The sequence below is a fragment of the Haliotis asinina genome, chromosome 5 (genome assembly GCF_037392515.1).
Source record: "Haliotis asinina isolate JCU_RB_2024 chromosome 5, JCU_Hal_asi_v2, whole genome shotgun sequence".
Classification (NCBI taxonomy): Eukaryota; Metazoa; Mollusca; class Gastropoda; order Lepetellida; family Haliotidae; genus Haliotis; species Haliotis asinina.
The window spans coordinates 71,692,553-71,764,641 of record NC_090284.1 but is presented as its reverse complement, the minus strand read 5'-3'; the positions used below and the strand labels follow the sequence as shown (position 1 = coordinate 71,764,641).

Below are 72,089 nucleotides of genomic sequence, written 5' to 3'. Positions count from 1 at the left end.
ATAAGGGATTTGCGTCTTATAAAATCACATCAGCTTACGGTTTGCTTTGATCTCCCAATCGTTGGTAAATGTGTCTTCATTTGTAGTATGGTATGATAAATATTGGGAGGGGGAGGGAGGATGGGGCGGGGAAGTGTGGGTGTAGGCATAAGGTGTCACAAACTCGTTGAGGGCAGATGTGGCGAGCCAGAAGCCTGTGGTCGATACTGCACCCATCATCACCACCACACACGTCATATCACCTATATCAACCATCACCAACACGGCACCCATCATCACCACCACACACGTCATGTCACCTACATCCATCATCACCACCACACACGTCATATCACCTACATCCACAATCACCACAACACACGTCATATCACCTACATCCACCATCACCACCACACACGTCATATCACCTACATCCACCATCACCACTACACACGTCATATCACGTACATCCACCATCACCACTACACACGTCATATCACCTACATCCACAATCACCACCACACACGTCATATCACCTACATCCACCATCACCACTACACACGTCATATCACGTACATCCACCATCATCACTACACACGTCATATCACCTACATCCACCATCACCACCACACACGTCATATCACCTACATCCACCATCACCACTACACACGTCATATCACGTACATCCACCATCACCACTACACACGTCATATCACCTACATCCACAATCACCACCACACACGTCATATCACCTACATCCACCATCACCACCACACATGTCATATCACCTACACCCTTCATCACCACAACACACGTCATATCACCTACATCCACCATCACCACCACACACGTCATATCACGTACATCCACCATTACCACCACACACGTCATATCACCTACACCCATCATCACCACCACACACGTCATATACCCTACATCCACATCACCACCACACACGTCATATAGCTACATCCACCATCACCACTACACACTTCATATCACGTACATCCACCATCACCACCACACACATCCATCATCACCACCACACACGTCATATCACCTACATCCACCATCACCACCAACACGTCATATCACCTACACCCATCATCACCACCACACACGTCATATACCTACATCCATCATCACCACCACACACGTCATATCACCTACATCCACCATCACCACCACACACGTCATATCACCTACATCCACCATCACCACCACACACGTCATATCACGTACATCCACCATCACCACTACACACGTCATATTACCTACATCCACCATCACCACCACACACGTCATGTCACCTACATCCACCATCACCACCACACACGTCATATCACCTACATCCACCATCACCACTACACACGTCATATCACCTACATCCACCATCACCACTACACACGTCATATCACATACATCCACCATCACCACCACACACGTCATATACCTACACCCACCATCACCACTACACATGTCATATCACCTACATCCACCATCACCACTACACACGTCATATCACCTACATCCACCATCACCACTACACACGTCATATCACCTACATCCACCATCACCACCACACACGTCATATACCTACATCCATCATCACCACCACACACGTCATATCACCTACATCCACCATCACCACCACACACGTCATATCACCTACATCCACCATCACCACCACACACGTCATATCACGTACATCCACCATCACCACTACACACGTCATATTACCTACATCCACCATCACCACCACACACGTCATGTCACCTACATCCACCATCACCACCACACACGTCATATCACCTACATCCACCATCACCAATACACACGTCATATCACCTACATCCACCATCACCACCACTCACGTCATATACCTACATCCACCATCACCACCACACACGTCATATCACCTACATCCACCATCACCACTACACACGTCATATCACCTACACCCATCATCACCACTACACACGTCATATCACCTACATCCACCATCACCACCACGCACGTCATATCACCTACATCCACCATCACCACTACACACGTCATATCACGTACATCCACCATCACCACCACACACATCCATCATCACCACCACACACGTCATATCACATACATCCACCATCACCACCACACACATCCACCATCACCACCACACACAACCATCATCACCACCACACACATCCACCATCACCACCACACATGTCATATCACCTACACCCATCATCACCACTACACACGTCATATCACCTACATCCACCATCACCACCACACACGTCATATACCCTACATCCACCATCACCACCACACACGTCATATACCTACATCCACCATCACCACCACACACGTCATATCACCTACATCCAACTTCACCACAACTGCACCCATCACAACACCGGTACCTGTATCGATATCACCACACACGCACCCATTTCGACACCTAAATCCACTATCCACCACTGCCGTACCCATCACAAGACCTACATCAACCATTGTCATCTACCCATCATTAGGTGTCATGAGTGTGGTGGTGATGGTGGTAAATGCAGGTGTCATGACGGGTGTGATGGTGGTGATGGTGGATGCAGGTGTGGATGCAGGTGTGGTGGAGTGATGCGGGTGTGATAATGGAGTGATGCGGGTGTGATGACAGGTACGCTGATGGAGTGGTGCACGTGTGGTGATTGAGTGATGCAGGTGTGATGACAGGTGTGGTGATGGAGTGGTGCAGGTGTGATGGCAGGTGTGATAGCAGGTTTGGTGATGGAGTGATGCAGGTATGGTGATGGAATGATGCATGTGTCGTGATGGAGTGATGCAGGTGTGATGACAGGTATGGTGATGGAGTGATGCAGGTGTGGTGACAGGAATGGTGATGGAGTGATGCAGGTGTGGTGACAGGTGTGGTGATGGAGTGATGCAGGTGTGGTGACAGGTGTGGTGATGGAGTGATGCAGGTGTGGTGACAGGTGTGGTGATGGAGTGATGCAGGTGTGGTGACAGGTGTGGTGTTGGATGGGTGTAGGCGTGTCCAATGGATGTAGATGTGGTGGAACACAGGTTGTGTTGATAAAGCATGGGTGTAAACATGTTGGCTGAGTATAACTGTGGTGGATACATGTAGATGTGCAAAATGGTTTCAGTTTGTTAGATGAAAGTGATGGTGATATACTCACGCTTTTGATCATTCGCTGTTAGTCTGTATACTGATCAGCAATGATCAGCAAAGGACAATCGGTCAGATTGTTAACTAATGCCATTATATCGCACGAAAAGAACATATCTCCTTATCCAGCCTCACACATAAATGCAACTAGCATTTATTTATACATTCAGTCATAGTTTCAAGAACTTTCGAGCCCTTACGACCATTTCCACTAACGTGGAGAGCTCTAGTAGAATCGTAGTGGTCTCGTGTTGTTGTTGTTCAAAGGAAGGTAACTCTAAGGTACTGTCTTAGAGGCGTCTTAGATAATTCTCTGTAGGAACTGTGACCCATAATAACGAACACTAAAAGTTTAAATATTGTGACCCAATTACCCAATCTCACAACTACCGCAAAAAATAATTAAAAGCAACTCAAATCATGGAAGATCCGCTCTCGTAACAACTGAATCACGCATGATGCACGGAAATTACCTCTATGATGTTTTGCGAATGCAAATCGATGGAAGGTAGATACATCTAAATCTGTTTTCTTTCGTCGTCAGCAATATCAATATCTAGTGATGACCACAAAACGATTTGAATCGCATTCCAATATGTAAATTTTGACAAAACGTTCCAATACAGTCCTAGTGAATATTAAGAAGGGGACTTACACCACGCCGAAGGTCCGATCTCGATTCCCCACAATGTGTGGAGCATAGTTTCGGTGTTCCCCGCCGTGATAATGGTAGAATATTGCTAAAGGCGGCCTAAAACCCAACTCACTCACTCACTGACTCGAACATTTTTCATAGTCAGATCATATTGCTGTGCCGACAAAAAAGCATCATGAACTTTGTCGGATGCTATTAGAGATGAGGTGACGTCTTGACAATATTTTGCTCACATGATGACGAGCATGTGTGTGTATGGCTGTTTGTACGATCCCAGACTTACACTGGTTTCATAATGCTAGTTCATTGAGATACCATGATGAAATTAAGTATGAATTCTCCACTCAGACACAACATACCGACTCCGAGCTGACAAACCCATGTTTTACCCATTAATGCCGAGCGCCAAAAAGAGATAAGCAAGTACCACATTTTCCCGTCGTTTTGGTATGACGCGGCTGGGGATCGAACCTGGGACCTTTCACTTTCCGGGCTGACTCTCTAACTATTATAGACCATGGAGGCTTTCTTTTAGGGCTGAGGCAGAGAGAGTAGGCGGTCTGGAACCTGGGTCAGAGATGCGTGTTTGGAATCCACACGTGTGGGTGGCATCTACACTAAGAGCCTGACATTGTGTTTCTGTTGACATGTCCTCCGAACGTGTCACATGTTGTTCCGTAGGCGTCGGATTGACATAAAACGTCATGCTTCAGGTCGAACATTGTCATGGCTAGCCAGCTGTAATTTTCACCCAAGCGTTGCATGGTGACTCATTAACAAATATGTTAATGTCCAAAAAGTAAGCAATAATGTCGAATTAGCGGGCTCATTGTACAAAACAACTAAAGCAATTACTCATAATATTATTATTCTAGTCTTTCACCTTATATTCGTAACATACACTCCAACAATAAATCAGCACCAGTTGGTTCTTCTAGCTTGTTGACTAACATATTCTGACAATTTTCAGACTGATATTATAAACGATTACAAACTAAATGATTCATGCTAGTGCATCTCTGGCCTGAGTGAGTGAGTTTAGTTAACATTGATTATTCCAGCAATATCACGGCGGGGGACACCAGACATGGGCTTCGCACATTGTGCCCATGTAGGGAATCGAACCCGGGTCTACTGCGTGAAGGGCGAACGCTTTATCCACTGGGCCACCCCACCGCCCCTCTTTGGGCTTTGTGTGTTTTAAGATAGGTGTAAATGTATGCTTGCCAAACAGCAAACATCCAGAACACGCTGACATAGGAGAGACACACATATTTTTTGTCTGAATTTAATTGAAATAGATTTAACATTGTGAATATAATAGAACTGTTTTATATTGCTGCATGTGTTTGAATAAACATACCAGATGTTATGAACATGTTCCTAAAAAACGAATGTGGTGTCACGAAAATCAATATTCTATATAGATTTAATTGCTTGTTTGTATATAGGTATTTCCGGTGTTGAACAACATATCCCGGGCATTCACTAGACTGTTCTGTTTTCAATATAAGGCCTCTTAACAATCGGGATGGAAGAGAGAAAATTGTTTTTCCCCTTTTAAAACATGAATATGTTCCAACAAATGATCCACGTATCAAACTGTCAAAACGTTAACACGTTGGCGTCGTTGTTTACGAATTAGTACTACGATGCGTGTGTATCCATACGTAAGAGGGCGCACAACTGTCTCTACTGCGAAGCCTTTTCTTCCCGACATCCAAACACGTCGTGTCTTTCTTATTACTGCAGTTGAGAGACTGGGGTGGATTTCCCTCAAGACGCACCCAATGTTTTCTCTATCGATGCAGGAAAGTCGTAGACAGCACATCCCCTTGCAAACACCCGCGGGCCAGTGTCTTCTTTGTGACTAAGTGCCTCTTAACGTGTTGTTATCGTGTGAACACCTGGTGCCCTCATTGCCGCGACATGCATGACGGCATCTTATCGCGCGAACGCCCGGTGTTTTCTTTGTAGCAAAGTGCACGAATGCATCTTTTCATCGTGTGAGCACCCTGTCATGCTAGTGAAGCAGACATTTTCCCTCTCACAATCACAGGGTCTCGCCTGCCACTGCAGTGACGCGTGAAATAGCAATATCATTATTTTCCGAATAGGAGAACATGCGTGTAATGACGGTGAAGCACATCATTCTCTCCATATTGTCTACACGAGGTGTGATCTGTGGGACGTGCACGAGGGGTGGTAGAAATATTCTCCTATAACCGTCTTTCGTGGGCATTTTAGAACTTGATTTTATGAATAATGGCCTTTTTATGGATATACATAATAAAGATGCTTATCCATAAAAAATGCCATCGCTCTTCTCATAATCATGCCTGGTGCAATGTGTAACCCTGTTGAGAAAGAGGAGAAAGTTCTCACTTTTATAGTCACAGTTTTTTAAGAGTCAAATCATTCTTGATCACGATAAAATCCTAACTGACTGTGTGCAATTCAGACAAGCAGCATCTGTCAACGATTTATACTTACTTTGTGATGGGCGAGATTATACATAATCGTGGCTGTTGCTGAAGGCTGTCATCTCACTTAAAAGGTGTCGCCTCTCGCAGGAGCATTAGTGAGCATCTGGCTTAGGTCTGTTGTCTTTGATAGAGATTAAACCCCGGGGAATTATATACCATGGACTTTCCTACAAGACAATACTCAACAAGTGGATCAGCACGAATGCGTCGGAATATATCTAGATTACTGAAAGACTTCGGGTGGAATATGCTTCAGATGTGTCGTGATATTTCGACTGAAGTTGGAATACAACTCGAATACACCTGAATACAGCCAGAACGCCCCGAACGTTCTTCAAATGACACCTGACGTCACCAGAACGCCTCCGAATGGCACAAAAATCTGTAAACCTGTCACTGAAACGACTGATAGCATTTTGGTGTCGCATTCTTATAAATTTTGAAAAAAAATGTTTATTTGGATATTCCCTTCCGCATGCGGTTCGAATTTTGGAAATATTTTTTTCTGGCTGATTCTCCTTGATTCCTGACAATTCGAAATAAGTATGAAGGGACCATTACGTTACCAAGGACATTGAGTCAAGATTTCAGCATGCAACATCCCACCAATAGTAGTGACCATTTGATACAAGCATACCAAATAGCAGATCGTTTTGGCAGCGGCGTATTCATGTGGTGACAAACGGACTCCATGGAGGGGGTGCTGGATACCCTGTACCCGGTACCCCAACAGGTGAACCCTCCGCGAGGTAACACGGTGTGTTCTTCGAAGATTTACATAACTGACATCCAAATATGTCGTATGGGCAGTATGTTGACCCGACTGGACATCGTGTGCTTTGGTCATTTGTTCATTATGGTAATCCGTATTTCTGATAATTGCCCGCAGTAACAGTAATGGATCGCCATATGAAGATTAATTACTGTCTTTGAGCACACAGAAGCTAATCACCAAAGGCTGATGAGATTGTTCACAGATCACATTGTATTTTCAGGAAAGATCTGATCTACTTAACTCATAGTTCCATGGTGGACTTACATTTACCGCAGAAACTAAATGCTTATGTATAACTGTACGACTGTCGATTTTGAGCATGATCGTATGTCAAGCAAAGAGGGTGAGAGGAGATGTGATGATGGCGGTCATTGAGGCTGAGGGGTGAGACGACAGGGGTGGGGGTGTCACACGTGTATTGATGAGGCGAAATGTCAGTCATTATTGTGAGATCATTGTCCTGATAAAGCCAACGGATTTTTTCGGATATCGATGCAAATTAGACAGGTCATATGCAAATTTTAAGGATTACTTTCACAGTGTAAACAAACATCGATGGCGCCAATAGTCGGCGATTAACACTCCAGTGTAGCGGTGACTTAGCATAACATCACTTTTCTCTTGTTTGTAAACAAACCGCATATTCATAAACAGGCCAAGACTGGCATAACGCCAGCGATTCGACACGGTTTTCATTCTGTTTTACACTTTTATTACTAGTAAATGTTCTTCAACAAGTGCGACAGTAAGGTTTAATGACAATACGTATTTATATTTCGAACCGACTGCACCGTTTGCTCTCCATAAGGCTTCGATGACAGCACGTGGAGCCGTACAACCCATTGTTACGAGTGTGTATTTTTGTTATTAATTCAGCAATAATTATTATTGGGTCACAATATTTTGAATGATAATTATGATTATGTCACAATGTTTTGAATAATAATTATGATAGGTCATATTTCGTTTTAATAGCTGGCCAACACTTTCAGGATTCTGGTTTTCCGGAATTTATCTGCTCCTAGTTTTCAATGTGTTTACTTCCGGGAGACTTATTCGAGGGCATTCTACAGTGTTGACGATCGCTGTAAGTGCCCGAACTTTCGGGAAATGACTTAGTATGTATAAAAGGCTGGTTGCCGTGTTGAGGGCGACACACAATCATTTTAACTGTAGTTACATCATCTGCATCCGTCAACGCCTTATCTACATCAGCTGCTTCAGACCGATCGCTGTGTTTACATTCTGCATAGTTGATTCCCTCGCACACACCAAGACTTTGGTGAGTTTTCTATATTGTATTTTTGTGACCCATTGACTTAGATTTTGTCTCACTTATATTGTATTTGAAATCTGTATTGGGACTATTGACTTGTGACTTTTTATACCTTGCTCTCGTTGCATAATAATACAGAATTTGAACGTTTTTGACTTGTCTTTGTTCTGTTTTGCTGGTTCACAAGGGGATTTCGTACATAGTTTATCATGGTAAATTCTTAACCGTAACACCATGTAAACAACGATCGCTGCGCAAATCGAAATTGTGTTACACGTTTTAGGACATTTTCTCAGTGAAACTAAAGTTTCGCCATTATAACAACGATGTTTAATTAGATGTGTAAACTCATAAAAAATGAAAGAGCTAAGGAATTGTGTACAGAATATTGACTGGACTGTTTAAGATGTAAGGAATCATCACATCTTTCCAGCTGGTCGCATGGAACTCTGGGTAGGAGAGTGTCGGCGATTGTGTCCGGACTGACCCTCGTAGTTTCGCTACTCTCAGTGCTTTGATCCCATAAAACTGATGCCTGGTTATGATATATAGATGGAGTAGATTACAAAGCAAAGATACAAATCCATAGGCTTATGAAGGCACCAACATCAGTTCCCCGACCGTTTGTCGGTACATGTATACTTTGCGAGAGAACGGCACAGGAATCCAGGTGCACAATAAAGTTTACTTGTTCAAAAGATTAATTAAAGATTTCTAAAGGTTTCTGCTCGCGTTTGTTAATATTTCTAAGACGTAAACTAAGATTTGTTGACAACAATAAGCTCCTTTACATAAAAGCTTACTGGGAACTAGGGAACGTAACGTATTGTTACTGTGGCAAATGAAATCACATTCTTAAAAATTCTAAAGTAAGAATGACGTTTATGATAAATAGGTTATCACACTCGCCAAGGCTCGCTAAATACAATGTTTACTCCTAATGCAGAATAGTAACCTTCCCCAAACACCTGTGTGTGAAAAGCTTTATGTATTTACACTGCTATACTGAGTCTAACAAACCTTAGATGAAGGTTGGGTACGCTAACACGTGAGCTACTCATCACCGTCCACTGAAACGTTAGACGGCCGATCGAATTTAGCCATTCAGACAACGGCTACTGTTTAGGGCTCGGCGGGACTTACGGTTGGCTTTCAAATTCACCAATGACTAATTAAATGTTTTGAATTCTTTCAGAATTTAGTTTGAGTTTCTGTGTGAAGCGTTTTTGAATTCTCTTCTCCCCGGTCGCGGACAGTAGTCTCTCAGCAGACGAAAATCGGCATGAAACACCGATATTTGACCTGCATATATACGCTTAGTGGTTTCTGATTACGTGGTTACTATATGTATTAGCTATTATTTCCGCAACATGACATCCGGGTATATTGACAAATAAAAAATTGACTTTCAGCGACTGTTAACTCAATGTTATGAATAATGGGGTCCTCCATGTGTATCACTCATAAGCCATCGTGCGGAAAATAACGTTCGAAATCGTTAGAGTACAAACGTTTTGGAGGCAAGAGTTCAAACGGTGTTGTAAGTAAATAAATCATAGGTGGCAAATCGTTTTACAGTAAAATGCTTTAATTTGAATATGATATTGTTACTATTTACTGGTGGGAACTTTACAATCCTTACACAGTTTGCTTATAAATCCTATAAGATAAATTTTCCTGAGTTTCATGAAACTGTAAAATCCATTTGTAATTACCTCAAAGCAACTGGTATAGAAAAATGCTCAATTGTGATACTAGATAACTCTACAAACATAAGTATAAATAATCTCACTTCAAGGAATGTTTAATGTTTAATAGGAATTGGGCAATGTATGAAAATCTAGTAAATAAAATTCACAGTAGGGCTGTGCTCCCGGTGGTGAACCAGTGCGCTCTCCTGATCTGCGTTGAGAAATCCGCAGGTAACAAAATATGGGCACTGAGAACAATGGAAAGTCTGACGACAATGTACATGGGATGCAAGCGAGACATTTCAAAGGCGAGCTTCGCATACTTAGCATGCTTTTCCAGAATCTTGCCAATCACGCTGCTGTCAAAAGGGACAGAAAATATAATGAAATAAATAAATTCATTAGCTTAATCAAAAAGGACAAGATGAGGTTTGTTGGCTGGATGTAGGCCTATTCCACAGTAAGTTCAAAGCATCATTTCCATGACACCCTTGACATGTTCATGGTCTTACAATGGATGGACCTCGGAGTCAAAGCCATGGGCATGTCTGGAAGGTAGTGAAAGTAACGTGTCATGCCATTGTGTCGTATACGATATGCTGTTTGTGCCAAGGAAACACGTCCACTCGAAAGGTGCTGGACAGTCTCAGTAAATTCACAACGCAATTGGCATTTCATGTTAATATTTTCTTTAAAGGTCACATGCAACCAAAAAATCAAACATAATTAAAACACATTTATCACTTATTCATGACATATAATATACATTGCTGCTTTTAAGAAAACAAATAAACAAAATTATAAGCGTACAATCGCGATTCAAAAGTGCAATATTTTGTACTTGGGCTTACTTCCCCCGAAACGAAGCCCTCGGGAGACCGAACCCAGTCATAGCGGGTGGATATGCACTCAAGTGTAACGACGGCTTCCGATTGGCTGTTCCATTTGCTGACGTGCTGAGGGTTCATGGTGTGTACAGAAAGATGATCTGTTTGATGGGCATTTTAGAAGTATAGCCAGTAACAAGAAAGTAAGATTCTTTGTGGATAACAACATCTTTTTGTGTACTTGATGCGTCGTTTCAGTATGGATTCATATACTGTTGTCAAGCAAAATCATATACACCAAAAGAAGTCGGTATCCATGAAGAATGTATATAGAGATGTTGGGCTTAGAAAATACATGTTCTCTCAATTTGCGCTCGATCCAAATAAAAAATCATCTCAGTAGAGATGGTAAACTACTGTGTGGCTGGAATCTGTCATTCGTCCAAGTACAAAACAGGACTGGAATCTGGAGTTTGCACAAGTTTCCGTCAGATCCAGTCATCCGAATAAAATGAATGTAGTTTGTTTGCAACCCACAGACATAAAAACATGTCATGTGTATCACACGTGCCTAATTACATAATGTGGCACACACGGGACTCGGGTGCAGGAGTCATAAATCAACTTAATTTCTTTATGTCGTATAGTCTGATAGGTGTTAAGTTCAAATTGCACGTGGTCAATGATTGAAGCTGTGTATTGCATGTTGTCTTTAGCAGACAGGCAGACAGACATGTAGGTGTGAATAAACGAGACACTGAGTTTTCTCTGTGACAGAGACTGCTTACCACAATCAACAAGTTGTTTTACGTAACGAGTAGATTATGTACTTGTTTGTGTACACAACCAAGACTAGACTACTGCTTACGACCTCAGACGCTGGGCATGCATACTGTTTCAAGCTCCGCGAACCTATTCACTGCGCATGCGTTATGGACGCAGCGCAGCACAGCTGTTGAAACTAGTTTTCCCCCCAGCGCTGGGGGGAATTTAGTGAAACGTTTGAACTCCGATTTCGCGGGCTTTTTTTCATCGCGTTTTTTTCAACTTTACAGGTTGAATTGGCATTTTTTATGATTTGTTTCGGTAAGTGCACACCGAAAGGTACCAGAATCTGCAAAGTTGTGTTTTACGTTGCATGTGACCTTTAAGAATCACATTTTGGCGATTGCGAGTGGGAAGTGACTGGTCCTGAGCAGCTAAAAGAAAGCCCTCAGTTTCACATTTGAGAGCAGCTCACTTCATCCAGGCAGGAGTCAGATGGATTCCTGCTCAGTTCCGCACACACGACGCAATGGCTTCTCAGAAGGCATCTCCACAAATAACTGACTCTGGACAGACTTGGTGAAGGGCTTTACCTGGTTTACTCCCGTCGCTGTACCCTCCAGCAGTACCACCCTATCAAGACAATCAGCCTCAGATTCAAATACTGTCCAACAACCCTTTCACGCTTAAATATCTGTGGACTTCCTTGCTTTCATTGTGAGTCTTGATACCTCCTCAGAGGATTATCCGATAAATAAATATGTGCAAGAGTACACAATTCATTTATTTTTGTTATCGCATGTGATGTTACTATTATTGTATTTATGCGTTTTTAAATGATTTTGTATCTCTTTATTCATTCATTCATTCATTCATTTATTTTGATTTTTACTTTTCATGTTCTGTATAACATATAGTTATACATCTTGAACATGTAATATGTCTACAGGAATAATATTACGGAAAAGAGCCCAATCGGTACCTGCAAATGTTACTTTCGAGGTTTGGTAAGTGTTCTCATTGGTCAGTTCAAATGACTAACGGTCTAAACTGGGGTTTGTTAGACTCGGTGTATATAGCAGTGTACTGAATACTGAACCAAAGGTCCTGACAGCTTAGCAAGAAATGTTTGACTGCTTCATCAGGAAAATATGCAAAGCATTCCAGCATCCTCTTGTGTTCACATCTGCGAAATAGTCATAACACATTGGAAGTTGTCAATGTGACTCAGTGTGCTAAAACGAGCAAGGGGACTAAACAGAACCCGCACCGAAGAATATGGACTATTTTTTATGGATATACACCTTCTTTATTCAGTATAGGCGACTCTTCCACAGACATTCTAATTTCGTGATCACTTGCTTCACAACGACATTTGAATATACGTCGAAACGTTGCCTAAAAAGAAAAAGAAGCTGTATATCCATAAAATAGCCCTCATTCTTCATCTACCAAACTTCTGGAAAGCTTGTCAAAGAAGGTTCTCGCACCACCATTTTGAAAGCGTAGACAAGCGTTTCGAGCTGCTGTAAACGAGTGCGGATAAACGATTAATATTCTTACGCTGCCATTCATGGCTTGCAAAGAGCCCCTACCATTTCGGTCATACCAGGTAACCGACAGGTCAAGAATCATAGAAAAGGTAAAATATAAAAAAGTTCAACATTTCACAATGCGTTCGCTGTCAAGCAAGACATCCACACATGACCTTGAACCCTCTTGGCACGTCACCAATCAACTAAGTACCTACCAGTTCAATGTGCATGATGATGCCTCTAGCCCTGATTAGTACTTATTCAATTAACTATCTCATCCTTCATGAACTTGACGGTGCTCACCATCTTGCCAGCATATGATGGATTAAACTGACGAGGTTTGCCGACTGAGGCTGATGCCATCTCACGGGATTATCAGCTAGGTGTGGCTGTCTCACTGTGGGGTGCCCGTGTCAGGTGGCAGCTGTTACTATATGCCGTCGATTTTGTAACACCAGTCCTCGCGTAGTTATGTGATACTGATCTTGTTTTGAAATTTAGAGGCTATGAGATCGATTACGTATTGCCCAAATACATAACTGAAAATAAGGAATATTATCTAATGAATGTAAACCATATGTTCTATATGTTCATTTTCATGAGGTAACGTGAATTACACTGTTATGAAGTCATATTAAACATATATTCTGAATAAGATTATACCATTATAAAGGCATGTTCTGGGTATATACGAAAACGACAATACTCTTTACCGAAAATGTAATGATCTGTTGTTCACACTAGATGACTATGTACTTTAAACTACTCACTCAAACTGTTAATATACTATCAGTGGAGAAATGCACATATTAGTGTTTTTTGTTTTTACCCTGAGTCACACACATGAATGACAGATCAGTAAAAATTTCTATGCCTCGGATACCTACCAAGCTTGTCGCCTAATGCACAGAACAGGTGAAATCAGTAAAAAGTCTTGTAATGCTCAGACAAGTACAAAAGGTGCACATTTCGTGAACAGGTGACTGTACATGTGTTGAATAAATGGCTGAGTGACTGACCGACAGAGTGACTGAGAGTGATCTGTCAGGTTACTGTTGGTAGTAAGTACCTTGTTACTTTATGCCACGGATGAAGCAAAGGGAAGAGTAGGCAGGTAATCATGTCTACATATGGAATTCCTGAGAATCGCCCTGATCTGTTAAAATGAAGTAAACAAATAGAGGACAACACGGACTACTGAACATAGAGCCAATGAGATGGGTGTAATGCTTGAAACAGTATTCACTGACCACTTTGCACGCGGATATGGATAGTAATCTTGTATTGAAGAATATGTCCAATAACATAAAACACTACAAAACCACGGGATTGTGTATGGCATTGTGATTGTTTATAAAAATAACACTGCTATACCTTGTTGATTTCCGTCTGGGCGTGAACACTGTCGTTGATAAGTACAATAATCCAAATGTATGTAAACATGTCACACATATGCATATGAAAACACACACATGATATTAACCTTGTAGCCATTTGTATTTACATCACAATTATGATTATTTTGATGTTAGACATGCACATGCTACGATCTCACACGAGCATCATGTGCGAGCCACAAAGGAAATATCAACTTTCGCTAACCTGTTCATGCTGTTCAATAAGCAGGACAATCGTCTTTCTATCTAAGTATTTATGATTATGGAACATGATGGCGTCTTTTGTGCAAGTTAATATTTTGCTTTGGGCCCTAGGTAAGTCATTTTGTAAAGCCTGTCTCACCGGAGAATCTGGCGATAACCTGTGGCTCTTGCGAATAATGTCACAGGCCGAATTTTTCAAATAGCTCTTCATGTCCTGATTGCTGGAGTGTGGCATCCCTGTAGCCCTGCTGTTGCAGGCTGATTTCCACCGGTTCAAAACATGACAGCATGTCGGAACTGTTTGTGTACAAGGGTGACATCGCCCACAGACCTAACCATCTGTGAACGGCTGTGTACGGGTTCGTCCTCACCCAGGTTCGGGGATATTCTTAGACAGCTGGCAACCATGGTGCTAATATAAGTTAACTCAAATTGTTAGAATGCTGTTCTCAATATTGAGGTCCGTATGTGAATACGAGGGTCGGCTATACTTAAAAAGAATGATACAAATGCAACTGGTTTATGCTGTATTTTTCTACGTATCTTTCAACCCCAAGCATATTGTTTTTGCTATGTATCAGCCTCATGATCCCCATTTTGTTTGACGTTTTATCTTGTTACCGTCCATGAACGTAAAGCCTGCCATAAATGCGTCACAAACTTCAGGAAACAAAATATGAAAAGACATTTTGTGTGGTTGAGATGGGTAAAAGTAAATATATTAAAGTGCAATAAAAACAGGCGGTTTTTCATTTTCTGCAATTAATTTTAGAAATATTATACCCCAATATGTGTTGTGATGACTACTATCTCGTTAACCACATTACCAACATATGTGAAATATGGGTATGGCTTTGTTGATGACTACTAATGAAAGACCCGGAAACATTGCAAACATTGGTCAGTGAGAATGTGGGCCGACTACATTTGTTGTGACCATACAGCTAGCTTGGTCTTAAGTGTAGAAGGGTCATAAATATTCATCAGTGGGCGGAGTTTATGTGCTACGACTGTTCTATAATTACACTTAAGGCGATTCTAGCTTTGAAGTGACAAGATACGTTTTGACCGACCCTGACCGACTGTCCTGTTTGCAACGATGCGAATCTGCAGTTTGCTCCCGTTGGAGTGAACAACATGGCTCCAATGAGTTCACAAATGACATCAAGTGTGAAAAGTGCAAACAACAACAACACATGTCATCCTCTTCGTGTCCGAAAACGTGTGAGAGAACACACATCTATCAAAATATACGTTGCTGTAGAATCGCACTGTACCACAGTGTCCTACACGTAACGCAAGTAACAACAGCAAGATTGCAATACCCTGGGTTAAAGAAAAAAAACTGTGCATTATATTCCATTTCAGAATAGTTGTACGCATCTGACACACAGACGTCACTTGTACAAGTCACTTGTAACTGAGTCATAACCAAGACCATATAAGGAACAAAATAACAATACAGAACGTTAAACAAAACAACAGGAAATAACGTTACTGTGAAGTAAAGAATGGAGGGCCTGAAGGAAGCTAAGACACTCCTTGACAATACCCATTTGCTAATGGAAGTCACTTACAGCTTTTAATTCAAGATTTTAAACTATCAGGTTCATGTTAGCAAGAAAAACATATCTAAACCACAGAAACAAATTTGCTTTGAGACAGTAAATATTATACCAACTTCTCTCCGTTCTGGTGTGACATGGCTCTTCAACCGTTGAGGGGCAGGATGTAATCTGTAATCCAGTCCCACTTAATATTCCACTTTCCTACTTTCATTTTGGTTTATATTCTCTCTACATTCTTTCCTCTTCCTGTCTCCAACAATCAGATCTTCAGTCACTAGAAGATCAAGTCTCCAAACCCTGTGTTACCGCAGGTGACGTGATCTGCCACAAGTCTGTCACCAAAAGGAAATACTTTAGGAATCTCCAGTATCTATTTATGTATACAAACGCTAATTCATAAACTCATATGGTGCCTGGAATCGGAAGTTATTCTTCACTAGATTTGACCTTTCATGATGACGTTTGAGGAAGTAATTATTTCCCTTCTTTTCTTTTAACAGTAAATCCAAGTGATGCTCCATCATCATGGATGCTAAACCTGACAAAGGCCGACTGGTCCTTATTTCAAACAATATACACTGAAAGATTAAAACCTAACTTATTTCTGAATGTTACTGAATCTATTCAAATATCTTTTCATGAACTTAACATAACTGGTGATGACTATATCCTAAAGTCTATTTAATTTCCATATATTCGTAAATCATGGTTCAATATCGTCTGCACTGTCGTTTCAAACAAAACAAACGACATGGTAAAACTGTCTAAGAGCAAATTCATTCACGAACAGAGATCGGTAAATAGTCAAAATGTTGTGTCCTTCATCTTAAGGAGGCGGAGGCAGGTTTTTAACGATTAGTTAAACGTTAGCTTGACATCATTCCTATTCATCCAGTTATTAACAATCTTTCCGAAATTTAAGACCAGCAGGAAGAAATATTAATTTTACCTGAATCGTTTTTGAAACATTAATGAATATGTTTGACAGCATATGAAAATCTATGAATTTCTCGTCATCATGGCAAAACGCTACTCCCATTCCTGCCCTTAAACCTGGTCGAGATTATGCCGGTCATTCTAATTACAGACCGATATCATTTACAAAAGAACGCATGATCGATCTCAATCATCCTTTATTCGCACATCTGAACCCATTAGCCTCACTTGATATTCAATGTGGTTTCCCAAGAATCGAAGTACAAGCGATCATTTCGTACTTTTAGGATCTTTTATTAAAGATTACATGATTAATAAACAACAATCAACTTATTTCAGTCTCGAAAAGGCATATGTCACGACATGGAAGTGTAGCATTTCAAAAGATCAACGTGGCTTTGGTTTGAGGGACCCTTTACCTGAGTTTGAAGTTCTGGTAGCTTCAGGCACACGTCATTTGCCAGGCAAACCTCCTCCAAATGTTCAGCGCCCTCTCCTGCCAGTCACTCGATTAGGACTCCATCGTTTAGAGTTAAGCTTGTAAGAACAATTAAAAAAACTCCTAGAAACTAGATTCATTTCATTCCAAACCAGTAATCAAGGCCTGAAGCTTTGAGATGGAGCCTTCCGAACATCTCCGATTCTTTGTAGACGCTTAAAAATCGTCGAATTATACTTTCTTTACATCTAATCTAGCCTACGGCTGTGTTTTAATCCTATGTATGAAAAAAATAAGAAACGCAAAAGTCTTTTTCTCCACTCCTTGGAATACGAAAAAAACCCTGACATTTCTGCTGCGAAAATACATATTGAAACTATACCACACTATTGTCTTCGGCCTGCAACAACTATTGTCTTCACCATTGTGACAATCAGCAAAGCAGTACATTGATTTGACATTAAATAAATTCAAGAAATCTGAAACAAATCAACTCATTTATCAACACGAGTATAATCAGTTACGAAATACATGCAATCCTTAGAACTACATTCACTGATCGATCCAAGGATGATAACGAAATAGCCTGCGCTATGTTCAATGGATCCAGAACTAAGTTATCAAGATTACCAGATAACAGCTCCATTTTTACAGCCGAATAAAAGACCACATTAACAACACTAAAGTACATTAGTTAACAATCTAAATATAACCAAATTATTACTTATTCAGTCTCTCTAACATGTCCTCAGGCAATTACATTAACCGGTCCTCTAAGCATCCCCTCTTGATCGAGATAATTGCATTAATAATGCTCTAGCTTCTGGTCAGTGCGACATCGTCTTGTGTTGGTTACCTAGCGATGTTGAAATTACTGGTTACACAGTGGCTCTTAATGATGGAAAGCCTGCGCTCATGAAATTGGTGATTATAAACCTGTACATATTGCATCATTTTAAACAAACTGTTGGTAACAAATTCTTGGGTCGTCAGTCCAGAACTGAAATGGTCACCTTACGACTATATGCTGCACTGACCACACACGATAAACACACGGAGATATATTAAAGGCAAGTATCCTCCATTCTGTATCCCTCGTGAGGAAAAACCTAGTCAGGCTTGTCGTGATTGAATATGCTCATTTTCCATCATAACGGGTAACTATGTCAAAGTTTGAAACATGAATGATCGTTTTAGCAGAAGTTCTCAACTGTTACCTTCTCTGGAGGGGACCGTGATTCTTGTAGCTTATTCAAGTGAAATAAGCTAATTTTCGCGCTGAATGTCCATTCATACATCCTTATACGGGATGGTGACATCGCCTCTGCTAATAGTTTCATGACACCAAATATGTAGACATGATCAACCTTATCTGGTCATCAAAGAAAGGATCAGTTTATCTGTTGCTATTGTACTTGTGGTTAACACCAGCCTACGCAAATACACGTTGTGAAATGACATTTGCGGTCCAAATCTATGTCATTATCCAACTTTACAAGATAAATGAGTAACACCTACATGTAGAACTTGTTAACCCACCAGGGACGGTTGGGTCACCTAGTAGATAAAACGTCCGCACGTCACGCTGAAGGCCCGGGTTAGATTCCTCACATAGGTACAATGTGTGAAACCCATTACAGGTGTTCCTTCTGTGATATTGCTGGAACATTGCTAAAACTCACTCACTGTTAACCTACCATTAGAGCCACTCGTAGGCTAAGAGTATCACAGCGTACCACAGCCTGATGTTGAGATACAAATTCTATTTATTGGGATCTTGCAACACGAAATGAATCTCATGAGACAACTCATTTGTTCAAACTGATAACTAGGTTTAACTCCATAAAGAGAATGAATTACTCCACCTTTCTAATATTTGAGGGACGGTTGAGTAGCTAAGTGGTTAAAGCGTTCGCTTGTCACGCCGAAGACCCGGGTTGGTTTCCTACAGGGGCACAATGTGAGAAGCCCATTTGTGGTTCCCCTGTCGTTGTGTTGCTGGAATATTGCGTAATGCAGCATAGAACTAGACCCCACTACTTACATTGTGTAAAATATTGAATTTTAGGTCGGCTTAATACAGCTGGGTCCTTGACGACTTTGTATTTGTGGCGAAAGTATGGGTGACATTTCCGCATTTGCCACAGTGGTCCTGAATCATGTGCGATTCTGTTCCGTAATTCAGAGTGTTCCTCTGTGTTTCCGGCTCATATTCATGACAGATCACTTTTATAAAACCACACGAAAACAGCTACAACACAAACCGAAATTTTATGGAAAGGTCCTCCATGCGTGGCGTTTACCATCCAGTGACCCATTAACTACATGTCCGCGTGAGGTGGTTATAATGGTTCTGAAGGGAATGTTATTTGTCACTGCGCATCTGATAAAATCTCACAAACTAAATCATTGAAAGATAAAGACAAACGACATATTCCACATAACGCATTTCCTCATTTGTGTAGAAAGGTAGGTCTTGGTGAATTAAATGTAAATACGTCATTATCGTATTGGACACTGGAATTGAACATGCATGAACAAGTGCAAGATAGTTAAACCCTAAATGTAAATGTTCTTCGGTTAGGTAAGCTGACATTGGGCATGAGGTGTGTAAGAGCTCCAGCATTTCAATCGGAAATAACCTCCTGGTTAACAGAGTCTCGTGAATACTGAGATCTATTTGGATAGTGTTATCACCATCAGTGAGACAGTTTACACTGAACTGACCACCACCCTCTTCCCACCGATCACTTTCATGGAAGGACAAATGGAATCTGCTTTCATCGATGAAGAGCACACGAGACCACTGACATTGATTCCAGCGGCCATGATGTCTACACCATCTCAAACGCGCCTACTTCGAACCTTGTGGTAATGGTGGACGAACTGCAGATGGCCTACTGACGAGTCCGACTGTCGACGAACGGTGCTCCTGGATACCCTTACATTGTTTTAAATTACATGTGTGACATCATTCCATTCTCTGCTAGCTCCATTACTTTTCAGGAATTTGGCGGTGCGTACCGGTTTCAATTAAAGACTTCGTTTTGTCATTTTGACATGGAATTCTAATTCTTTGAATGTAATTTAACTGGGGTAATATCCTCGGAACCCTCCATTCTCTACAACAATTGAAGTGTTCTGTACATCTGCATCGCTAAGGCATCTGTAACGTAGCGATGTGTTTATGATGTGGGAATCATCTCGGACTGTTGTGACGAGATCTCACGTGAAAACAAATGAACGTGGCAGTTTTTAACAATATGTGGGTACGTGAGTTTATTTTTACGCCGCTCTCAGCAATATTCCAGCAATATTACGGCGGTGGACACCAGAAATCAAACCCGGGTCTTCGGCGTGACGAGAGAATGCTTTACCAATAGGCTACCCCACGGCCCCTTTTAACAATGAAACACACGTAGAGACATGTCAGTTTACACCACAGGTCGTGTTAATACAAATCAAACTTATGCAATCAAAAGGTTGTTCAGTCTTCAAACGGAAAAAAAACTTAAGCAAATTATAAATCAAAATACAACAGTAAGGACACCATTAAAATGGAATAGTAAAAAGACTCGCTCACATTCAGAATGAAAGAATCAAACCTTGTCAAAGCCCTGCAGGCGTGCTTGGACATATTCTTGCATCTGAGTCAAATTCATTTAGGGATGTGTCAATTTCAAATGCTTGTTCCACCGTGTCAGCAACCAATAGTTGCCATCCGAGACATCAGACGAGACAGATAAAGACCTGGAGAAGGATTTATGGGGATTTCAGGCTTCATGATTATAGTGGGCGATGTCGTCACGAGGAATATAGAGGGCGTAAATGTCTTTGACTAAGTGCGGCCATAGAAACACTCATCTACTTGTGTGGAGAATTATCAATTGTAATTATGAATCAGTTGTAATCAGCGACTGTCACATGATAGCAACAGCCTTTTCCACAATTATACCATCTGTCACCGATTAATCCAGTTACAAACTGTTGTTAGTTTGCATAGGATAATATACTATGAACAAAATTAAGGGATCCCATAACTTTTCATACTGAGATATATTAATCACTTAAATCATACGAACTATAGTAATTGTTTTTCTGTATAAATGATGACAGCCAGTATCTAGTTTGTCCCCAACGTGCTCTCTCATCTGTCTGGCAAAACCTAGGGCATGCTTCCAATCAGTGTTGTGGCCCTCGGAATACGACGCCAATCCTGTCGGCGACATTTGAATGAGCCTCCAAATTTCGGGGTCGGACACGCTTTTCACGAACACTTTGACCGAGCACATCACACAAATGTTCAAAAGGGTTAATGGCAGGACCTTTAGCACGCCAAGGCACCACTGTGATGTTGGAGTTCCTTAAAAATCTGCTGCCACATACGCCGTGTGGGGACGTGCGTTGTCCTCCAGGAACTCAAAGCAGCGTCCTGTCCTCCTGGCAAACATTCTACCACGGGACGTACGACATCGTCACAGTATCGTACACCTGTCCTATGTCCGTCAAGACGGATAAGTTTGGTTCTATTGTCGTAGGTGATGCCACCCCGACCATGACGGACCCACCTGTCATGCTGTTTGATAGTGTTGTGCTGATACTTCTCATTTCCCGCTCAAACCCATTCTCTACCATCTGCATAGTCAAGAGACTGAGTCTGGATCCATCACAAAACATGGTATAACGCCAGTGACGGAGCTGTCTCACGAGATAGCGCCGGACCCACTCCAGTCTCCGTTGCTCATGTTGTCTTGCCATCCTAACGCCGGTCGTCTGCTTTTCAGACCTGCTGCTTTGAGCCTGTTACGGGCTGTACGGTCACAAATCCGAACTTGAATGGTAGCTCTGGTTTCAGCGTTTACCTTGGATGCTGGCATAAATTGATCTTGTAAGGCACATCGTAGGACCATGCGGTTTTGTCCAGGTGTGGTCTTCTTAGGCCTCCCACGACCTCTCTTTATTGTAACATCCCCAGTCTGACGGAAGACGTTGCACAGCCGAGATAAGGCGTGGATGAACTTCTGAAGTGTGTTGCAACTTATAGAACAGAGTGACCTTTTCTCACCTCACCAACTGTTTGCAATTTTTGAACAAAGTCAGATACTATCTTGCCATTCTGAGCAAAGTTTCAATACTGACTTTAACCCAACGAAGCTACCTTTTTTACCCGAAGGAGGATGACAAAACTCGAAGTTACCGATTTCCATGCACCATTCTTAATGGATATGGTGCGTTTGGGCGCAAGGTTTAGAGTCATGCAATATATGTCATATTTGGGTTTTCACTTTCTTAGTAAAGTACAAAGTCTAGTACTTTTTTGGTTGAGTCCCATTCGGGATTCGAACCCGCACCCTCAGAGTCAGGCACCTAATCGCCATTTGAATAATGTACAGCAGAAACGACAGCAAAGCTATCTGCTTTTTTAGAAATCATTCTAAGAAATAGATGCGATCCCTTATTTGTTACCCGTCAGTATATATCCAGCAACACCAAATGAGGCCGCCTACTTCCCTTTTCACTCCGGAGTCAAATTAATGCGCACTTAAATGCGCATGCTATAGTGTGAGTGAGTGAGATTTGATTTTATGCCACTTTGTAGGGACACCAGAAATGGGCTTCCTACATTGTATCTATGTGGGGAATCGAACCTGGGCCTTCTGCGTGACGTGCCACCGCTGTAACTGCTATGCTACCCCACTGCCCCTCAGGTTATGGGATATGGTACTATTGAGCTTATGAAAAATACAATACATAGAATCAAACGACTACATTAAACAATATTGGGAATGAAAACTGATGGCAGAGGGTATTCATAACCTGCATTAAACCTGAAACAACGGGACAATTTAGATATGTTTCAGGCAACATTGGATGACGACAGAACTGTGAGACAGACCGGTTGTGAAAATGTATCTTAGTCAATATTTTTCGTTCTTCCTTGTCTGCACTGCAATGCTAAAGTGAATTCGAAAGAAGCTAGTCTGGGTTTATTCCGAGTTCGCTGGGAACCCATTTCGATTAAAAGCATGATTTTTTACTCTGTCTTAATTGCAAGCATCATGAGACTAATTGTTAGTCTAGTTATTATCCTATCTATTCCGGGGGGCTGTTCCATCAAAACTAGATGCGTGCATATGGCAGATACGTTATATTGTATTTTTGGATCATGTACATGGTACTTTTGAGACATTTAACACTTCTATAGATATTTGTATATTTTATATATTTTTGTCATTTTAGAGTTACAGCGATATCATTTTCTTGTGTGTATTTGTGAATGCATTTTCTATCAACTCTTCTGGTCATTTTGAAACAAAGATCAATTATCAGTCTAGTTTAATCAAGGGTGGTTATGTTTGGTCAACATATCGTGCGCTGGTTTAACACATTCTGATTGGATCATTTGTATTCTTGATCTACTGTTCCTAATCCAAATATGCACTTCAGTTTGACTCTTTGCAAGATCAAGACGTATGCCGTGTTGGACATCAACTCATCTCCTCATATATCCGAGAGATTATAGGAACGCTTGATTGAGTTGACGGTGCCGTATTTGTTTACCCTGGTGCCATACATTGGGGTGTGTTGTTCCTGGGCGTGTGGTTATTACTCATGGCATGAAAGTCACCCTGTCCTGGATTCTGTTAACCCGCTCACTATCCCGGTTACATGTGTGTCCTATTTGCAATCATAATCTATGTTTGCCCCACGAAAAGACTTTACAAAAAAGCACTTTTATTTTGACGGCTAGTTTAGATATCATAATGTTGACACTAATATATCAGAGTGATGATTATTACCACCGAGTATGATAATGTTGTTGGAAACAAACTCTAATGTATCATTTTCGCTGGAATACGATATGAGAAGTGTCTTTGTTATGTTTTCATATATTTTTATTTATGAACATGAACATGTCCACGTAATGCCTTCAAGTCAATGTAAACATTATTGACGGGCAAAGCAGAAAACACATATCTGTCGATCCTGGCTGCGAAGTATTGCAAAATATTTGAATTCATAGACATTCTTACTCCTTTTTTATTTTAATGGTTCCCAATGGTTCGCTGTGATGCATACTGCTTAAAGTAATACAGTTACACCATGTACAGATGAGATACTATTGTAATGATATTTCTATAAACATGCATGATGCATTAAATAGATGATGTATAGGCAATGTCAAGTACAAATCAATACAACATGAGTCACTGAAGCACTGGGGCAAGCAAGCTGTTTATGATGGAAGTTGTTTACTTTATTATTTTTTGTTGATATATGATTTCCCACAAAGTGTATTAAAGTATATACATGAAGAGTTTTTATGTATAAAGTTAAATTTGGAAGCAGATATATAATGTTCCATATGTGAATATGTCTCTTTGCAGCAATGATGATGTGATTTAGAAGTCTATTTTCACCTTGACTACCAAACCAAATCGTGTTTTTTGATAAGGTCAGTGGATGTGGATAACAATTTAGCCAAATTTTAAAATTCATAAAAAGGTTTGAGTCACCGGACATTCCAAGTAAACATGACACTAACTCGCATTTACATCTTTGCAAACAAAAAACAACACAGGCCCTTGTCAACTTTTTTCCTTCTGACCAATTCCTTTTTTGTGTGTAAATAATCCCTTGTAGAAATCTATACTGAAAGTCTAAAAGCTTTGTATCTTGCAATCCCTTTGTATATACTGTAAATATACTTTTCCAATCAGTCAGTTTCGGGAAATAAAAGTTGCCATTTATTACAAAATATTTGGATATTCATTATAAATAAGCTTATCATAAAAAAATCTGCAGCCTTTTGACCCTTTTACTAATTATTTCTGGCATTGGGTAATATTTGTATTACTGACTGGAATAGAGGGAAAGCGCTTTGAAGTAGTTTTCCAAGATTCAGGTAATATGTACAGTAAGTATGTGAAATCTAAACAAGTACCTTTGATATGATAATTCTCCTTTAAAAATTCTATTGATAGTAATCCATTCTCATCACATATATCCCTAATATTCATACACCCTTTCTCTGCCCAATCGTTTATGAAATATGTAGTTTTTGAAGCTGTGATTCGACCATATTGGTTGGGATAGAATTTCATTAATGTTGTTTGGGTGTTTTTGTTCATATATGTTTATTTATGAACATGAACATGTCTATGTAATGTCTTCAAGTCAATGTAAACGTTATTGAAGGGCAAAGCAGAAAACACATAGCACAAAATCTGTCGATCCTGGCAGCGAATTATTGCAAAATATTTGAATTCATAGACATTCTCACTCTTACAAAGCATAATTAATATGCATAATCTGTATAATTATGATGCATGTCTTATGGGCAGATATGGTACTGAAATGTATGGGGCTAGAAATGTATAATACTTTAAATTCATCTACAGCTATGTGAGACTGAACGTGTACAGACAACTATACACTCGCATTATTTGTAAGATAGTTGTAAAAGAAATTTAAAGCGGTTGTTATACCTAAAACATGTCATGAATTTATGTGTGATTGGTAGAAACAGTTTTGAATATTCTCTCACATTTTGAAGTATACAGGGCATGATGCTAAGATGATTTCAGTAGAGAATTATTCCAAGAAGTTTAACCCATATTATTGTCCTAGCCATAACTCAAGTTACACAATTTGATATACATGCATGTTTGCTATCTAAATAAAGAGCATGGAGTTAGTAGCTTTTTCTTATATGGAATAAAGACAGTCCTCGCATAACTGACATTAGGGAGAAATGAACATGACATTTTGTACTCAAAAACACATCAAGTACAGAACAATGAGTTTTGCTTCTAGTGGACCATGTAGTATTCTTTGTATTCTTTGACTTAAAATAAAAGTCAATAATATTGGTTTTAAAGCTTACCGACACTAACTGTTGTCACTCATCTGTTCTGGGTTACATTTCCCAGGAGTGAAAAGTTGAATGATGAAGTACCAGTGAGTAATGAATGTATCATTTAATCCACCATATTATGATTTATATGTACAAAACATATATACATATATAGTCTGGTTCATAATTATTGAGAATTTTTCTTCTTACTTTGAGCTATCCTAACACCTCAACTGATTCACTGATACTTAAAACTAAGTAATGGTATAAGGGAGGTAACTCATCTTGGCCTACTGAGTATAGTACAATTAGAGTTACCTCCCCTGAATTTGTAGCAGACGTCATTTTCCTCAGCACTGTCAACAATGTCTGCTGAAGATAAAAGAAGGTTGATTTTTGAGTTGTGTAATCAAGGAATTGATGATGTAAATACATTGGCAGAGAGAACAGGAACTCCTCTTTCTACTGTGTATAGGATTAGGAAGAATTTTAAAGAGGGAAAGGATTTGGGGCACCAGAAAGGAGCAGGGAGACCCAGAAAATTGGACTTCTCAGATCGCGTCCGGCTGGGAATTTTAGCGTCTAAAAAGCAAAGGGCAAGCATCTCCAACATCAGGTATGAAATGATAGAAAGGGGATCAACAGTTGTATCAAAATCTACAGTTAGAAGAAATTTGATTGATCTTGGATGGGAGAAAAAGACTGGAATTCCTTCTCCTCTCGTGAAACAAGAACATAAAGACAGGCGTGTTGAGTGGTGTTTGGCACATGAAAACTTTGACTGGGAAAATGTGATTTTTACTGATGAAAGCTCAATATGGGTATATCCCGTTGTATCGACGACCTAAATACAGTCCGAAGTTTCGTGTATGGGGAGGGATATCCTTATTAGGAACGACCCCGCTGTGTGTGTTTGAGGGAAATCTGACAAGTCAACGCTACACTAACATATTAGATAATTTTCTCCTTCCAAGTGCACATGTGTTTTATGGAAATGACTGGATTTTGCAGCAAGATAATGATCCTAAACACACAGCAAAACATGACTAGCAGTGGCTTCAGGAGAAAAATGTGACTGCATTACCATTTCCTGCATATAGTCCTGACTTAAATCCCATTGAGAACATTTGGGGGGTGATGAAGGAATGTGTGAATCAAAAGGGGTTGACAAAAATTGAAGACATGACGAGAGAAGTGGTCCGATACTGGGACAGCATAACTCACGAGACACTAACCTCTCTGATAGGAAGTATGCCTACCTGTCTTAGACTGTGCCGTGAAGCTCAAGGAGACTTGATAAAATGTTAAATTGTTACCTACACAACATGAAAAGGTCAGTTCACTTTAACAATACATTCAGTTTTATCTGATTTGTTCTCGTTTAAAAATATGAAATGCTTTAGCTATTCTCAATAATTTTGAACCATACTGTATATATACACTTGCACTCAGGTGTAGACAATCATGAACAATACCTTAGTACATATTTTTCAGGACTTGTTAATGCTTCAATAAGCCAGATTGTTGATTTTGTTTTGTTTTTGATGACACATATCTGTGTTGCCACACACGTACTTGATGGGGCACCCACATTAGTTGTGGATTTGGATCTTTCACTGTCTAGAGTCATGTCCACTAGACAATTGACATCCAAGAGATTTGTACATGAGAGAGAGTCTGGCCATGGATCAATATCTCCAACACGACACATGTTTTGATGAACGTCCTTCGCTCCAACTCTTCCTTAACAGATTTACCAAAACCAAGAACTGTAGGTGGTTTGTTAGGATGATGCAAGCAGACTTATTACAGAGACAACATCCTTGCTGAGGATGACACAGTTCAGCTGTGAACAGTATTGTTAATTCCCTCCTATCCTCTCATGTCTGGGCATTCTCCAAATTCAGCAGCTGCAGTGTCTCGCTGATGTAGGATGATGTCTCAATAGATGTTGTAATGCCAATGGTGAACACCCTCTGAAGAATCACCTGGGCATGACCTACAAAATACAGAAAAGACCTTTCAGTACACAAGTGGGCATGACCAACAATGTGGGGGTCATTATCCACAAAATTCAGTATTGTCCCATCATGGGCATGACCTACACTCGCACATATAACCCATCCCCCATTTCTGTCTCCTTTTGGTTCTCATTTTGAGGAACACAAGACTATCCTTGACAGTGATGTAACAGTTCACACAACAATCAGGCAATCCTGGTGGCAATCCTGGCAATCCTTGGAGGTAATGTCGCATCTTGATGTACTCACCCTGACAGAGGACAGTGAACTCAGTCATGTTGGTGAGTGCTGTCTTGATGATGTCTGGGTTGCTGTCACTGAGACACTGCAGGTACATGGCCACAAACTCATTGGAGCGTCTGGAGGAGAAAGCAGAGCAAGACACTGAGTGAAACCATAGAGATGAAAACGTACAATCTGTGTGTTCCTGTAGTCTAGAAAACAGAACATAGAGTCTCAGTGTTTGTGTAGTCTGAAGAACAGAACATAGAGTGTCAGTGGTCCTGTATCCTAAACAACAGAAAATAGTCTTAGTGTTCCTGTATTCTGTACAACAGAATGCTGAGTCTCGGTCTGAAGAGCAGAACATAGAATCTCAGTGTTCCTGTAGTCTGGAGAACAGAACAGAACATAGAGTGTCAGTGTTCCTGCAACCTTCACAACAGATTGTAGAGTCTATGTCAGCTCTGTAACCTGAACTAGAGAACTTATAAGTGAATGGTACTCACGATGGGGCACTTCGGAGGTGTCGCATGATGAGAGAGAAGGCAAGGTTGCGACATTTGTCATTGGCCTCCAGCATCAGCTGCCGGAGCTCACTCTGAAACACATTCCAGTTTCTTGCATGAACATATTTTCAGACACATCTTGAAATGAAAATCAATGATGGTTTATACTGTATCTTCATTATCACAGGAAGGTTTGTTAAAACAATGCACAGATAATACACCTAACTTTATTCAACTGGATACCCATTCTGACAACTGATTACATAATTTACCTCAAAGTTTTGTAGGATTTCCACTTTTCTCTTTGAGGTCTCATCAAGGTCATGCAATACATCCAAAACTTCTGTAACAAAGACAAGTAAGAGAGAGTATAAAACCAATGTTTGATAAATGTCTTTCAGGTCTAAATAGCTATTTGTACACATACAAAAGAATAATTTTTAGCATTAATCATAAGGTGTAAATTTAATGCAAAAGTCATGACTTCATTCATTCCAACAGTAACGTGTTTTGAAATCTGGGTCATTCCAACTTTCATAGACAAGTACTAATGAAGATGAGGAAGACCACAAGACATTCTTAGACCTTCTGACCTTCAACTGATCTACGTCTCTGGAGTTTTTTTGAGATTGGGGCCAGGTGGGCTGACGACCAGAAACAGGCGGCCCGGATTGGTGACCCTATGGGTGTGTCCTCATCCTGGCTGGTGGCATCTGCCTCGGTCTTGTTCTGTCGGGGCAGGGCCAGGCCGGCAAGGAGGGACTTCAACTCTGACAGGTCAGGATAGACAGATGACACATCTCTAGAAGAGGTACATGGGGAGAAAATGAGCGTACCAGCAGAATTTTTCTGTTAAACATGGCACAAAGCAATTGTTCCAGCAATATGATGACCTGTAAATACTGTATTCTGGATCAGACAATTGAGAGCTCTAATCATCAGCTGAAACATTCCTGCCATTGACATATCATCTATCAAATTAATGAGCAGGACCAGATACTCCAAGTATAGGTTCCCAAGGTCGATTTCAAACCCTGATTTCTTGCATTAGTGGAAAATTTTAAATTCTTATACAAACAAAATAAAAAAAGAAAAAATACAAAGGTATTGAAAACTGCTTTCATTGTCTTGATGTACTTAACAACCTAAAATGAAATTTTGAAAAGTTACATGGTATTCCCAACATAGATATATACAGATCAACATACATACGTCTTATATTGATATTTCTTGAATTGAAATTAAAAAGATCTGTACCTACCCAAGAAGCATGACATATTTCTGTAGGAGGCTCATAGCACGCTGAGGATCATAGCTGACAAAACCATTCAGGAATGTGATAAACTTGACAATGATGGAGCCTAACAGCCGTTGCTCTTTGCCATGAGACTGAAATACAAATATGAAGCTGATGACTCACACATCCAACAAATAGAATCAAAAGACATATCTGTGCATTCCCAGGTGACCTGGTATATCAAATAGTGACCTCAGCTGTATGAGAGTGAAGTAGGTCTCCAGTAAATATGAGGTTGTGAGCTTGCGTGTATAAGGGTGAAGCAGGTCTCCAGTAATTATCAGGTAGTGAGCTCACCTGTATGAGAGTGAAGTAGGTCTCCAGTATATCTGGCAGTGATGTGTACTCTGCACGGAACACCAATGGCTGTAGCAGTTCCAGGAGGCCAAGAGCATTGGAGAAGAGTGTGAGGAAGTTGCGGTGCTTGATCTCCCCGATCTTGTACTGTGTCTTCCCCCTAAGCAGCGCAGCCAACATAGGCAGTTGACTGGAACATGAACAATAATCAATGTACTGCCCTGATGAGGAACTGGTGACTAAAGACAGCAGTTACTTACAAGTCACACAATATATTGTGAGAATACAACGAAGTGGAAAGACTAACACAATGTATGTAACTGAGTATGTGACCCATGGATCAGCATGGAGACATCACATGGAGAGACTGACATAATGTATGTGACTGAGTAAGTGACTAAGTGAACACAGATCAGCAAGGAGACATCACATGGAGAGACTGACACATTGCATGTGTGTCTGGGAAAGTGAGTGAGTGATGTTATGTTAACTTTGACCAGTATGAAGGCTATTTTGGCCACTGGTTTATGTTAGTGTTTAACTATCTTGGCCATTGGTTTTAGTTACTGTATAACTATTTTGGCCATTGGTTTTAGCTGTTGTATAAAAGATGAAAATATGGACCTTGTCTTACACGCAGCCTTTATGCTCCACACATGGGACATTCACAGCTTTGCCAAAGGAGATAAATTGAAACATCTTTTTAACACCTGCTTAACCTACATGTATGATGTATCAATGCTTAATCTGGAGACAACGTTGACCTCTCACCGTAGTATGAGTTGAGGGTGTTCAGCAGCCAGCTTCCGACATCCAAGGTTGGCATCATACATTCTGTTCTCGGCGGTATGCCCATGCACCGCATGACCGAATGCCATCAACAGCCGATGGGAAATGACATCCAGCTGTACACAAATCACATCATCAAATCTTGAAAACATCCAGTCATTGGATTATACACAGACAGGTTATTTAGTATTTTCTGCCAACTGACCCTTGGTACAGTTATATATTTTCAACATTTACATCCATATTAGGTATTACATCTATATATAAACCATACTTGTCAGAAAATGAGCAGTAAAGGTAATAACATCTTGGAATTTAAGAAATTGAGCAACAGAGGTGATAACATTCTTGGTATTTAAGAATTTCTTTCACAGGTCTTGATAGCGCTTACACACAAAATCATGATATTCTTCTTCTGGTTGCTATTACATTTTACACATAACATTTCTCTTGGATCATCAGATTATGGACTCCTGAGACAAGGCGTTTTTTATGCACAGATGACATTTACCCCATAAGATAGTAGGTCTGACACAACATCAACAGATCCTACACAAATTCAGGCCATATGACCTTTACATGGTTACCATGCCTTACACACATCAGAACAGCAGATCTCTCACACAACAGGTATACACTCAAATCAGAATCACATCATACACATCAATTCTTACACTCAATCTGGATGTTACACACAAGTCAAGTCCAATAAACATTTCGGATCTTACAGAAGATAAGGTTATACATATATCATATTTTACGCACACACTAGATTCAACACATTAGACATTCACCACTCTACATGTCCAAACGTTAAATCTTACACAGTCGGACTCAGTCAGTTCATTATGCTTTGATGTGAACACTGATGACTGTGACTGCTGGTAGAATTTGTTGAGAAAGTTGAACCCACCTGACTGGGACTGTCATGAGAGTCATGTTCAGCAGTGATGCATGACTTGTCAGTGAGCCAAGACAGGATGTAGGGATACTGCAGGTACAGCTCATACAGTAGCTTCGTCTGTAGGCAGCTACTGTCAACAACAATTATACATGACATGTACCATTACTACATGATGCATGTGACAAGGAGGGGGAGGTGCAGCTCATACAGTAGCTTCGTCTGTAGGCAGCTACTGTCAACAACAATTATACATGACATGTACCATTACTACATGATGCATGTGACAAGGAGGGGGAGGTGCAGCTCATACAGTAGCTTCGTCTGTAGGCAGCTACTGTCAACAACAATTATACATGACATGTACCATTACTACATGATGCATGTGACAAGGAGGGCGAGGTACAGCTCATACAGTAGCTTCGTCTGTAGGCAGCTACTGTCAACAACAATTATACATGACATGTACCATTACTACATGATGCATGTGACAAGGAGGGCGAGGTACAGCTCATACAGTAGCTTCGTCTGTAGGCAGCTACTGTCAACAACAATTATACATGACATGTACCATTACTACATGATGCATGTGACAAGGAGGGGGAGGTACAGCTCATACAGTAGCTTCGTCTGTAGGCAGCTACTGTCAACAACAATTATACATGACATGTACCATTACTACATGATGCATGTGACAAGGAGGGGGAGGTGCAGCTCATACAGTAGCTTCGTCTGTAGGCAGCTACTGTCAACAACAATTATACATGACATGTACCATTACTACATGATGCATGTGACAAGGAGGGGGAGGTGCAGCTCATACAGTAGCTTCGTCTGTAGGCAGCTACTGTCAACAACAATTATACATGACATGTACCATTACTACATGATGCATGTGACAAGGAGGGGGAGGTACAGCTTGTACAGCAGCTTCGTCTGTAGGCAGCTACTGTCAACAACAATTATACATGACATGTACCATTACTACATGATGCATGTGACAAGGAGGGGGAGGTACAGCTTGTACAGCAGCTTCGTCTGTAGGCAGCTACTGTCAACAACAATTATACATGACATGTACCATTACTACATGATGCATGTGACAAGGAGGGCGAGGTACAGCTCATACAGTAGCTTCGTCTGTAGGCAGCTACTGTCAACAACAATTATACATGACATGTACCATTACTACATGATGCATGTGACAAGGAGGGGGAGGTGCAGCTCATACAGTAGCTTCGTCTGTAGGCAGCTACTGTCAACAACAATTATACATGACATGTACCATTACTACATGATGCATGTGACAAGGAGGGCGAGGTACAGCTCATACAGTAGCTTCGTCTGTAGGCAGCTACTGTCAACAACAATTATACATGACATGTACCATTACTACATGATGCATGTGACAAGGAGGGGGAGGTACAGCTTGTACAGCAGCTTCGTCTGTAGGCAGCTACTGTCAACAACAATTATACATGACATGTACCATTACTACATGATGCATGTGACAAGGAGGGGGAGGTACAGCTCATACAGTAGCTTCGTCTGTAGGCAGCTACTGTCAACAACAATTATACATGACATGTACCATTACTACATGATGCATGTGACAAGGAGGGCGAGGTACAGCTCATACAGTAGCTTCGTCTGTAGGCAGCTACTGTCAACAACAATTATACATGACATGTACCATTACTACATGATGCATGTGACAAGGAGGGGGAGGTGCAGCTCATACAGTAGCTTCGTCTGTAGGCAGCTACTGTCAACAACAATTATACATGACATGTACCATTACTACATGATGCATGTGACAAGGAGGGGGAGGTGCAGCTCATACAGTAGCTTCGTCTGTAGGCAGCTACTGTCAACAACAATTATACATGACATGTACCATTACTACATGATGCATGTGACAAGGAGGGGGAGGTACAGCTTGTACAGTAGCTTCGTCTGTAGGCAGCTACTGTCAACAACAATTATACATGACATGTACCATTACTACATGATGCATGTGACAAGGAGGGCGAGGTACAGCTCATACAGTAGCTTCGTCTGTAGGCAGCTACTGTCAACAACAATTATACATGACATGTACCATTACTACATGATGCATGTGACAAGGAGGGGGAGGTACAGCTTGTACAGTAGCTTCGTCTGTAGGCAGCTACTGTCAACAACAATTATACATGACATGTACCATTACTACATGATGCATGTGACAAGGAGGGGGAGGTGCAGCTCATACAGTAGCTTCGTCTGTAGGCAGCTACTGTCAACAACAATTATACATGACATGTACCATTACTACATGATGCATGTGACAAGGAGGGGGAGGTGCAGCTCATACAGTAGCTTCGTCTGTAGGCAGCTACTGTCAACAACAATTATACATGACATGTACCATTACTACATGATGCATGTGACAAGGAGGGGGAGGTACAGCTTGTACAGCAGCTTCGTCTGTAGGCAGCTACAGTCAACAGAGTGTGTTAAGCAAAGGGAAGAGAGATGGCAACATGACACATACCTGTGACCATGTGTCCCCTGAAGATGATTCACCACTGCTCTCAGTCGGACATCCTTGTCAGCCAAGCAGGCCTTCAGTAGGCTCATCCTCTGACAAAGTGTCTCCGGAGTTGAGGAGGATGGGGTCAGGACACCAGCTGTATTGGAGGACATGGCTGCAGTTGTCTTCCTAGTTTCACCAGCTTCTTCCAGGATGTAGTCCACCACACATATCACCTGGCTGATGGTCGGGGACAGAATGTCCTCACAACTCTCCATCTGGGACAAATGAAACACAGTTTTAGGAGAAGGGATGTAACTAGCTTTCTGATATTGCTGTAATCAGAGAAAGATTTCAGTCCTTCACAAAGTGAACAAAGACCTCCTGCCTGCCACATGCATGTAAAGTATGTCCTTACCTTCTTGCACTCTCGTCCCTGCCAGATCTTTGGGATGTGGATACATGCCCACAGAAAGTCCAACACCGCTGTGGCATTGAAGCTGAAACACAAGTTTCTCAAGTTACAGGTTACTGAACATACAAATACTTACTGTCTGAATGAACTCAAAGTGACTAATAATATCAAATGTCAGTTCTTTTGACAGAAGAATCCTGATCTCTTAGCTAATGCTTAATTTAGTATTCCTGTGTATGATATAACATGAACCACAGCCACTATTGAAAAGTAAGCCCACTTCCTGCAGGAAATGCCCAAGTCCTGAAGGTCTTGGGTCATGTTATATCTAACCCATAAACCGACTGAAGATATACTTTGGATGTATCATCAATATTTGGTATTCACTGATGAAAATCATCTAGGATGAGGCTGGCAGTTGATGCCTTGCCTTGCATGCGCAATGCATGTGCAGAGCACGCACTGCAAAACCATTGGGGTCAGGAAATCAGTCAGGGCTCCAGCCTTCAGGATTTCCCTCAATCTCCAGTTTTACATTGTCTACCAAAACTTGGAGGCGTGTTTTCTCCTATACATAATGTCTAGGTCAGAGGGACATTATTAAGATAATGCCCAGGTCTGGGGGACATATTTATAATATTGCCTGAGGAAGCGTGGTTGTATCAAGTGTGAGAAATATTATGGAAAAATGCACCTGAGACAACTGGGTAAGCCTGGTGTCAGACATGGGGTACCTGAGACAACTGGGTAAACCTGGTGTCAGACATGGGGCACCTGAGACGACTGGGTAAGCCTGGTGTCAGGTACCTGAGACAACTACAAAAACCTTGCCCCCAGAAGTAAATGCAGCTTACATATGAAATGTTGATGAGCAGATAACCATATGTCTTATGACCATCAGTAACTGAGTCGTGTCAGACTTGACAGAAACTGCCTTACCTTTTGTCTGTGTTGTTGAGGATCCTGGTGATACACCTGTTGACTGTGCCCCAGTTACACTGGTGAGTCAGTAGCGCCAGTAAGTAGGGCTCCTTCCTGCTCCCAGGAACCTTCTCTCTCGGCTGGCTGACAGTCTTCTTGGCAAATATCAGCTGCTGCTGCAGATTGGGGTTGGACTGTATGATTTCGGGGTCCATCAACTCCAACCAGTCAATCAGCAGAGAGGCAGTGGATACAAGCATAGGCGACCTGGTGGTGATAATGGTAATACTGATATTAAGAAGACCAAATCAGGTATATAGTGCACTGATGATTAAAATTCCGCATATGATCAATTACACAGTACTTCTTCACACTCACCATCTAAAGAATTTATCACAACACAGGAAAAAGGACAACAGAATGTCAAGGTTGTACAGTTGTACATACAGACTTACACTTTCTCTAAATGTATGAGAGCCTGACTGGCTGCCCTGGCGCCATCTGCTGATGTCGTCTTTGCCATCATCTCCATCATGCACTGCTGTACCAAGTTCTCAAGGTCAGGCTCACCACTCAGAGCTGGGAGACCTTCAAAACACCAGTCAGCATTATCTCAATTACCATAAGCCACAATTGTTGGCAACATTCCGACTTACTTAAATCGAAATAAATGAAGCAACACCAAGAGCAAGATAAGTTTCAATTTTATGAAGGTTCTCAGTATTTCTGTGTAATATCTTGCAAGTATTACAAGTATCTGAGTATAAGAATTAGTAGAAATGTTTTAAAAGGATTTAGTGAAAGTTGTATAACTTGTAGAAGATAAGCTGCATGTGTGCATATCTGCCTAATAGTAGGTGTCCAGACTAAGACCAGTTCTGCTTTACTAGTGCTGGCCCAACAAGATACCATGCTGTTATTACACCACTCGGTTTTATCCCATTACTGTTAAGCTCAATGCATGATAACAATAAGGGCCAAATATTTATCACCTTTTGGTATGACCGAGTGAGTAGGGTTTTAATCAGTTTTTAAACTGATATGCCAGCAATATTACAGCCGGGGACACCAGAAACAGGCATCACACACTGTACCCATGTGGGGAGTTGAGATGTCAACTTTACCCTGCAGTCGATGAGTGCTCATGCCATCAACCACTGATCTGTCTGTTTCTCAATTCCCTAGTTGCCTCCATGATAACGATGTAATATTGATGGGAGGATGAAATGACCATCACACTAAGACTGGGGGCGATGGGGTAGGCTATTGGTTAAAGCATTCACTCATCAAGAGCCAAGTTCGATTCCCCATGTGTGAAGCCCATTTCTGGTGTTAGCCCACAGTGATATTGCTGGAACATTGGTAAAATCGGCATTAAACCATACTCATTCACTCACGGACACTAAAGCAGTACTGTACCTTGTGTCAGCTTGTTGGGATCCACTTTGCCACCAGTTTTAAATGTCTCCAGTTTCATCTGTGTCCTTTCTTTGGTCTTACTCTCTGATCCTGATGCTTTAGCAGCTTCCAAGAACTGCTTGATAACTGACAGGAGTGGACTTCTCCGTCCTGGTGTGAAGATAGCCAGGCGTTCCACCATCCTCCTCACAGCAGCAGAGAGTGATGTCTGACAGCACAACAGTGGTAAAATGAAAACATTATCTCATGTACACATGTAGAGGATGTCTGTTTGTGTCTCTCATCTCAATATGCTGATCAAAAATAGAACTTTTTTTTGTACATTTTTCAGTCTTGAAATCATATTCTGCACATACTGATTCATTCCATACAATTTGATTCATTCCATACATTTTCCTTGCATTCTCAAGTAAGTTATTCCACCCACCTGTTTAGATATTAGCAGTTTGAGAAGTGGTCCTGATCTGGAAGATGTCTCATAAAGACGCGCTGCAAACTCAGCACCTTTCGTCGATTCCAGGATCTGGGTAACAAGCATCTCACAATAATATCATCACAGTACATGCGTCGACATGCTGTACATATGCATATCCTGTCTTTAAAGAAGAAAATGTAACACAGTTCATCATCACTTGGACTATACAACTACGTCTGTTTGTTCAGATGCCATCTTGTAAAACCCTGTGATATAATTCTGTATGACATATATTTGTTATATGTTGAGTTTGGTTCAGCAATCTCCAAGAAGCATGGCTGAGGCTAGTGTGGAGCAGACAAACATGTGATTGATATCGTGAACAACAATCCACAACATCACGGCACAGTCACATACCAAAACACAAGTATGGGCACCCAGTCCATTCCAGACATATTTTAACCAAGAAGACCAACAGGCCTAATACCTATAAATAGATATAGATGAGATTGTGGGAGTATCGCTCAAGTCAAGGATAAGAAAAAAGAGATGCATAAAATGTCCAAGTCAGGCAGGACAAAAGAACAATGTGATGCATCCGATGCCCAAGTCAAAGTGATGCATCAGATGCCCAAGTCAGGGCAGGACAAGAACAATGTGATGCATCAAATGCTCAAGTCAAGGCAGGACAAGGACAATGTGATGCATCAGATGCTCAAGTCAAGGCAGGACAAGGACAATGTGATGGATGAGATGCCCAAGGCAGGACAAGAACAATGTGATGCATCAAATGCTCAAGTCAAGGCAGGACAAGGACAATGTGATGCATCAGATGCTCAAGTCAAGGCAGGACAAGGACAATGTGATGGATGAGATGCCCAAGGCAGGACAAGGACAATGTGATGCATCAGATGCTCAAGTCACGGCAGGACAAGAACAATGTGATGCACCAGATGCTCAAGTCAAGGCAGGACAAGGACAATGTGATGGATGAGATGCCCAAGGCAGGACAAGGACAATGTGATGCATCAGATGCTCAAGTCAAGGCAGGACAAGAACAATGTGATGCATCAGATGCCCAAGTCAGGGCAGGACAAGAACAATGTGATGCATCAAATGCTCAAGTCAAGGCAGGACAAGGACAATGTGATGCATCAGATGCTCAAGTCAAGGCAGGACAAGGACAATGTGATGGATGAGATGCCCAAGGCAGGACAAGGACAATGTGATGCATCAGATGCCCAAGTCAAGGCAGGACAAGAACAATGTGATGCACCAGATGCTCAAGTCAAGGCAGGACAAGGACAATGTGATGGATGAGATGCCCAAGGCAGGACAAGGACAATGTGATGCATCAGATGCCCAAGTCAAGGCAGGACAAGAACAATGTGATGCATCAGATGCCCAAGTCAAGGCAGGACAAGAACAATGTGATGCATCAGGTGTATCATTTGGATCAAGGAGATTCAGATTCTTGTACACTTTACATCCCACTTGTGAAGGTCTGTGTTTTAGCATGTGTGTACTGTCATGTATGATGTAGCAAGGGTGTAATATGATGTGTGATGTAGCAAGGGTGTAATATAATGTGTGATGTAGCAAGGGTGTAATATGATGTGTGATGTAGCATGTATACACATGAAAGTGAACACTTCACTGATTTACCGAATGTAAACAAATTAAACTAATACAACCAATATTCAAAGTTAAGCTCAGAAAATTTACAGCAGCAATTTAAGCAACAATCTACACCCACACTAATGAACACCAGCATCAACACTGACTCACCTTGTGCATCGTGGTAATCACCTCTGCAGCTTTGGTCTGTTCACTAGATACTGACTGAAAGAAAACAGGGTGAAATGAGTAAAACCTTTGAAACCTTACAATATCAAGAATAAAGTCAAGAATAAATAAAGCTTTGTGTTAACACCACTTAAGCAGTGAATACACAAAGTCACATAGAAAGTGGTCAAATGTCACATGTTACACTTTAAGTAGTATTTCAGTAATGCCACTGTGTGCAGGCCAAGCCTGAAGATGTATGCTGCTGACACACCAAGACACAAGCCAGTATTCAGGGTAATCTGCTAGTCAAAGACATGATCAAAGGTGGAGTCTATGGGAGGAACCTCTGGGCAGTTTTAGTCTAAAAAGCAGTTATAGGCTGAAAGCTTGAACAGGACAGAAAGAAACTGACCTTGATGAGAGCTTGATACAACTTGTTGGATCTTGGGTTGGATGTTCCGCTTGGGTCAAAGATCTGGTAACAGAACAGAACAAAGAAGATGGCAGGGGCTTTTGATAACTAACAGCAATCGTACCCAGTAGAAATCCTGGAACCTTTAGAACATATGCACCTCGTCAACTTCACACAAAGTTCCTGGTTAAATAAAATCAGGTCTAACTCTTACACTCACTTGTCCCAGCTGAAAATAATTTAATTCCTTTTCTGGAATTACTTACCTGATGTGTGATCTCATATATTTTCAAATTAATGCACAAAATATTATACAGCTACCACTTAGTGAGATCAGTTTGTTCTATTTCTTGAATTTCCAGAGAAAAATCAGTGATACATTCAACCACAAATATACGTAAAGTCAAAGACAAGGTAAGCAAGGCGAACCAGAATATGTTCAAGAAGTCAAGTACTCACCTCCAGCAGACAGGGAACCAGGTTGGGTTTCCCCCACGGCAGACTGACCTCCTCTACCTTCTGAATCTGCCATCGGGGGTAGCCAATGGCTCCCGTGTCCATTTCCTCTGTACTTGGTCCTGAAATACCAGACACACACCAGGTAAAGACAAGAAAATCCACTCCATTCTTACAGGAAATATTTGGAAGTAGTTAACTACATTTGTCAGTGCTCAAAGCAGTAATCCAGGCAGACCTATTTCTATACATATGGTCAACAAATACCATTACTCAGGTCTACAGGACCGATGAATAGAGAACATGTTTTCCACATAATTCAGCTAACTATTTTGTCTAATCAGAAAACTATAATAAAAGGTTCTTGAAAGGCATCTAGAAGATGGACGAACTTGAATTACATTCAAGTGTTTCAATGGATAACAACAAGAAGTCATTAGCCATGTAAACTTGTCATGTATTCATAGTAATAGAGATACACAGGACCAGGTATTACCCTGTGACATGCTAAACATTGTTCTCTTCCTGGGAACTGGAAAGTAAACAAGTTGATTAATTCATGAATGCACAACATATCTCCATGGATTTCAAACCTCCCTGACCGTGTTTGGGTTGTGGCAGATGTTGAGTCAACATGAGGTTGAACTTTTCTCCTCCCTTTGCTCCTCTCTTGTGCTGGATCTCAATCAACTGGGCCATGTACACCTTGTCCAGAACAGCCTGCTCCAGCCCTGTGGGGTCCAAACCCACAGCATTGTCCAGGCAGGTCAACAGCTTGCTCATGCTGGCCACTGGGATCCCAAATGACTGGACAAACAGCAACAGCTGGGATGGTTCCAGTTCCTGTAGAGCTGTCAGGATGGAAGGCAGTAACAACTGAAGCCACTCTACACATGGACAAAAGTATTCCAACACTTGTAGTTTACATAGTATAAATATCTTACCATTAATCATACAAGAAACTTATCAAAGTCTCAAATTACCATCTTGATTAACTGACCCGCAAGAAAGATTAAATGGTAGTACTTGATGGAACTATTGACACATTGCTGTTACTGGCAGACTTGCACTATATTTAGCAGATAAATCTTGTGTGTATGAAAATCAGAGACATGCTGTACTAAATTGATGGTGACTAAATTTTAGTTGGAACCAAATGTGTAGCACTCAAAGATATATAATGATCTTTTAAACCCTTGTTAGGGAACCCTTTGTTCTCACCTGAGTTCACAAGTTGGTCCACACTGGAGCGGATCATCCTGAGCTTCAGCCAATCAGGGAGCAGCAATGCCTCCTCGGATGTGTCCAGTAGGAAGGCTGATGGGAGATGTCCTTCCTTGGGGAACCAGGTTTCCAGAAGCTCATAGTACTGACTCTCACCTGGCCACACAGGAAACAATACAACCAATCAGCCAGCGAGTGACAAGGGTAAAGTTGGGACCTTCACAAAATATATTCAGCAATTACGTCAACTACATAAGTTTTGAGTGAGTGATTGAGTGAGTTTAGTTTTACGAGGCACTCAGCAATATTCCTGCTATAGGGCAGCGGTCTGCAAATAATCGAGTCTGGACCAGACAATCCAGTGATCAACGGCATGAGCACTGATCTGCACAAATGGGAACTGATGATATGTGCTAACCAAAACAGTGAGCACAACTACCATGACAATCAGAGTCACCTTTTAAGGCAAGCATAGGTTGCTGAAGGCCTATTCTACCCTGGACCTTCTTGGGTCACATAAGATATGAGCTCAACGGGATAAGTTCCCTGAAATCTGAGAGTGAAGAGCTCTCCACTCATGAGACTGTTACAGTGTTCAGATGGCTGACCTGAGGGTGGACCGTAGGTGAGCAGTGTGGTCATGGCATGTACGACCAGGATGAACATTGTGGCGGACTCTCCCGACTCCCACTGCAACAGGATCTGGTCCTGGGTGTTAGACTGAAACAGTCAGGATACACAATGTATTAAATTCCCACACAGATCTTACAATGTCATAAAGTGTTAGAATCCCTAAAGTACACCATGTATACACCCAGGAGTATACTATGTATATCATATGGGGGCACTGTTGCCATGTATACACCCCAGCAGCATGCTATGTATACACCCCAGCACCATGCCATGTATACACCCCAACATCATGCCATGTATACACCCCAACACCATGCTATGTATACACCCCAACACCATGCCATGTATACACCCCAGCACCATGCTATATATACACCCCAACACCATGCCATGTATACACCCCAACACCATGCCATGTATACACCCCAACACCATGCTATGTATACACCCCAACACCATGCCATGTATACACCCCAACACCATGCTATGTATACACCCCAGCACCATGCTATGTATACACCCCAACACCATGCCATGTATACACCCCAACACCATGCTATGTATACACCCCAACACCATGCTATGTATACACCCCAACACCATGCCATGTATACACCCCAACACCATGCTATGTATACACCCCAACACCATGCTATGTATACACCCCAACACCATGCCATGTATACACCCCAACACCATGCTATGTATACAACCCAACACCATGCTATGTATACACCCCAGCACCATGCTATGTATACAACCCAACACCATGCTATGTATACACCCCAGCACCATGCCATGTATACACCCCAGCACCATGCTATGTATACACCCCAGCACCATGCTATGTATACACCCCAGCACCATGCCATGTATACACCCCAGCACCATGCTATGTATACAACCCAACACCATGCTATGTATACACCCCAGCACCATGCTATGTATACACCCCAGCACCATGCTATGTATACACCCCAGCACCATGCTATGTATACACCCCAGCACCATGCTATGTATACACCCCAGCACCATGCCATGTATACACCCCAGCACCATGCTATGTATACACCCCAGCACCATGCTATGTATACACCCCAACACCATGCCATGTATACACCCCAGCACCATGCTATGTATACAACCCAGCACCATGCTATGTATACACCCCAACACCATGCCATGTATACACCCCAACACCATGCTATGTATACACCCCAACACCATGCCATGTATACACCCCAGCACCATGTTATGTATACACCCCAACACCATGCTATGTATACAACCCAACACCATGCTATGTATACACGCCAACACCATGCCATGTATACACCCCAACACCATGCTATGTATACACCCCAACACCATGCCATGTATACACCCCAACACCATGCCATGTATACACCCCAGCACCATGCTATGTATACAACCCAACACCATGCTATGTATACACCCCAACACCATGCCATGTATACACCCCAACACCATGCCATGTATACACCCCAGCACCATGCTATGTATACAACCCAACACCATGCTATGTATACACCCCAACACCATGCCATGTATACACCCCAACACCATGCTATGTATACACCCCAACACCATGCCATGTATACACCCCAGCACCATGCTATGTATACACCCCAACACCATGCTATGTATACACCCCAGCACCATGCTATGTATACACCCCAACCCTATGCTATGTATACACCCCAGCACCATGCTATGTATACACCCCAACACTATACTCTGTATGCACCCAACATTACACTATGTATACACCCCAGCACCATGCTATGAATACACCCAAACATCATACCATGTACACACCCAACACTACACCTTGTTTACACCCAACACTATATTATGTATACACCCCAACACTACACTATGTATACACTCAACACTATACTCTGTATGCACCCAACAATATACTATGTATACACAACAACACTATACTACGTATACACCCCAACATCTTGCTATGTATACACTCAACACCATACTATGCTTACACCCCAACACCATGTTATGTATATACCCAAACACCACACAATGTATACACCCAAACACTATACTGCGTACACGCCCCAACACTATACTGTGTATACACCCAACACTATACTATGCATACACCCCAACACTATACTTTGTATGCACCCAACACTATACTATATATACACCTAAACACCATGCTATGTATACACCCAAACACCATACAATGTATACACCTAACACTACACTATGTATACACCCCACCACTATACTATGCATACACCACAACACTATACTCTGAATGCACCCAACACTATGCTATATATACACCCAACACTAAACTATGTATACACTCAACACTATACTATGTATACACCCCCACGATATACTATGTACATATCCCACCATTCATGGCATAATAAAGTGTATACATCTTGTGATTGTTCAAATTGCCACATACCCAAGTGTAGGCCTCCTTGTGTGGCTCCCTGGCCTTCTTTAGGTAGTTCACATACAGGCTGATGAGGGCAATGAGGGTGACATCCTGCGAAGGTGTCCAGGGGTTGCTCTCACATGGAAGGATGTGGTTGATCACAGACGTCCTCTCTACAATCAGCTGAGCCACATCCTTGTACAAAGTAAAGCAACTATCACCAACAGATATCTGTATCAGTGAAGACTAGACAGTGGTAAGACTACCCTATGAAATGTTTCAAATATTCCTACTGAGTATCATTTCAGGACATAATCAGGAAATTAAACTGAATGCCAAGAATGACTATTGGGTGCAGCAGTCTGGCAGAGTTTACATAATTAATGACATACAACTTACTGAGGCCAAGTTGTCAAGGTCATAGAGATTCTGGTCCAGGGAATGCTGGGACAGGAAGATGATGTAGGAACTGACCAGACTCGGGTCTGTCTCTATCTGGCAGGCCTGGAACAACATATCTGTTTTATAGGGAACTCAGTACATTGGGAACAGAACACTTATACACAGGGTGCATTGACACAAGATACACATAAGTAGGAAACAGTTGTAGTGGTATCGATAACATATGGGAGGTTATACAGGGAATGGTTACTTATGAAACAGTCAAAGCAGGAACAGTTGTACAGGGAACACTCATACGGCAACAGTTGTAGAGGGAGTGCTTGTATTGGGAACAGTTATATAGGGAACACATATATGGGCCGCTCTTGTACAGGGAATGCTCATATGGGGAACAGTTGTACAGGGAACACTCATGTGGGGCACTGTTGTAAAGGGAAAACTCATATGGGGAACAGTTGTATAGGGAACACATATATGGGCCAATCTTGTACAGGGAACACTCATATGGGGGACAGTTGTACAGGGAACGCTCATATGGGGAACAGTTGTACAGGGAACACACATATGGGGCACTGTTGTAAAGGGAACACTCATATGGGGCACTGTTGTACAGGGAACGCTGATAAGGGGAACAATAGTATAGGGAACACTCACACGGGGAACAATTGTACAGGAAACACTCATAAGGGGAACAGTTGTACAGGGAACACTCATATGGGGCACTCTTGCACAGGTAACGCTGATATGGGGGTACAGTTGTAAGGGAACACTCATATGGGGGCACTGTTGCACAGGGAACACTCATATCGGGGCACTGTTGCACAGGGAACACTCATATCGGGGCACTGTTGTAAAGGGAACACTCATATGGGGCACTGTTGTACAGGGAATGCTCATATGGGGCACTGTTGCACAGGGAACACACTCATATGGGGAGCAAGTGTACAGGGAACGCTCATATTACAGGGAACACTCATAAAGGGGAACAGTTGTACAGGGAACACTCAAAGGGGAACAGGTGTACAGGGAACACTCATAAAGGGGAACAGTTGTACAGGGAACACTCATTGTACAGAGAATGCTTGTACGGGGAACATTTGTACAGGGAACACTCATATGGGGCACTGTTGTACAGGGAATGCTCATTGTACAGGGAACGCTCATATGGGGGAACAATTGTACAGGGAATGCTCATATGGGGAACAGTTGTATAGGGAACACTCATATGGGCACTGTTGTACTGGGAACACTCATATGGGGAACAGTTGTACAGGGAACACTCATATGGGGAACAGTTGTACAGGGAACACTCATATGGGGCAATGTTGTAGACGGAGTGCTTGTATGGGGAAGAGTTATATAGGGAACACATATATGGGGCACTCTTGTACAGGGAACAATAACCTCGGGAAGAGTTGCAAATATATTGGGAACAATTATATGGGGAACTATGTACTTGGAACAATTACGTGGAGAACCCTTACATGGGGAACAGTTCTATAGTGATCAGATATACAAGGGTCACTTACACAGAGAACAGTTGTACAGTTAATGCTTACATGGGAAACACTTGTATTTGGATCGCTTAGTTGTGGAAGTGTTGTACACCGAACAATCACATGGGGAACCATTGTACAGGGAACAATTACATGAGGAACAGTTGTACAGGGATCAGTTGTGCACTTACATGGTGAACACGTAAAGCTTACATGGGGAACAGTTGTACAGGGATTGGCTACATGACTGACAAAATATTAACATAATATCAAAATCAGCACTAGTCTATTTGGAGAACAGTATATATATCTATATATCAGATTCTACACTGCACACAAAATCCCATCCACATGCAGAAAACATAGTGCTAAGCAGACATACCTGTCTAAGTGCCATACTAGTTTGACCCTTCACCTCCTGGAACAGTGGAAGGGATGGCAGATCCTTCAACAGCCAATCATTGGTTCTGTTCTCATCATCAACATCCATCTTGGTTTCATCCTTGTCATCAGGACTAGAGGCTGACTTAGACACGACCATTGACAATCCCTGGAAAACAAGTGATGGAGAAATAGAAACAGATGGCAGTACAACAGTCAGCGCAGCAGCCATCTCAGTATACATTAACACAAAAACACAATATTAGTGCTGACTCAACTGAATTGTTCCCCACTTGGAGGACATGGCCAAATCATCCACAATGGGACAAACAGATTCTTGTACCAGTGTCAACAAGCGACAAATTCTGGCCAGTCCTATCTCCTGCTTGACAACGATACAAGAAGTGGTGTCAAATCAAAATGAATAAAGAAGTTCCACATCCATAAAGTTTGTCCTAATCTGACACTTCAACATCTAAAAATACCACTCAAAGAGGCCAAATCATTGACATCACGTGACTGATTTTTCACATGGTCTGCATTTGTCTTGTCATGTCTAGTTACCCTAAGGAAGTGATTTACCTTGATGGCTTGTGATCGCGATACTGACTGGGTGGAAGACAGCCGCTTGAGGAAGTAGTCAAGGACTTGGAACATTGTGGATGAGTCGGACGATGTCCCATGCACCATCTCCTGCAGGCGACTTAGAAGTTGTCGCTGCTTCTTCAGTTTCTTCAACATATGCATAAACATTTAAACAAGGTGCTTGTTTAGCATATTGGGAAATATCAGACACTACTGAGTACTGACATGAAAACTGTTATGTCTTGGTTTTCAACAGCAAATTTATGGGAAAAAGGTTTCCCTTTATCACTCAAACAGAAGGAAACAAACTGTTCACACTCTACGTGTATGAGAAGTAAATTTGATTATGCACTATACTGTATGTATAGGATACAACATGACCAGCTGGCATTATTGGAAAGTAAGCCTGCTTCCTGTGGGAAATGCCCAAGGGCAGAGGGCTTATTTTTCCACAGGTCACGTTATATCCAGCCTATAAACCAACTGAGGACATACTTGACATATAATTTCAATCTTTGGTATTTACTGATGAAATCAACTGGGATGAGACTGGCAGCCGACCTCTCACCTTGCATGCACAACAGAAATGCTTTGCACAGCGTAACTATGCCCTTGCACATGTGCTGCATGCACTAACCGTCTTGTGAGAAACACACAATTCATAACAAGAAACAATCTCATTCTTCACAGTGATCCCTCACAGCCTAGTGGATAAAATCACCAAGCCAGTTAGCAGCAGGTTACGGAATCAAAACCGGGTGTCGGTACTACACATTGAAAATTGTTAAAACTGTCATATTTTATGATCATATTCAGAGATGGCAAGACAAGGTATCAACCATTATGATACTGCCTGGGTCAGAGGGACATTATTAAGATAATGCCTGGGTCAGAGGGACATTATTAAGATAATGCCCGGGTCAGAGGGACATTGTTATGATACTGCCTGGGTCAGAGGGACATTATTAAGATAATGCCTGGGTCAGAGGGACATTGTTAAGATAATGCCCGGGTCAGAGGGACATTGTTATGATACTGTCTGGGTCAGAGGAACATTATTAAGATAATGCCCGGGTCAGAGGGACATTATTAAGATAGTGCCCGGGTCAGAGGGACATTGTTATGATACCACCTGGGTCAGAGGGACATTATTAAGATAATGCCTGGGTCAGAGGGACATTATTAAGATAATGCCCGGGTCAGAGGGACATTGTTATGATACTGTCTGGGTCAGAGGGACATTATTAAGATAATGCCCGAGTCAGAGGGACATTGTTATGATAATGCCTGGGTAAGAGTGACATTATTAAGATAGTGCCCGGGTCAGAGGGACATTGTTATGATACTGCCTGGGTCAGAGGGACATTATTAAGATAACTGCCCAAGAAAGGGAGATTGTTATGATAATGCCTGGGTAAGAGTGACATTATTAAGATAGTGCCCGGGTCAGAGGGACATTATTATGATACTGTCTGGGTCAGAGGGACATTGTTAAGATAATGCCTGGGTAAGAGTGACATTATTAAGATAATGCCCGGGTCAGAGGGACATTGTTATGATACTGTCTGGGTCAGAGGGACATTATTAAGTTAATGCCCGAGTCAGAGGGACATTGTTATGATAATGCCTGGGTAAGAGTGACATTATTGAGATAGTGCCCGGGTCAGAGGGACATTGTTATGATACTGCCATGGTCAGAGGGACATTACTTAGATAACTGCCCAAGAAAGGGAGATTGCATCAGATTTGACTGATATTACTAAAAAAAGTGTCCCCCCAAGAACAATAGAGTGAGGTCAATGTTGGTTTATGGTTTATATGCATGGATATCATGCTTTTTATATGACTAGCCATCCTGTAAACCTCCCATTCTGGAGTAGAGACATATCATGACACAACTTTTCAGTCTTTTCTAAGAATTTACTGTTCACAAGAGAGAAACAATTATTTTACCTAATTACACACGATGATGGCTTTGTTACATGACACAATTACAGAAAAGTGACAGTCCCAACCAGTTTAACGTACTCAGCAGATACATGCAAATCTACAGACTGGCAGCTTCTGCCTACCTCTTTCCTCCTGTACTTCTCTGCTTTGATGACGTCGGAGTCCCCTGTGTCGGCGGACTCGGGTGGCTCATGAAGAAGGAACTCACACAGACATTGGATGGGCAGCACGTCCAAGGACCCCTCACTGGACTCCACCAGCTCCGCCAGCCACGGCATGGACTGTGATGTCCCCTGAACACCAACCACATTAATAAAATGCAAACATGAACTATTTCCACATTCTCCATGAAAGAAATGTACAGTGTTGAGAAATCAACTTATAACACTTGAACCAGAAATAACTGTTATTGTGTAGAGTAACCTAACCAAGTGCACTGTACAGAAATAATAATGGACAGAAAACTTCATTGTAATAGATGCGAGGTTTCAGCACAGATGCTAACACATCTTGCTTGGTAACAATGTTAGCATCTATACCAAAATGTCACATCACTTTTAGGTGTAGATGCTAACAGCATTATTGAGCATTACTTGAAGTTGTCTATCCATATAAAAATCATTCCTGTTCACCAAACCAGCTTCTACATGTCACTTAAAAAAGAAACCACTATATACTTATGAAATTCATTAAGCACATATACATCGGTACTGAATTTCTTACATCCCTCTGTTATATCTGCTGACGTGTATGATGACGAAATGTGTTTCGAATTTTACAAAGTATGAGTAAAAGAAGATTCAATTCCTCTCAACCAGAGTAGTCTCCCCTGCACGCACCTGTCTCTGTATGATGTCCAGTAGGAAGTCAGGATTCCGGCTCCGACAAAGCATCTGACCGACCTTAAGAGTGTTGCACAGACTGGACATCTGGTCGAGGACTTTGGGTGGTGGACATCGTACAATACCACTATGAAAAGGATAACCATCGACAGTGTGATGGACGAAGTCTTTGTATCAAGGAGTGAGTGAGTGAGTGAGTGAGTGAGTGAGTGAGTTTTAAAAATTTACCACTTTATCCACTAGACCATCCAACAACTCTCAAGGAGTAGGTGAATGAGTTTAGTTTTTTGCCGCACTCAGCAATATTTCAATTATAAGGTTGTGGTCATTAAATAATTAAGACTGGACCGGAATATCCAGTGATTAATATCATGAGCATCAATCTATGCAACTGAGATACAATGACCAGTGTCAACCAAGCAAGTCTGACCACTCAATCAAGGGTGTATGAAGATCAATTCTAAATATAAGTACTAAGGTTGACCAACTTGCCACTCACAGCACCTGAAGTATAGCTTCACCATAGTAACCACAGGATGCGAACATAGTGGACAACTTGAATCCCTTGAAGTTTCTTTCATTGAAGATGACGTAAATTCAACACTCACCCACGAGTAGCCTCCACTCATGCTGATCACAACCAGCACAGTATAGCTGTCCAGACACCTGATTCTTGGCAATAAAATCCCATACGAGTCCAAGGTGTATACTGTCACGATGCACCATTTTCTTGAACATGTTCATGCATAATCCAGTGCACATATTTTTGACATTTGGACAGCTGTTGCTTTGGTAATTATTTTTCTGCGATAGCAGGTCCATTGATCTCCAATCTAGTGGCTCAGAGGTGTCACTTGTGAGATTTAGTACTACATTGAGATTCCATATGGCAGCCTTGAAATACTTTTGTTGATTTTCCAAAATATTAACTCTAGTAGTTCTGGTACATAAGCTACTTTATGCCAGTTTTCATAGTAATGACTGTACTAAGAGCCACTAAGCAAGCCAATGCACAGGCTAAAGTGAGGCTACTTGTGGGTGAGTGTTGATTTTATGTCCTCTTCAATGAAGGGAACTTCAAGGGATTCATGTGTTCTACTATGTTCGGATGGAAGAAGGAGACAAGTTGTGCAGTTGTCTGCCCCTGAGAACTTACTTCGGGTCCATGGTGGTCAGCTGGTCAAGAAGGAGACTGTTGGTCTCTGTGATGGTCACTTTGCTGGTGGCTGCAGCCAGGTGGCTCTCAAACTCCAGGATCTGCTGCACCTCCTGTTGTGCAATCTGACGCTCCCGGTTCTTGATCTCATCAATCGCCTTATCATCAGTTGCTGTGGTTGGAGGAGGGAACCTGAAATTGCTGCAGAGCAAACATGGAAATTTCTTATGCCAGTGACTTGTATATTGCTCTGCTGAGAGAGTGAATGAGTTGGCATTCCATTTCCATCATAATGTGGGGAAAATGCCTCAAGTTTTGCAGCTTTCAGATATTTGCAACTGTGTTGAAATTTCAAACCATGTGCACTGGTATCATGCAGAAAGAAAATGAAACAATACAACTGCAGCAAAAGATTCTAACCCACATTCTAAGATGCTTCAGTGAGAAATGAAATGCCCTAACACTACTCTATCAGACGATGATGTACACTTTCTTCATTGCGTCACAGTGTATTGGTGTCACTACACCATGCTAGTTTGCACCCATGTAATCTAAACCTTTGACATTAGGTCACAGTGCCTCTTACAGTGAGTGAGTGAGCATGGTTTTAAGCTGCTTTTAGCAATATTCCAGCAACATGACAGCAGGGGACACAAGAAATGTTCTTCACACATTGTACCCATGTGGGGAATCGAACCCGGATCTTCAGCGTGATGTGCGGAGGCTTTTTCCACTAGGCAACATGAATGAATGACAATGAAATTTTCACATGGCTATACACTCATTCTTTCTTGTCACTGCTCATCCAAAGCAACATGGACCAACACGCCAAATGATATTCATGATTAAATGACTGTCACTAGTGTCAGTGAATACAGAAACATGATGACATGCAAATTGCAGACAAACAACAGTTGAGGTGAGTAATCAGGGATGTTGCTGGAGAATGTTACTTACTTTGTCATAGCCATCTCCATGAGACACTTCAGAGTTGGGTAGTTCTCCCACGCTGAGAGACCTGTCCATATAGAATGTCATATTATCATCACAACATCATCAGTTTACATGGTCTCTGTTATCACAGCATCGCTGTACAGCTGATTCTTGTTTTCTCCAACATTGTTTGGATATATGAGTTTCCAGATATCAGAATCCCTCATCGACTGACAAAACAACACGAACACACAACTTAAACACTAAAATGATGAAAACAAATGAAATACAAAGTGAACATCTGGTCATGAAGGTTTCTCATGGGTCGATGAAAGGCATAGGTTGGAATGAAAGGAAATGTCTTTCTGAGAACATATACAATCATATCGATTAAAGTTCAGAGAGTCCATATATTCTTCACTTCATGTGAAACATAAGTCATTGACAGTTATGTCTGAACATGTAACGAGTGTGGAGGTCTACTCACCAAATGTACTGGGGTTGAAGGCACTGATGACAACCAGCATAGTCCAGGCCTTCCAGTACAGAGCAGATATTGCCAGAGTAGGGGGCTGGTAGCTGAAACAGTGAACAGGAGCTGCTACAGGCCATTGGCAGGGTCACAGTAGGAGCTGCAGATCACATCACTGTATGCAGCTGATTGGCAGGCTCACAACAGGAGGTACAGATCACATCACTGTGTGCAGCTGATTGGCAGGGTCACAATAGGAGCTGCAGATCACATTACTATGTACATGTAAACAGCAAGTGCACAAAAGTAGGCATAGATCACAATACTATGTACAGACTGTTAGTAGGAGCACAACAAGAGGCACTATGTACAGATCATTAGCAGGGGCACAACACGAGGTACTGATGACATTAATATGTACAGAGTATTAGCAGGGGCACAACATGAGGTACTGATGACATTAATACGTACAGACTATTAGCAGGGGCACAACACGAGGTACTGATGACATTGATATGTACAGACTATTAGCAGTGGCACAACACGAGGTACTGATGACACTACAATGTACAGACAGTTAGTAAGCGCACAAAAGGAGGTGCTGATCACACCAGGGCCAGACTATCAAGAGAGACACAATGATACAAATCACACTGGGCCGCTAAATACAGAAATCTTTAAGCCATACTCTGAAGAGGAAACTTGTGACTTAAGACACCCATTTACTTTAGCTCCATGCCACTCACCCTTTAGGGAGGCCGATGTTCTCTGGGTGTCGATAAGCACACAGGTTAAGAAGGGCATCAATTAGCTCCAGTCTCTCCACCTGCAGAACCTGCATACCCGCTGCAATATACAATAAACTCCTGGTGTAAATCATACCTGTACATCTGCTCTAACATTAACATACTCACTGTAATGTGTCAATTTCCATCAAGATATCCCTGCTCCAGAATTCTGACATGGTACAGAGGTTATGGTTGTTTGGAAACAGATGGGTGTACAACATAGCTCACTATACCTTGTGTCTGCAGGTCCAAGAAATACACTGGGCAGTTTGCTGACATAATGACATGCTTCAGAGTGGTATCTGTTAAATGCATGTATTTCATGTTTGACGTTTCAGGCTGATGTGATCAAATAAGAACATTTTTTGATCTTACAAAATAAAATGACAATAGTATGTACGCTAAACTATCGGACTGACCTCCAAGGTAGAGAGGGGCTGCTCGCCGGATGAGCTGGTCTGCCAGCTCCACAGCATCCGCTGCGCTAAGAGGTAGCTCACGGGACAAGCCAATCAGCAGCACCCGCATCAGGGAGTCCTCCATCACAGGCACCTCCGCCGCCAGTCGCAACATCATCCTGCAGTGTTGTCAGGTGTGTCAACATGGTTATCATGGCAGGCAGAAGTCAACCAAGGGGAAACATATTCAATATCCACATACAAAAGTGTAGAGAAGAGTGGGTAAATTTGGTTCCACGTCACTTTAATAGTATTTCCACCCCATACTGACTCATGTACTCACAAGGGTTTTCCCTAAGGGTCCATCTTATCTCTACAGTCCCTCTCCAGTTGTCGCACCCTATAACACTACAGGCACTACTCACGTTCGGTCTCCCTCAGGCGGCCAGTTGTCCTTGTTATAGTAATGCTGGGCCTCCTCCATGAACAGTACCTTGTGCAGACTGCAAAGTAGTCACTAGTCATGACTTGTTCACCAAAGTAATTTATTTCCTGTTGTATTCAAAAGATTATTGACAAGATAAAACAGTAGTGGATGAATCAGTACATCCTTATAAGACAGACATATACTGAGGGAAACAAATTAGGGATCACGTGAAAGGACAAATGTTACTTCATTTTTCCCAGGTTTCTACACAAACTATCTGATACCATACTTGAGTAAAGAACAGGTAAAAAAGAAGGGAACCTTGTGCTTTCATGTGATTCCTTATTTTTTTCCCTCAGTATATATTTGAGTATTACAAACATATACTGATACATCCTGAATACACAAAATGATAGACCAAAAATATCACTCATCATCATATTTAATTGTTAATGAAACAACTAAACTTTTCATGGTATTCTAAAGTCAAACATATTAGACAGTGTATGCCTTTGGTAGATACGAGTGAATGTGATACTTCCTTATTGCCCTTGGTAGATAAGTAACAGTAACGGACTAAACCTGTTCTGTATGTAAGTCTAGTTGTGCTACTTCAACTCACCAGTGAACATACTCTGCAGCCTTGACATCCATGGTCTTGGGAACGACTGTGTGCAGCCACCAGATGGCGTCACGCTGTATTATTGCCACCTGTTGCTTGAATTGCTGCAGGGTCTCTAGGTCTGGAAAACAAGTTCAGATATGGTTAACTGTCTACAGGATGCATTATCCATGCCAGTATTTCCACCATATTACCATGTGTATTCTTTAAAATGATATTGAAACTTTTTGACCAAGGTTGCCACATGAAGGAATGTCCCACCTTTGTGTTCTCCCCTGGAGAGTGATGCAACTGCCTCTCGGACTGCTGGAGTGATGCCCATCAGCACGCTGAGAGTGATGAGGTCTGCGATCGACATCACAAACCTTTCCTGTACACAGAAGGGACATTGGCAACAATACTTAAAGTCAGATTACCACCAATCAAGACACTACATGTCTGACAGTATGACACTACGGCTCTGACAGTAAGACACTATAATTCTGGTAGCATGACATTACAGCTCTGACAGCATGACATTAAAGCTCTGAAAACATGACACTACAGCTCTGACAACATGACACTACAGCTCAGGCAACAGGACACCACCGCTGTGGTGGTATGATGTTACAGCTCTGACAGTATGACACTGACACTAGTTCTGACGACATGACACTACAGTTCTGACAATATGAGACTAAAGCTCTTGTAACAGGGCACTACAGCTCAGACAGTATGACACTGACACTAGTTCTGACAACATGACACTACAGTTCTGACAATATGAGACTAAAGTTCTTGTAACAGGACACTACAGCTCTGACAGAATGACACAAGAGCTCTAACACCACTTGAAAACTGATTCACTAAGAACACCTTTTGATAACCTTTCAGTGTAGACTGTTATTACTGAACCCTATGAGTACTTTCAACCTTAACGAATGGCCACAATATTTGTAGACATGCTTAACATACCTTAAATGCTGGCTCAAGGTCAGTGAACTTTGCCTCTGATCTCTCCTGCATGAGCCCCAGACAGAAGGCAGTGAAGTTCATGTCATGTCGAAGTGTGCGGACAATCTCTCGCAGCAGAGCTCGCAGGGCTCGTAGGTAATCATCCTTGTTAGCCAACAAATCTTGGAATATTTCTGCCAGGATCTGCGCACAGAAGACACACATATGTACGGTGGGATGTAGTATGCATATTACTGTGCATGTACAGAATGAATCAGTTTCCAGACACAAATTGCCAAACTTATGGTTCTTCATTTAATAACTGAACCAGCAAACAATCGTATACTGAATTAAAATACCTCAAGGGCCAACAAATGACACTGAACTCAAAAGCATACATAGACTTCTTGTGTTACATGAAGGACAGGTTTGGGTGGTTGTTGATCACAGAGATAAACACAGAACCAGTGGATGGCACATAATACCTCTGAACCGTTGATAAAAGTCCCCCTAGTTATTCATCAGAACAACCTGGACTTCCTTCCTCACAATCCACATCTTCAAGTGATTGATAGGTATTTGGTATCAGATTCACATATACATCAATAAAACATGGACCTACCTTGGCTGCAGGTTCAGGAGAGATTTGGAATGTCACGGCCACAAGGGACATGTTGTTTGGATTGCGAGTCTGGGACAACTCATTGTAGATGGTGTGTGTCAGGACAATACGCAGGTTGCCTGGGTGTTGTAACATCAGCTCTCTGTATCATGGAAGCATGTATCAGAACAAATCAAATAGGTGAGGTGAGGTGAGGCTAGGTGAGGTGAAATGGGGCTTAACGCTGTACTTGATAATATTTCACTTGAATGACGACGTGCATGCCTGTGTATGTGTGGCTGCATGTACAAGTCCAGACTTAGCTGGTTTTATAACACTAGCTCAATGAGACACCATGCCACAATTAATCATGAATGCACCACTCAGACATATTCTACAGACTCAGTGCTGACCAGTCCTTAATGTACCCATGAATGCCGAGCAGGGACCTACAAGTATCATATTTTAACGTCTTATGGCATGACATATCCAGGGTCCAACAAATGAGGGAGATGTGAAGCTGACAATATAGAATACAAAACACTGGCTCTTACAGTAGCATTCTGTACCAACCATACAGCACACAACATAGGCCATGCAGGCCTGCTATATTGGACATAGTCCTATTTGTATCGACTAAACTCAAATCACCAATGGTGTCATTCATTGTTTGCAACGGAACATTCAGTTACGCAAAAAATAACAATATAAAACAGCAACACTAACAGCAACAAAAACACTACAGTGAACAGTAAATGAACAATGAATTATGAGTGTTGAGCCCCGATGACATGAGATATCTCACCTCATACAGTTGGCATAGTGATTGATGAGCGGTTTGGTCTTCATCCTCATCTTGATGAGCTGGGCAATGACATCCAGGTCACTGTGGTCTGCCTGGTTACAGTTCATGCACACAGACATCAGCAAATCCTGGGCTGTGCGGGCCAGCTGAAATAAAACACACCGCTAGTATAACTACAATTACTTCATGCTGTCTGGTCCGAGCGAGCGAGGGAGTTTTACGTTGCATTTAGCAATATTCCAGGATTACAGTTACATGGTGGCTTCTCAGTATTTCACAAATATGACTGACAAATATGAGTGGCATTTTGAAGGGGAACCCAGAACCAGAGATGTCTTTCAGTCAATGACACACAGTTTAAACTATTATTCTGGTACTGTTTGCAGTGCTGGACCTACTTTGGGGTTTTGAAGCCACATTTCCAACCGCTGTGCAGTCAGAGCTCTGACCTCACCGTAACCACATGTCACGGTCATCAGACGGATCAAGTTACGTGCAGATGCATCCATAGGCTGGCGGCGGATCAGCTGCTCACGGATCAGTTCCATGATGTAAGATTCAATGCTGTCTTGTTGATATGGAAACCTGCCGAGAAACACTGAGGGATGGAGACTGCACCACTGAACCAGGGATGGCAATAGGTGAAAGTGATTTCAGCTGAAAAGCAGCTGAGGGTATGGGGGCCACACTCTGCCAACAGGATTTTCATTTAATCCACAGTTTCTGCAGATTAGCGATAAATTTATCCCACCTGTAGTGGCTAATTCTTTGAAGAAAGTCCTCCTTGGGGTACATATAAGCATCTAAATGTCCATTTTAAATCCTACGACAGTTGTAACTACATTTTTTAATAAAATATTCACAAAACAAAAACTGTGTTTTTGTCTTGTGAGACAATCCCTACAGGACCATACGGACCCCTACAGCCAAGAACAGGTAAATCGAGCTGTCAACCTCGTACCTCACTTTTCATGCTGAACGTATCAGACAGAATGAGAGGAGGCGGGTGCCCATACTCCAAGGAGGACTCTCTTCAAAGAATTCACAATCTGTACAGGTTTGTATAATTCTTTTCCAGAAGAAGTCTTCCTTGGGGTACATGTAAGCGTTAGACAGACTCACGAAGATTGAGCTGGGAGCGGCATTCTGTCTGGCACGAACAAAGACCCTGGTGGAGTAAAATCTACAGCTGATACAGAAAAAGAAAAACACTTTTACCTGGTCACATGACCGTTGATGTCAGTCAGGAGGGGGCGTGGCTAGGGCAGGAATAGAGAGCTCAAGCTTATGTATGTCAATTGGCTCAGAGCAAGTACGAGATAAACCCCACCTCCAAGCATTACAATGGAAAGGTATATATGGGGATATGCCAAAACAACTCCCAACCCTAATATAGATCAAACCAGCAAAGCATGGCAAGAGGCGGTAGGTAGGGAATGCGTAAAAAATGCTGAAAAGCCAATGCCCAAGGAATCGAGCTAATAAGTACTACTTGTTTAATGGGCATTCTAGAAGTTGGTGAGTCAAAAATGAAACATACAGCTTTATGGGTTACAACTTCTTGTTCATTATGTTGAGTGACGTTTTGTTGTAGATTCTTACATCATTTTCAAGCTAATTGTGAATACAACCAAACAGTGAGAAGTTTATACACATGGCATGTTGTGACAAACAGCGGATTCATATTAACAACAGCACGTGAAAGAGTAAACAAGTGGTACATAACTGGAGGAGGCCAGTAGGGAGCTGAAACAACAAAGAGCACTAGTGATGAAGAATTTGATGGCTTTGAACAGTTTTCTTTTTGTGAAGTCCTGGTTTTTGGTTGACAGGACTTCGAGTTCGTCCAACTTGATTTGATGAGTGGGAAAGTTTTGTTGATGGTCTGAGAGGACTGATTTGCTGCCTGCCTTGACAAATCCTCTACAGCCAAGGCAGACAGCAAATCAGCCCTCTCAGACCATCAACAAAAATTTCCCACTCATCGAATCAAGTTGGACGAACTCGAAGTCCTGGGTAAGTGTAAACCACCATCACCCGAAGAGCTGCATAGCACAGACTCCCAAATACCAAAGTCTCAGGAAGTGGGAAAAACTATTAGCATGCAATATCTAGTGAATAGCAAAAACCTTAGCCAAAGACGTGTTGGGTCACAATTACACTAACCTAGTCAAGTGAAATGAGGCTTGGTGAGAGGCGTTCCAAACAGTGACCCGTGGGGGATTTGTACCCAGTTCTGATGCAATAATAATAATAATAATAACACATTACTTGTACTGTGTTCAAAACCGACCCCCGACCTGAGACCTCTTTAGCATTTAGGTGAAGATGACGTAAGGGACGTAAGTACATCCAAATCCAACCTGACCCAAAAGGATGGGAAGACTTATACGAATGATATGAACCATATCAACACTTTGAGGATGCGGGTTCGAATCCGGGATGGGACTCAACCTAAAAAAGTACTAGTATTTGTACTTCACTAAGAAAGTGAAATCCCAAATGAGACATATGTTGCATTTGACAACTTTCTAAATGGCATCGTGTAATCATATCAACACTGAACACAGAACCGATACCAATGACCAGTCACTTGCTTGGTCAAAGTGGCGGGACACTCTCCACTGGAGAGGACCAAAATAAAAAATTGCAAACAAACCTGAATCGAGCACAATCCTTAGAATGCACATGTCTATTTGGTAACAGTGAATGATGTCACTGTGCCAGTTTCAAAGAACAGAACCAACCTCTTCATTGAGTAGTGCAGGTGTGTATTGGCAATCTGCCCTACCAGGCCTGCCTACAAACCCTCGGGGGAAGGTAGCCGTAACAATGTAACCAAACAGTTCCGGAAACAAGCCAACAAGATAAGTTTGCTAGCAGACAGCACATTCCCCAGTCTTTCTGCCACCAAACTGAACACATGGGCATCCTTTCATTTCGTTGTAGTCACTCCAACAAGTGAACAATCAAAAGCAAGCTGGGTAAGCAGCAGAAGTTTGATATGAGCAGTCATGTGGAAAGCAATATCAATCTGAGAATGGTAAGTCAGAATGAGAATTGTGTCTGCAACTGCAGCAGTAATTCCATGAGTCTGGAGGCCAAGCAACCCAGTGAATCTGAGGATTCGGGTGTGGTGCCCATTCAAAGTGTGAATGTCTGGCCAAAAAGGTAATTCAAGTCCTGGCGTGTGGGTTTCAAACACTAACCTGACTGCTGTCAACATTGGCACATTGATGTGCAGTTTGTGACTTCGTTGTCCAGAGACTGCAGGTTGCCCAGAACATCCCCCAACCAGGTATGGATGTATCTGAGAGCAACTGCAGGGGTAGCCCATATCTGGTCAGTGGGTCCCTATGCAAGCAGTCTGCGTTCTGCTGTTTATTTTGTTGACAACTAAATAGACAGATTCTTTTGTACAAATGAATAAAACTGAGGACTTACAATGTGATTAGGTTGTCTGACTAAACATCCACTTGCAAAGTTTGATCGATTGGATCATTGGATGAAGAGTAATTTACAAAAGAATGGGTCCACATGCATTCCATGCCAAACTGTAGAGAGTAAAGACGAGTGTAATGAAACAAACACGCTATTTAAATTACTCCAAAATGACTTACCACAAATTCGCTGAAAAGAGAGAGAATTTAGGCAAGGCTATAATGTATAATGCAAACATAATATATGAACACACTACTACAAGCTACCAGGAGCATGTAGCACGGAAACCATGATCATGCAGTCAGACATTATGCCTGCCTCAAGGCTGGAAAACTGAGAACCCACTGCAAAACTACAACAAATGAGAAAATCATTACATGAAGTCCAGCTAATGCTTGTGTGTAAAGAATGGAACCATACAATCAGACTAAGACTCTTTTACACTCATTGTATCATTGGTAGGAAAGCAAACTCAAAACAAACACCATACATGTCTGTTCAACAGAACAACAGCATGAAAAGTGAGGTGCAAGGTTGACAGCTAGAGCTACCTGCTCTGAGCTGTAGGGGGGCCTGGTGGGGCCCTGTAGGGGTGGTCTCACAAGACAAAAACATTTTTGTTTTGTACATATTTTATTAAAAAATACAGCCACAACTGTCGTAGGATTTAGAATGGACATTTAAATGCTTACAGGTACCCCAAAAAGGAATGCAATTCCTAAGCTGAACTGATGTGCTGATTTCTCCCCTTCCTGTTGGCAAAGCTATTGTGTTGTGCATCAAACATCCTAAATATATCTAAATTCCCATATCCTGGATCAGTGAGTGCATTCCTGAGTACACTCCTGACTCCAGAGTACATCATCACAGTCTGACACTCTAATGCATACATAACTGCAACACTGACCTTTGAAAGACACTCGCACTGTCGCTGTCTGTTCCTGATACAGAGCTTTTCTCGCTGTCCCCACCGTCGGAGCCCTTGGAGCCCTCGTCCTCCTCGAACAGGTGTAACACTGGACTGGCTGTCAAACACAGGAGCATACCGATCACAGACATCATCATGGTTACAAACTAACTAAAATCAGGAAGAAACAGCAGATAGTTTAATAAGTTATACATGACATGTTTTCAATCTGCAATCTGCATAAAAAGACAAGTTTACAGTTGCTGAAACAGCAGGCTGATATGCAGTGCAGGTGGTAGAGCTGTAAGACATAAACGGGTTGATTGTGTACCAATGCTCAGTGGAACATTGCAGGCTACAAATGATTGGTTGACTGGTAAAAAACAGCTTGACACTAAGGCATAAAATAGCATTTACTCATGTGTCTGCCTTTGTATATTTGGTTGTCAGCTGCTTAAAACTGCCTTCAACCAAACTGAGGCAATAAACAATCAAATCCGCATTCTATCGGATTCAAGCTGTAAACAATCAAGTCTGTATTCAACCATATTATGGCAATAAACAATCAAGTCTGCATTCAACCATATTTCGGCAATCATTCAACTTTATCAGGCAGTAAACAATCAAGTTAACATTCAACCATATTAAGGCAATGAATAATCATTTCTGCATTGAACAATCTTGTCTGCATTCAACCATTTTAAAGCAGTAAACAATCACGTCTGCTCCAAATACTCCAAGAACTGATGTGAGAAGTGATCCATGTATTGGGGCATGATGACATGTCAGCCATGTCACAAGCTGCCACCGGATACAGTTGGTTGCCTCCAACAACCAATGTAAGTTGCACATGTTCATGGGTTGCACCTGATCCTGGAGATTCCCCTTTAGGTGGGTCGGCTGCTACAAGCATGCTCTTGGGTGGCATCTTGGTACGGAAGGCAGTCAAAATGTTGTCAACAAAGCCTTTGCAGTCATCTCGGTCAACCCAGACACGTTCACCAAGTGAGTCTTCCACATATACCTGTAACAATGACAACACAATACTGGCTTCAAGAACATTCCTTAAAATGATAACAGTGTATGGATAACACCTCAAACCAAACAGTTAACTGGTTTAAAACTTACATAGTTCTGATAAAAATCATTGACAATACTAGAAGCTGCTACATATACATGCAGCTTTTTATCTGAGTCATGTTTATAATACTTATCTCAAAATAAGTCAAACTATGAGAAATATAAGTTCACGTAGTTTGAGATGCTCTTTCAATTTGCTAATATCTGCTTGCTTAATGCTGAATTTTAGCCAAAGGTTTTGCAACAGCTCTATTGACTCATAAAGTATGGCCTGCTGGAGAGTCATTTCAGTGTTCATAACATTATCAGCAAACAAAGTTAAAGCCTGTTCAGGACTTTACCTCCTACAAACCACAATCTACAACTTTAAATTCTACAGAATCGCATATAACACATAAGAGGGTTGAGCAAACATAAGGTGGGTGGAATATGGGGTCTGGATTTGGGTAAACCGACCATCAAAGGGAAATAACTCTTATCTACATTGTCCAGATTAATTAGTGGAGATTAATTAACACACATTATCAATGCAAAGTGTTTTGCTTGCATCAGTTTTATGTAAAATTGTAACTTCACTGTGTTTGATAAATCTATAGCATTTTCAGGACAAATCTGAGGCAATTAGGGCCTTAAAGAAATCTAGGGGTTTGGGGGTAAAATGCTCACATTTCAGGCTTTTCAAGCATGTGTGAACCCTGCATTTATTTTGTTGTATGACAGTGGTCTGTGCCACACAATCCAGCGGCAGAGAACAAGGCATTTATCTGCATAACAATGACATGCATCAAGCGAGTCAGCAACCATAGACACTCCCATTAGTCTAATCATTCAGCAATCATGAGTTGCTTTAACAACATAAGCATACTTTGACAAAGTCATCAGGCCAGTTCTCCTCTTCAATGAAGGCAGCATAGAGCACATTGCAGGCAGCAACTGACACCAAGGGGTTCCCTTTGGCCTTGAAGTTCAGGGACATGTCTCGCTTCAACAAGCTGCAGAAAGCCTGAAGGAAAATTGACAAAATATCACACTATACAAACACAGGTAGTGGGTTTCAAGTATATCAAAAACAAACAATCATTACCAGATCAATATCTTCATGACAACTGGATAAACATACATGCACATGTTCAAATCTAATTGTAAGACAAATACACTTGTGGTCAAATATTTGAAGAAGTGATCTTGTGAATACATACTTCAATTACAACTTCACTACAAAAGAGAGTAGGCCGTGTTTTGGCAAGATACATCAGGGAAAGGAAAACAGCTGGGTCAGGCTTTGCTCGGTTTGATCGTAGTAACTTGACAGCTCCACACAGCAGTCCCTCGATCCTCTCATCACTCCCGGACTCCTCTGCCACCAACAACTGATCCAGCACCTCACATGGGTCCACTGTCAATCATCATCATCATCATCATCATCATCATCATCATCAAAACACCGTAGAACATGCAATAGGAAACAGTATCATTAATACCACACAAAAAGTATGGAGATATCAAAGAAGAAACACGCAGTCACAACACTTCAGCATGTTCAACGCAAACCTGTCCCATACAGGATAAAAAGTATTGTGTAATAATGATGAAAGAGACAGGTGCATTGCAAAGATTTAAATGTGGTTAATGAAGGGTATATCTGAGGAATAGGGTTAGAGAGTTTCATAGCACTGCAGCATATCAGTGTGTCTGTGACAGTCATGTGTGCAGATGGTTGCTTGTTCTAAACCAGCAGTTGTTACAGTGATGTCTGGAAACCATACTAAAAGCCTGGACATTATCACTCTGTGTTGTTCTAATCAGATCTGCGCACTTGGGAACTGATGACATGTGTCAACCAAGTCAGCGAGGCTGACCACCCGATCCCGTTAGTCGCTACTTACGAAAATAGTCACCTTTTATGGCAAGCATGGGTTGCTGAAGGCCTATTCTATCCCGGGACCTTCACAGGTCTCGGGTTGAGAACTATGTGAGAAATATAGAGTACATACACTGTATACTAATATGTGCAATGTGACTTTGGCACTACTGATTTCACTGTATTTCAATTTACCATCAATAGCTGTCTCCTCAAACTGAAGAGAAACAACTGTAGCTGGGGATCCTTTCCGTTCAATGTCACCATGACGACCTAAAGGCATAAATGTTTGACCAAGTTTGGGTTTCTTTGGAGCTAGTCCTCCAGAGGCTGTTGTGGCAACTGGAGCTTCTCGTTTCCTGTCAGCAGATGACGTGGGTTTTCTCCCAACTGGTTGAGGGCTGGTGGCTCTCTTGGTGTCAGGCTCTGCACCCTTTCCCTTCGACACACCAAGTGCAATGAAGTCCCCTGTTGGAGGGTGCCCTGTCAACAATAATACACAATATTGCTTAGTCAGTACAGGTTACTTTGAATTTCAGGTAGATGATGGCATATCCAGGAAATGTGATCTTATATGAGACAGCTATTACATGTTTGTCAGTTTAATGAAACCCATGAGCATTGGTTTGGTGCTGGCATAGTGCAACCATGCAGCACAATCTGGTGCAAAACTACGCAGTGATTTCACAACTTCAAATGTTGAGTGCCTAAAGGGTTTTTGCTACTGCCAGGAGACGAATCTTGCTTCATGTGCCTATTTTGCCAACACATGAAATTTGTTTTAAAGTAACACTGATGTAGCTATAGGATACCTTGAAGCAAATTCTGTTACATTTGATAACACAAGTACACTCATGTAGGTAGTCAGAGTGTTAAGCTACTGTCAACTGTGGCATGTTCTAACTGTGTGAATGTGATCAAATCCTTTGCAAAGTATTTCTGAGGTCTCATCATTAAATAGATTCACAATAACCCCTAGTAGAAGCCGAGGGCTCAACACACCAATATCAGCACACTGGTTAAGAGCAAGCATCTTATCAGCTGAGCCACAGAACAGTAACAGTCTTTATGAACAAAATCGCTAACACTAAACGTGACAAATCGGCAGTAATTTGATTAACTTTTCGCAAAACCTATCGTGTTCTGACTCAATACTTTCACGGTATATATAATATAGGAAGGTGTCGTGACGAGAATAAAAATGAATTTACACCGGCAGTCCACAGACAAAGTCTTTTATTATTCTGAAGTCTTACTTCTAGTGCTAAACCATTGCTGGTATAGTTTCCCACTTCTACATACTGTTTACTTTGTAGATTATGATCTAAAGTACTTAAATACTGACAGGAATCAATCTTGGACTCTTAGTCTTAAGTCCTTTATCAACCATCTCTGAATGTGAATTAAAATGCGCACCTTTTGGTTTGGGACCCTTCTTCCCGGGTGCAGCTTTGGATCTCTCCATGCTGTAGTTATTCGCCTTTATAACGGTAAATTAACAAATCGCCATTTCTAAAGAAAACAAAAACATTGACGGTCACGCTCAGAGCCATGCCATTTTCCGCTTTACAACTTCAAAGGGAAGTAACTCTAAAGAGAACACTCGCCCCATGTTGAAGGCCACTAAACAGTTGAGTTGGGATTGCATGGTGACCAGCCCTAGTGGGCCCAGTCAGTTCTCTGCTTTGGCTAATGCGGTCGTACGTTGGATTTAACAAAAATATGTTCAAAGATTAGCATTTTTAAAAATCTTACACCAAAAGATAAAAGAAAAAGAAATCTTGGTTTTGGGAAACTTTAAAAATTGTTAATTTTTTCAAAAATACTTTCAACACAACAAAGAATTAAATCATAATTGAACCTTACAAAAGTAAGCCCTTACAAAGCAAATGACTGGTCTCTGTTACTGAATCGAGAAGACCACGTGAGGTCCTTTTCCACTGTCCAGCAGATTTTATGTTCGCTGGTCTGTGGGAGCCATTCTTGCAATGGCCTTTGTTGTCAGCTTTTACATAGTCATTGACGCTCCGACCCTGAGATGCGGATTTTAAGGTGGGGCTGGCCCATGGTAGCTGTTCGTAGTTGTGTTTTGTTCGATGCGTTTTAATGCAGTCAATGTTTATCTCGATGTAACATCTTCGCCTGTCAACTGATGTGATAGTACTTGTCAGGTTTCGCCAAGGGCTTAGCCTCAGTATTGTAGGCTGTACGTCATTTCTATGTTGTAGTACATTAGATTTCAGTTCCCCTTCACGAGACAATCGCTCTTGTGATTTACGCGAGAGTTAGGCGACCTCTTTACTTTACTCTACCAAAGTCTCTATCAATTTACGCATGTATATTATACAATAATTATTTCTTCCTGTAAGGGAGAGGTGTTCATATAAGCTTACATATAAGCTTCTTCGCCGATCCCCATTCAATCTAATTCGAACAGAAATGTGTTTAAACCATTTACGCAAGTCGTATTGAAAATCTGACCATTTCTCTTTCTTTCATTTTATCGCGCAAATTCATTTCTTTGGTAAGAAATCGCTGGATCTATCGCTGTCTACAGGTAGTTATGTCTGAGGAATGTCAGTTTCATCTAAAAAATCTGATTTAAACGAGATTTGGAGAACAGACTCTTTCAGATCCATCGTTTCCAGATCACATGGGTCGGTGCTCATGCTGTCATCTGTGTCCATTGACCTGGCTTATCGCAGAGTCCACAAGTGCGTCGTCACAACGCCAGTGCACCAGGGAATGTTTTAGAGAGGAGGCTGATGCAATATTTACGTCGTTTTGTTCAGTCAAAGGTGACGACAAATGCACAATAATGCATATCCTAATCAGGTACGGAGCTGGCAACACGTGAAGACAAACCCACACTGTTGCAGGTGGCAATTGGGTCCGGTCAACTGAATGGTTAAATGGGGACGACAAACCAAATATAGGTCATACGGCGGAGGCACATAAAGAATTTTAAACCGACTAAGATAGAAACCCAGACTGTTCTTAAGATGTTTTTGTATATTCCACGAAACTATAAAAAAACAACAAACGTCTTCATTTGTAATAGTCTTTGAAACATAGAGTTTCAAACGTCACGAGAAACAGGAACAATGCAATGTTCTCCGATCGGTAACCTCACGTTGGGGGAGCACTCCTCCAGCGGAGGGTCTTATCACGGGTCAAACTCGATTTAGCACCAGAACACTATAATTACACACTGTATCTGCTTTTATCGAGAAACAATGGGCGAGACTCACATGAGGCTGAATATAGAGGGTGGGAGGATGTGCTGATAACACCAAATATGACATAATCTATTTTTGTAGAAATCGTTCCACCATCACATTCTTTTTGGAGGGGTTATCTTGAGGGCAGTGACTTGTACAAAACTAAAACGCACAAACAAAGTGTTGACGAGAGAGAAAATAATGTCGAACCACTAATCTTCGTTGTTGTTTACAAGCAGGTAATATATAACCCTGATTAAGTCCGGGAGAATATACATCTGATCAATAGAGATTTCATTTTACATCTGACAATCGGCTTTCTGGATGAGTAGTTTCAATCACCTCTCTGTTATACTGAGGTTCTTCGAGTGGGCTTTCAATTTGGTTGATGGATCTTTTCTTAGTCATCTTGCAGGGGTAGGTTATTTTGAACTTATTATCTGGCCGAAGTAAAAGATAGCATTTATGGTGACATTTATAGTCCACTGGGAAATAATTTATTATAAAGTTTTGAAGCGATCTCCTAACTTCGAACAATACCTACTTCTTTCAGATGATACTTCTAAACTCATTCTTAAGTTCAGAACGTGCAACCATAATTTACCTATATAAACTGGGAGATGGCAAACTATTCCAAGGAATCAGAGATTTTGTAAACACTGTGATTCGGATCTGATTGGTTCGACTATTTATTTATATGTTGGTATTTTGCAGATACACGTAAATCTTTGTTAAAAGAATCCTATTGTTCCTGGCCTACTTTATCTACATTCCATTATCTCTTTTCATGTAAAATTTCAATCCTCAAAAACATATCTCAGTTCGTTAGCAAGATATTTAAAAGCCTTAACTGATACCCTGCTTTGTCATCTTGTTGTTGTGTATTCAGTATAAAAGTACGTTGTTTTACTCATGAACCACCGATGGTGGGTCCTTTATAGTAATAAATGAATTACGTATAGTGACTCTGTGTTGTTATGCAGCATCAGGGATGCATCACACGCTCTCTCGCCTGTGTTTACTATATGATAAACGCGTCAAATGAAGTTACATTCTTTGGCGGTTCCGGGTACGACTTGGTACTCCGTAACCCATTCTTGCCATAAGAGGCGATATTAGTGAATGATGAGGTGGATAGGGTAGTGGGTAGTGGGTTCACAGGGGCGGATGCGGGGTTTTGAATTCAATAAATTTTCATGACAAAAGGATCCCGCCAATGGTTCAGTAGCATGTTGTTATTGTAGCAAAATGTCCCGATGGGGTCGGTCGTTGATCATATCAATCTATGGTTTGTCAAATTCAGACTAGATTAATTTCAGAAAGTGAGTGAGTGAGTTTAGTTTTAAGCCGCACTCGGCAATATTCTAGCCATATGGCGGCGGTCTGTAAATGATCGAGTCTGGACCAGACAATCCAGTGATCAACAGCATGACCATCGATCTGACATGTGTCAGTCAAGTCAGCAAACCTGGCCATCCGATCCCGTTAGTCGCCTCTTACGACGTGCATATTCGTCTTTTATGGCAAGCATGGGTTGCTGAAGGCCTATTCTACCCCGGGACCTTCACGAGTCATTTTCAGAAAGTGTCACACAATCGTAGTATTGATGAATTGTTTAACGCAAACACACACAACTTCATCTGTTCAAGCCTGTCTGAAACCTTAGAACATTACCTTGAATTTGAATTCCAAGATTACAACCTACTTTTCATGCACAACCGAGCCTTTTGGGCATGGATGAACGGTTGAAAACCACTAGGGATATGGGTTTATTACTGGTTTTTCTGCTCTAAATAAGTCTTTCGACTTGCTTGAACATTATAAAGAGTTTTACATGAAGACGAGACATGGTATATTAAAATTTCACCGGAGCGAAAGTAATTGCCTGTGTTGAACGACTAGTACACAACATGGCTTATCAATTAATCATCGTGGCTTTGTAAACACTCCCGCGAATGCTTGGTATGTAACACCTGCAGGCAATGTACGACGCCAACAAGAATAACAGAATTATTGACGACATTTGTATGCTACGAATATATTATATTACATGCACCATTCGTGCGACAACCCCGAGTAGGTCACGGATCCAGAATGACATCTCCATGAATGATCCATGTCTCCTGTCTATTGTAACGGCGGCTGTAAGAAACGAGTCACTGACCTTGACATACTTCGATCTGTCTAGGATGATATGAAGGTGTACTGTATCGTTAATGGAAGCGATAGTTAAACATAGATAGTTGCGAATATTTTGTGACTTCCCTGGTCAGACGTCCAGTTAAAATAATGCTGATAGAGATTTCTTTGGCATTGTTAGTTGGTAAGCGGTCACGTTTGAGCATATTATGTTGTAGCATTAAAATTGGTTACCCTTGGATAATAATGAGATACATAAATCATGGGTATAAAATACTGACCTTGGAAAAGTAATTGTGATCCGGGTTACCAGTACTAAGTCAGTACAGTGTAAACATTGCCCCTTAATACTGAGTTTCGTCCTGACCTCCCAGTAACACCACAACGTCTAGCGATGCCAGGCGATAGATCCAGAGTTCCAAGGTCTAATTTATGGATAGACATTGATGGATGAGTTCCATGGGTTTCACAAATGGCGCATGGAGAAAGTACCTGGCGCAAGGAGAAAGCAACCGGCGCTGAAATGCTCCCAAATCAACGGAACTGTCCGTTCTGTTAAAAGAAAAACCCGAGTAGATGAGTTACAGGTACCATACTTAATGCGTGAGCAAAAGCATCCAAACCAGGCATATCCAATTGCCATAAATACACGAGAAATTTATAAATACAGCTAGATAATCTCGTTACTGCGTAAAAAAGTTACTAAAGTAATTTATAATGCATGTTTCCATCAGATTCCTTAATTAAAGAAACCCTGCCGAATATCAAGAGGACGAGCTTTGCCGATGGTCGAGAAAGACGAAACTGTCACCAAGCCGTGAAGACCCTTACTTTTCATAATTAAATTTTGGTGTTAAACTGTAGAATGCTTATTGACTGGATGATTTAAATGATTCACAGTTTGGCGTAGTTTGAAGGACAGTTGTCACAATTCCGAAGTATACTGATTCTTCAACTGAGTGCACTTATGATGTAAACAAGACAGTAGTGTCTCTTTAACGTCATATCTGTAACATATACGCGCTATCGAAGATTATACGATAATCTTTTGTATATACGAGTGAGTGAGTTTAGTTTTAAGGTCTGTAAATAATTGAATCTGGACCAGACAATCCAGTGATCAACAGCATGACCATCGATCTGCTCAACTGGGAATCGATGACGTGTCAACCAAGTCAGCGAGTCTGACCACCCGATCCCATTAGTCGCCTCTTACGACAAGTATAGTCGTAATGCATATATGAATATGTGCAGTTTGATATAATGACAATAAATAATTGCTTGACTCTTTATATTTCTCAGCATATTTCTGTCTTTACAGGCTGGGTTGTTGACACTTGGATCTCTCATCTCTATCATCTTGTTGACCCCGTTACAGAAATACATTCTGCCTACCGCAATATCCAATACGACTAGCGT

At 41.5% G+C, this 72,089-nt stretch overlaps 1 protein-coding gene across 2 annotated transcripts; it reads right to left on the bottom strand.

Annotated features, from left to right (window-relative positions):
- Window positions 1-28,093: 28,093 nt before the first annotated feature.
- Window positions 28,094-66,874, bottom strand: LOC137285199 (integrator complex subunit 1-like). Of its 2 annotated transcripts, none has more exons than XM_067817453.1 (45): window positions 66,727-66,874; window positions 65,506-65,793; window positions 64,649-64,845; window positions 64,315-64,452; window positions 63,237-63,393; window positions 62,370-62,487; window positions 58,420-58,606; window positions 58,022-58,167; window positions 57,238-57,379; window positions 56,637-56,819; window positions 55,944-56,052; window positions 55,683-55,803; window positions 55,059-55,136; window positions 54,655-54,812; window positions 54,194-54,293; window positions 53,463-53,554; window positions 53,000-53,060; window positions 52,043-52,243; window positions 50,884-51,013; window positions 50,167-50,337; window positions 48,092-48,241; window positions 47,511-47,678; window positions 45,630-45,734; window positions 45,258-45,425; window positions 42,769-42,880; window positions 42,158-42,316; window positions 41,539-41,787; window positions 40,940-41,058; window positions 40,481-40,543; window positions 40,069-40,122; window positions 38,293-38,388; window positions 37,866-38,073; window positions 36,902-37,034; window positions 36,465-36,713; window positions 35,529-35,610; window positions 35,132-35,388; window positions 32,611-32,731; window positions 31,680-31,813; window positions 30,909-31,098; window positions 30,576-30,703; window positions 29,908-30,116; window positions 29,587-29,657; window positions 29,315-29,406; window positions 28,836-28,945; window positions 28,094-28,564 (listed from the first exon to the last, which is right to left on the bottom strand). In XM_067817453.1, the coding sequence occupies exons 1-45, from the start codon at window positions 66,773-66,775 to the stop codon at window positions 28,446-28,448; spliced, it is 6,372 nt and encodes a 2,123-aa protein (XP_067673554.1). In that variant the 5' UTR covers window positions 66,776-66,874; the 3' UTR covers window positions 28,094-28,445. The 2 variants fall into 2 exon arrangements, with proteins under 2 accessions (XP_067673554.1, XP_067673555.1); XM_067817454.1 differs by having other exon boundaries at window positions 32,611-32,728.
- Between the last annotated feature and the right edge of the window lie 5,215 nt (window positions 66,875-72,089).

Excerpts from the sequence above, each read along its gene's own strand:
- LOC137285199 (XM_067817453.1), bottom strand. The coding sequence starts at position 66,775 with ATGGAGAGATCCAAAGCTGCACCCGGGAAGAAGGGTCCCAAACCAAAA. Across the intron at positions 62,488-63,236 it reads AGGGGAATCTCCAGGATCAG|CCAGTCCAGTGTTACACCTG; the intron begins GTGCAACCCATG and ends TGTGTTTGACAG. Across the intron at positions 28,565-28,835 it reads GTTCACTGTCCTCTGTCAGG|GTCATGCCCAGGTGATTCTT; the intron begins GTGAGTACATCA and ends TGTATTTTGTAG.